The 62969-nt window shown below is 39.0% G+C and overlaps 5 protein-coding genes across 9 annotated transcripts; 3 read left to right on the top strand and 2 right to left on the bottom strand.

Moving 5' to 3' along the window:
* Positions 1-5204: 5204 nt before the first annotated feature.
* Positions 5205-15979, top strand: pan2 (PAN2 poly(A) specific ribonuclease subunit). 3 transcript variants are annotated; one of them, XM_022763402.1, is made up of 26 exons: positions 5205-5282; positions 5784-6089; positions 6208-6377; positions 6498-6618; positions 6746-6823; positions 6911-7181; positions 7462-7807; positions 9142-9238; positions 9563-9682; positions 9818-9937; positions 10070-10198; positions 10400-10599; positions 10773-10921; positions 11044-11150; positions 11265-11363; positions 11478-11566; positions 11969-12113; positions 12242-12379; positions 12492-12551; positions 12641-12731; positions 12825-12982; positions 13447-13590; positions 14256-14435; positions 14549-14642; positions 15289-15480; positions 15603-15979. In XM_022763402.1, the coding sequence occupies exons 2-26, from the start codon at positions 5802-5804 to the stop codon at positions 15635-15637; spliced, it is 3621 nt and encodes a 1206-aa protein (XP_022619123.1). In that variant the 5' UTR covers positions 5205-5282; positions 5784-5801; the 3' UTR covers positions 15638-15979. The 3 variants fall into 3 exon arrangements, with proteins under 3 accessions (XP_022619123.1, XP_022619122.1, XP_022619121.1); XM_022763401.1 differs by having other exon boundaries at positions 15289-15492; positions 15603-15637; XM_022763400.1 differs by lacking the exon at positions 5205-5282 and having other exon boundaries at positions 5802-6089; positions 15289-15492.
* Positions 15980-20186: 4207 nt separating this feature from the next.
* On the bottom strand, positions 20187-41168 carry LOC111235049 (spermatogenesis-associated serine-rich protein 2-like). The gene is made up of 13 exons (XM_022763351.1): positions 41094-41168; positions 38337-38621; positions 37254-37333; positions 36165-36273; positions 35555-35604; positions 35188-35410; positions 34013-34192; positions 33701-33836; positions 30147-30205; positions 27425-27534; positions 27052-27154; positions 24891-25036; positions 20187-24791 (listed from the first exon to the last, which is right to left on the bottom strand). Exons 2-13 carry the CDS (start codon positions 38359-38361, stop codon positions 24456-24458), a joined length of 1557 nt encoding a protein of 518 aa, XP_022619072.1. The 5' UTR covers positions 38362-38621; positions 41094-41168; the 3' UTR covers positions 20187-24455.
* A 2510-nt stretch (positions 41169-43678) lies between these two features.
* On the top strand, positions 43679-47585 carry pym1 (PYM homolog 1, exon junction complex associated factor). The gene is made up of 3 exons (XM_022763114.1): positions 43679-43988; positions 46029-46122; positions 46660-47585. The coding sequence occupies exons 1-3, from the start codon at positions 43958-43960 to the stop codon at positions 47177-47179; spliced, it is 645 nt and encodes a 214-aa protein (XP_022618835.1). The 5' UTR covers positions 43679-43957; the 3' UTR covers positions 47180-47585.
* Positions 47586-47689: 104 nt separating this feature from the next.
* Positions 47690-54159, top strand: LOC111234908 (matrix metalloproteinase-19-like). Its single transcript, XM_022763110.1, has 9 exons — positions 47690-50212; positions 50796-50884; positions 51018-51148; positions 51249-51461; positions 51622-51867; positions 51954-52055; positions 52167-52331; positions 52441-52568; positions 52661-54159. The coding sequence occupies exons 1-9, from the start codon at positions 50120-50122 to the stop codon at positions 52898-52900; spliced, it is 1407 nt and encodes a 468-aa protein (XP_022618831.1). The 5' UTR covers positions 47690-50119; the 3' UTR covers positions 52901-54159.
* Positions 54160-54281: 122 nt separating this feature from the next.
* Positions 54282-60567, bottom strand: LOC111234909 (transmembrane protein 198-like). Of its 3 annotated transcripts, none has more exons than XM_022763111.1 (5): positions 60399-60567; positions 58517-58828; positions 56273-56848; positions 56032-56159; positions 54282-55280 (listed from the first exon to the last, which is right to left on the bottom strand). In XM_022763111.1, the coding sequence occupies exons 2-5, from the start codon at positions 58668-58670 to the stop codon at positions 55131-55133; spliced, it is 1008 nt and encodes a 335-aa protein (XP_022618832.1). In that variant the 5' UTR covers positions 58671-58828; positions 60399-60567; the 3' UTR covers positions 54282-55130. The 3 variants fall into 3 exon arrangements, with proteins under 3 accessions (XP_022618832.1, XP_022618833.1, XP_022618834.1); XM_022763112.1 differs by lacking the exon at positions 60399-60567 and adding an exon at positions 59906-59977; XM_022763113.1 differs by lacking the exon at positions 60399-60567 and having other exon boundaries at positions 54285-55280; positions 58585-58671.
* Positions 60568-62969: the final 2402 nt, after the last annotated feature.

Genomic DNA, 62969 nt, shown 5'->3' with positions numbered 1-62969 from the left:
AACAGTGAAAATCTATAGACTTGATGACTGCCCGGCAGTAGCAGCACTGAACTGTGTTTAAACTAAGATCAAATCTTACTTAAGAGCACTAACTGTTTAATGAAGCAATAAACTCAAGCATGGAAATTCATTCATGAAATAAATTCAAGTCATGAGTTCTGACAGGGTGAATCACTAATACACGGGGAATGAAAACAAAAACATGCACACTGTTACTGGCATGCTGGGATGTTTGCTTCCCGGTAGCATGAGCAGCGTGTAAATAAATTAAATGAGGAAGTGATGTCAAATTCACATTAGCAATGACCCATGGATTACATGTGTGGGGCAGCATGCGGAACTTAGGTTTGCTGAGTTCGTAATTTCTTGAAACATCAATTTTATACTGACATTTTATATTGACATGTATAGTGCTGTGGAAATGTTTTATGCCGTTTTATGCAGTGCTTCAAACAAAGTGCAGTAAAACAAAAATCAAATGTTGAGATCAGGGCTCTGAAGGGGTCACCGATCAGACTCCTCCCTAACTGTATTGCAGGATGAATAAAAATCTGACGTGAAATGACATCATAAAATTTCACAAGTGAGTTACTGTAACGTCATCCTCACACAAACTGTAGAGCAGTACTGACGGGCACATTGCTTCTCGTGTTGATAACATAATAAACCTTTCTCATTGAGAAAGACCTTCCCTACTCTACCCTTGGGGTGATTACTACATTTACTTCACTGTGACCTTCAAAGATCTAAAGCAAGTTTCAGACTTCACTTCTAACAGTTTTTTCTGTTCAATCAGCATTTCAGCTTCACAAAGCAGCTAGTTTGTCTTGTTACATGCTTACTTTGATATTGCTCTTGTTCCTTCATTGCAGACTTGTTCCTACTATGTATGCATTTATTTCCTTTTGTATGTGCATTTTATTTGATCGTACATCATTATCCTCTTACCTTTCTTGGGAAGCACTTGGTAAAGTCGGTTTTTAGATAAGAGCCAAATAAATAATTTCCTCCTTTACTGTCATGGTCATGACACATATTCTGACACTTCACCAGCAGGACAAAGACAGGATTCATGTGGGCTTAATATGATGAGAGGTTGAATTCATTCTGGATATTAAGTCACTCTGAGAACAAACATCCTTGTTGAACAATCCAGTGCCTTTACACTGAGCTCAATGCTACTTCCTCTTCCCCTTTAAACGTGACACCTTCCTTTTTTCCCCTTGTAATTACTAAGACTATACTGTTGCACCATCAGGGTGCAAAGAAGCTCAAGAGAACACATCTGTGATAATAGACACACTGACAGGGAGGAAGTTTGCCGGAAGTTGTGGATCTCCGCAGGGCAGCAGGAGTGTTTTAGGAAAGCACAGCTTCCTCCTTATCTCAGCACATTTGTCTGGGTGCTGTTTTGGAAATTCATTGAAACAAAAGAAGAGTATGACAGTGCAGGTACCTTTGTAACTTTCCTTAATGTGGAATAATTTATCATGACTGCTTTATGTGGATGGAACAATCACTATATATATATTTAAATGCTCATTTATAAACAACACATAATAATGATATGTTTGATGATTGTTTATTAGGGACATTGGATATTTTCTGCATAAAACATGAGAGATAAATACATAAGACATACATAACAAGCATAAATTGATTTAGTTAAATATCAATAAATAAATGCAATAAATATAGTTTAAATAAATACATTAGATCATAATTCCATTGGAAATACATGGCAGAAACCAGAGTGGAAACACTTCTAGCTTCATGATCAGCCACTGAGTGCTGTACCAGATGCTTTTGATCAATGTGATCAAATACAGGATTCTTGTACAATTCACAGCTGCATGTCAGCGAACACGAAAACATTTAATGCTTCTGTTTGCATATCTGAGCGGAGCCCTCCGCGTGATGAGCCGGATCCCCGACGGCAAAGACACGAGCGGTGAGGATGGAGAAGGAGAAGAGTCTGTCCATGGTGTATTGGCAGAGCAGAGCCTCCTTCCAGCGAGCAGAGGACCCAGAGGACTCAGAGGACTTTTCTTTGTTGTGGGACTTCAGTAGAATTAGAGAAGAAGAAAAAAAACATTAAACATGAATATCTGAGCCATGAGCCAACAAAGTCTGATGATAAAACACACCTTTTAATGCAAAGTCATATGAGGCTAAAGCATGAAAATGACACCTGTCTCTGCCAAATCCTTGTTGGACTTATAATAGAACTGGTCTTACCTGTTCGTGATGCATCCCTCCCTTCGTCCCCACACATCTTCTCATGTCTTTCTGCAGCTTCTTCATCACTGGTTTCACTTCGCTGGCAAACACTGAGCAGCTGCTAAATTCAGCAACATCATTCACAGCTGACAGGTAGCTCTCGAGGACTAGGAGTATCTTTCCAGTACAAGGCTGAAAAACGAGAGAGGAACTTAAAAACCACTTTCTTTTCAAGTTGCACTTATCCTATTAAGCATATTCTCATGCCACAGTCATTTCCACTGATACAATAGGCATACACTGACATTAATGTCGTGTTTCTTGTTCGTATTGTAAGTATTTGTTGCTTACCACAGATTCATGTCTGAGTGTCCCAGGAGCACACTTGTCTCTGGACTCCATCCACTCAAGTGAGATGTCGAAATTTATCACATCTTTGGATCCATTTCGTGCCTACAGACCATTTGAGACAAGACATGCTCAGTACACCTCTTTGTATAAAATAATCAAGACATAGAGCAATAAATTCCGGTTAATACATCAAATTTAAAGCGAAATATTCTTAATGATGCCAGAGTAGCCTACATCTAATATAATTTGCTATATTCCAGCTGCTGTATGACAGTTATGTCCGATATTTTGGGTGTATTTTTGCATTAATAATTCCAAACATATCTATTCTCAAATAAAAAAAAATAAAAAAAAGTAAAAGAAAAAAAGAAACACTTACCTTGACTGATACAGCTTTGGCGATGCGATTAAGCTCCAGAGAGCTGTGCTGTACAGCCGCACATGCATCTTGCTGCACGGCTGGGGCGCAGGATGCAGCCGTGAAAAGCATCAAAAGAGCAGCGCAAGTCACGAAAGAAAAATTCATTGTGGACTGTGGTGAGTTGGGTCCAGAGGCTCCTGTTGTGCGCTTGTCCCTGTGAATGATGAGTCCTCAAGGTCCGGCGCGGCTTTTAAGTGTTTTTGAAAAGCGCCAAACCGGACTGTGACTCAGTGCAGGGTTTTCCTGGGCATCCCTCACGTGAGTTCATGCCGAGTGCAAATCAGTAAACACGTAACACGCGGGCAGGAAGACTCAGGAAATGGTGTTTGGTTAATATTAGGTCACACAACAACCTCATTATATTTAGGTGGTTGTTAATAAATATAAAAAGAAACAAGGAAAAAAAAAAACTTGACTCGCCTGTTGTAGCCTAATCACAACATGTGAAACAATAAACAAAGTTATCTATATTTCAATAAGATCAACATTTGAGCTGATTTAATCACTTGATATCTGAAATGATTTAGATGTGAGTGTGTTGTGTGTGATAGACAAAACCAGTGAGAGTAATAATTCACCAAATTACCAAGATGTGGTTTAATCAAGTTTCACATTTATGGCTGTCCAGGGGAAGTGAGATTAACCTTTACATTTCGGGGCGATAATCAACTGATTGGACAAACTTTCCATCTGCCCCTGTTCTCTACCAGAGAAAAACCTTTGCATTTCAGCTGAATTTTTTTCTTCGGAGAACTGATAAGGGAAGGCATAAGATGTGGTCACACTTCCTATACTTTTCCCATTTATGTTCTGTTATTTTTTATATAGAAATAAAAATATACCTGTAACTAAGGGTTTGTAATGACTGCATTATTGACCAGCCGGTACGTCATTTAGCCTATTTATTTATCCATCTAAAACGTTAGAAGCTAGTTCAAATTAACACCAAACAATGCAGGTAGCTACTGAATTTAAACAAAAAAATACTGGCTTTATGTTATGAATTCAATATTGTGAATTACTATTAACCTCTAGCACTCTCCCTCCTTTTAATTAAATGTTTACATTATTACCATTTTAATGCATTTGTCTGTCATCCTGTTCATTGTCCTTGAAATACCTCATTTATGAATCTAACTATATTGTACACTCTCAAAATATTAAATAAAAAAGAAATGTAGATACTACTTTTGATGCTCAAGTGTATGTAGTTTTTTGGGTAGGGGGTCCCCGGGCAAAAATAATTATGTGGACCTCTCACTCTCTTTGTTGCCTTAATTACACATCAGAGCACATGGCAGACTCTCAGCTCAATTGTCAGACAAGGTCCGGGTATCATCAGATAATTTGTCATTCATTTCTAATTTAAAAAGAAAAAAAACATAAATCTGTTATTTGTTTCAAAACCAAAACAGATAAACTGTTTTTTTGTGTCGAAAACGAAAAACCAATAAAAATCAGTCAGTCAGTTTTTGGTTTTTGGTAATTCCTTTTATCATTATTTTGTTTGAAACCAAAAACCATATTCACGTGGTTTAATTTGATTTTTAACAAAAAAAAAAAAAAAAACATACCACGTGGTTTATTCCTTTTTTTGTTTCCAAACAAAAAGCCAGAAAACCAAATTCAACAAATGTTCCAATTTCGGTTTTTTGCAAATTCTTTTTTTTTTTTCATTTCTCATTTGTCAAACAGTAGAGCTGCGGACAGACAGGAAGTGAAGTTTAAAAAAAGTCAAAATAAAAGCTAAGAGGACATAAAAGTGTGACATTTAGCAAGCACATGATCACCAGGGTAATGTTAGTAGATATATATAAGAATAAATTAATGAATCAATAAATAAATAAATAAATGCATTCGTAGGCTACACAATGAAATATCTTATAAGAAAAGTTTTCACCACAGCTCACCCGAGGCTTTAGACAACACTATTTGTGAAGGACCATACAAGCAAATTCCATATATAGGCTATTGAATCACGCTACGCAACTAAATAATATATCACACACTTTTTTGGGTAAAATATATTAAATGTCAAAATAATTAAAAGAAAAAACAATAGAAAACATTTAATTGTGTAGCCTATGTAGGCACTTATTCATTCATATTCAAATTGTACTTGAGTGGTGCAAATTTAATCAAATCGTGTAGACAGAAATCATACGGAGTAAACCAAAAACAGTGTAGCTGCTCTTGAACGCACCACTATATGGTTTTTTCCCTGTGTGTGTTATTGTTGTGAGTGAAGTGAGCATGGACTCCTGTGCGGTAAATCGTATTTCAAGAATAGGTTGGTGTAAACTTTGCATCGACGTTAAGACTCTCCGTCTTTGAAACTAAGTGACACATAATCTTCAGGAATATGGCTATTTTTGAGTAGAATTTGAGTTTGTGTGGCCCAGTTTAGCCACAACAGTCTGCTGTGAAACGATGCTATCGTTAGCTAAGTTAGCTAAAGTAAACGGCATCTAACTAGCTGCCCGCATACCATAGTAAGACACTGCTGCTGCAAGTGACGAAACATTGGCGTATCTTTAGTACAGATTTCACTAATTAACACTGTAGGTTTAGCTGTGGAGCATTTGCTAGCACTTAGCTTTAACGTTGGCTTCCGGGGCTAGCTACTGCTAGCCAAGCCAAACCTAGCATTAAAACATGCCTGAAGATACGAGCTGATAGATAGTTTGACTAATAATGAGAAATATTAAATGACATTTGTTTATTCGCCAGGGTGGTACTAGCCCCAGTTCGGGTGGTAATAGTATTCACAGAAGTTGCTATTCCTCTGCAGGTTGATTTAGCTGTACTCATGATGAACTTTGACGGTCTCGACGCGGGGATGGGTGAGTACCCCCCCAGCCTTCACGGTACTCTGGAGGCGGGTATGGAGCCATCCATGGACCCCCACCTTAACCCCAACCTACTGCAGGGTGTGGAGCTTGATCCAGAGGGGTTGGCTGTGACAGTCCCCGAGCCAGTGCACCTTATGGAGGGGATGTTTTCTGAGCTCCACAGTGTAGTTTCAGAAGTTGGCATCCCAGTCACTGCAACCCATTTTGATCTTCAGGAGGAAATGCTCTGGATGGGAAACCACAGAGTAAGATCCCTAATTATTATGGAGTATAGATTGCTTCTGAGGCATGCATGTTGTCACCAGTTCAATGAAAATTCAGCAATACTTTTCTTCTGTTTATTCCCTTTATTTTTCTCTCCAGGGTCATGTAACCTCATTCTTTGGACCTACAATGGGCCGGTATTCTTCTTTCCAAGTGCACGCAGCAGATGACATTCGACACATTCAGAGTTTGGAAACAGGCGTGCTGTTTCTCTCTAAGTGCAACCTGAAATGCTACACCCGTGGGGGCCTTGTCATGTTTGATTATCCGTAAGTGTCACTAAACAAATGTCTGAGACTGAGTGCAGACAACCACAGCTGTAAAATTATTTTCATTTTTCATTTAAGTAATTGATTAAAGTTCATGATTATTTTAATGTATGTGTGCAGGATGGAGGAAGCAGCTGATATGCATAGTCTCCTCATGACTGACAACAATATGTTACTCATGGGCGGATTACAAAACTATGTGGTTGAAGTTGACTTGAATACTGTTCAAGAAACTCAAAAGGTGAGACATTTGGTTTGAATTTATAATCATCCACACATACTTATACCTTGATTTGCCACAAAATATAAGAATAACGCACTTAAAAACAAGTGATTGACTGATTACTTTTTTGTTGCATACTTGAAAGTTCACTGTTGAGGTACCAGGAGTGGCAATAATGCGTCAAACCAGTCGTTTCTTCTTCTGTGGGCACACTTCTGGGAAGGTAAGGATAACCTGATAATCTGTTTGTGAAAGATTTGAAAGTTTTCTGGTTTTCACAACTTTCACGGTCTCCCTCTGTTCAAACCAGGTAACCCTTCGGGACTTGCGTACTTTCAAGTTGGAGCACGAGTTTGACGCGTTCTCAGGAAGCCTCTCCGACTTTGACGTTCATGGAAATCTTTTGGCCGCGTGCGGGTTCTCCAGCCGAGGACTGAATGGGATGGCATGCGACCGTTTTCTCATGGTGTACGACCTCCGCATGATGCGAGCCGTCACTCCACTTCAAGTGCATGTGGACCCCCTCTTCTTGCGCTTCATTCCTACCTACACGTCACGCCTGGCAATCATCTCACAGACAGGTACCAGTCAGTGAATGTGTGTTCTCATTCATACCAATGTTTTTGTCTGTCTGTCTGTCTGTCTGTCTGTTGACTTGGAGAGCGTGGTCAGTAAATGTCTTATGTTAACACCAAGATTTATATTTTAGCATCACACTGAAATAGTGATTACAGTGGAAAGGTTTTCTATTTACATCTACCTGTACATGTTCCTTGGAAATAATTGTCCAGGTTACACATACTCGTTTTGAGGAACCATTTCCACCACAGATTAAATGTTACCTCCTGTTTCTTTCTCCAGGTCAATGCCAGTTTTGTGAGCCCACTGGTCTCGCCAATGTGGCGGACATTTTTCATGTCAACACTGTGGGCCAGTTGCTCATGAGTTTTGACGTCTCATCCAGCAAACAAGCCTTGGCCTTCGGGGACTCTGGGGGGTGTGTGCATCTGTGGTCTGATGCTCCGGAGGTTTCATTTAATGACTACTCTCGGGAGACAGAGTTTGCGCTGCCTTGCCTTGTGGACACGCTGCCTCAGCTGGACTGGAACCATGACCTGTTGCCCCTCTCGCTCATCCCAATGCCGCTGACCAGCACTGAGCCGCTGCTGTCAGACTGGCCCACAGCCCTGGCTACACCCAGCCCCAGGTAATACAGTCTTGTATATTACCCGTAGCTGATTTGCTTATGATTGTTAGTGACGATACTAAATAAAAGTCGGAACACTGATTTATGAATTAACAGTGTGTTACACATGATAAGAGTAATCATCCCACTAACAAGCAGGCCAGGAACCTATGACTGGTGTTTCCCAAATCGAATCTGTACATTTTATATTTAATTGATTCCTTTAGCTGGGGCTTTAATCCAAAGTGACATACAAGTGAATGACAACACTAAAGCTTCATTGCAGTAGGAGAGTAAGGAGTAAGTACATTTGCAATTTCAGACATGCTGAACCTATCGGTGGTTACGGTAACCACATAAATATGTACATTAAATGTACATTAAATGACCTGTCTGGTGATATTGTCTTTGTAGCCAATCTCTGATAATAGCTTATTCCTCTGGGCCATTGACCTTAATTAACGTAAGTGTTATGAGGGTTTCACTGGGTGACATGTTCCCCTTCATTACCCTGAACATGAACGCTGTAGTTTAACTCAAATCTATCACCACTGCACTTAATATGCACCTGCACAGTTCCCATCATATACTCTATTTACTTCTGCTTGAGTAATGGTTTCTCTAAACCATATTGTTAAGCTGATTTAGGCAATAATTCAGCCTTTGTTAAAAATGAAACTATACATTTGTGCCCAGAGATTTACGTCTTCAGTGGGAACCAGTGAGCTTGGGGCAGAGTGCCACAGCCGTGATAAGGAAGTTGGAAAGTATTCAAAGACAGACTAACACATTGTTGGTTTTAGTCTTGTAGTGGGGTTTGTTGACAGTAGCAGAAATATAGAACTGGTGGTGCAACTTGACAATGTGAAACCAAAATATCAAACTGCAGCTGCATAAAAAATGCAGATGTATGATCTCACTCCTCAGACCATAAAAATATTTTGTCACAGTGTGGAACTTGTTAATTTCTCCTTTCTGGTGATATGGTTGAATAATTCTCTTGAAGTGATGTCAGTGCTTTACTCATAGGTCACATTAGGAAAGATTTATGGAACAAATTGAGCGGTCAGAGCGGAGACACATCTCCAATAATTTAATCACATTTTACTACCAACAAGGAATGATTATAAAATCTGACTTGAATTGTTTTTATTTGATTTGTATTTTGCTGCTCAGATTTAATAAAAGTACATTAATACCAGTTTAAGTATGCCCAAATTTGAATGTGGTCTGCCATAGATAGTCTGATTACTCAGTTGGAAACATTGACCAACAGACATTTTTCCTAACCCATTGTCTTCGCTGCTACCATTTAATAAAGGTTTTCATCTAAAACACATGGTTCTCTCCAACAGACGAGCTCCTCCTGTAGACCCAGAAATCCTGCGCACAATGAAAACTGTGGGGTTCATTGGTTACGCAGCCAATCCTCGTACCCGCCCTCGCAACCAGGCATGTAAAAACATACAGTTTACAGTACTGTGCACTAATAGTAAAGAGAGGATGTTTTCAAATACAATACAGTAAATAGTTTTCATTGACTAGTTAACTTCATACAAGTGCAGTTAAAAAAATAGCTTTTGACATAATTCAGCATTTGGGACATGATGAAGGAAACACTAAATAATTGAGTACATGGGCAGATTTCTACAAGGTGTATTTTGGTAACAGCCTTGGCATTGTGTCTTTTCCACTATATTTAGATGCAGACAACATCCAAATTTTGTTGTGTTCAGTGTCATGTTATTAAAAATCAATTTTCTGTTTTGGTTTCAGGTTCCTTATAAGATTAAAGACGTGGAGCTTGATTATGATAATTATAACCAAGTCCCTGAATCACCAATTGGGCGTGATGAAGAGCCACACCTCTACATGGTGCCCAAAAAGTACAGAAAGGTACGATTTACCATATTTTATTGCACCGTTGGTTGATTTTTGTGTTATGATCATTTTTTTTGCTTTTGCTGTGCAACAAAAATAAGTTTTGATTGCTGAACTCTGTATGATGAAGACATCTTTGTGCTGTATCAGGTCACAATTAAATACTCTAAACTTGGACTGGAGGACTTTGACTTCAAACATTACAACAGAACCTTGTTCGCTGGCCTGGAGCCTCACATCCCCAATGCTTACTGTAACTGCATGATCCAGGTGAGCAACTAGGAAGGTTAAGTGTGCTTTTCCTCTTCCTTTGTTCAGTCAAATTTATTCTTGAAATGTTATTTAAAAGTTTTCTCTTACTCATGCAGATTTGTTTGTCTCTGTTTTGTGTTCTCACGTTAGGTATTATATTTCCTGGAGCCAATCCGTTGCCTAGTGCAGAATCATTTGTGCCAGAAGGAGTTTTGTTTGGCCTGTGAGCTGGGCTTCCTCTTCCACATGTTGGATTTGTCACGGGGAGATCCATGTCAGGTAGCTTCTTTTTTTTCTTTTTTTTTTTTCTAAATAACTGTAGGTGGGTGGATGCCTGTGGCAAAGCAGAGGTGTTAAAAACGTCTGCCAAATGAATCACTGGAAATGCAAATGTAAATTTTTATCCACATCTTGTTGTAGCTGCACATTGTCTAATATGCAGATTTCACAATGCCACCTCTCCTCTTTCTTCCTCTCAAGGCCAGTAACTTCCTCCGAGCGTTTCGCACAATCCCTGAGGCATCAGCGCTGGGCCTGATCCTGGCAGACTCAGACGAGCAGACAGGGAAGGCCAGACTGGGCCGTTTAATCCAAAGCTGGAACCGCTTCATCCTCACCCAGCTCCACCAGGAGACACAGGAGCAGGAGGGCCCTCAGGCCTACAGAGGAGCCAGCAGCAGGTCAGAGCAGAAAACACAAACAGATGTCAATATCCCAGTTAGCGTAGAATCAAATAATTCCCTGAACAAAGCCCATTACAGTCTGGAGGTGTTGAGGCACAACGCTTTAAGTTAAGTTTAACTTAAGGGAAATGTGATTTGTTAGTGTTGTTTTGATGATGCATTTCTTGCAGTTCTCTGGGCTCCTCTGGTGAGTCTGCCATTGGAAAATTGTTTGGATGTGAAGTTGAGAACAGCAGCCTGTGTCGCTGTGGCAAGGAGACAGTCCGCTCCTCCCTCACGCTGCTCTTCACCATGCATTACCCTGAACAGAACTCTCAAGGTGAGTTCCAGGTGTGCTTGGACAGTCTTGTGTAGGCTGAGCTGTGCATCTGCACAAAGACAGATGAAATAGCTCTCTGTTTGTTGACACTAAACAACATTAATGTCATTTTGACTCGTCAGAAAAGACAATAAAGGAGTTTGACTTTGCCGAGATCCTGAAGAAGAGCATCTGTCTGGAGCAGAGCACCCAGGCGTGGTGTGAAAACTGTGAGAAGTATCAGCCCACAGTGAGTTACAGCCATCATTCAGACATATCAGCAGTTCATATTAACAGATAATACATTTGTAGTCTGATTTGAATCCATTTTGCATTGTGATAATGTCTTTGTGTACCACTGTAGGTGCAAACACGCAACATTCGATGTCTACCAGATGTTCTGGTTATAAACTGTGAGGTGAACAGTGCTAAAGAGGCTGAATTCTGGAAGGTTCAGGCCGAGGTAAACGGCACTCATTTGGGTTTTATGACAAGTTTCAAATTCACTTGCATTCAATTGCATGTTTCTAGTCACATGAATTGTATAATTATTTTGTTGTTGTTGTTGCCTTCACAGTATGCCTTCAACAAGGCCATGCAAAAAGAGGCGATGGAACCTGCAAAACCTAAGGAACCCCCACCAATGCCCACCGAGTGGTGCTTGGAGTAAGACCTTTTTTAATATCAAAGAAATAAGGTTACATGTGAATCACATTACCGCTCAATGTTTTCAATTAATCAATGAATTGTTTAGTTTATAATATGTCAATTAAGAGGAAATACCCATCATAATTTCCCAGATGTCTTCACATTGCTTCTCTTATCCAAACAACAGTCCCAAACTCAAAGATTTACAATGACAACAATGAGAGAAGAAGAGCAAATCTTTATATTTGAGATGCTGGAGCTGTCATACTTTGAGCATTTTTGTTTTTGATTTAAGCAATTAGCAATTTAGTTGCCAGTTAATTTTCTGTCTATTGATTGATTATGTCAGCTCTACAAATAACATCATTTGAATCAGTTGAATGTGTCTAAACACCATTTGCTCTACACACTCTCGTGCAGTGGGGAGGAGTTGTGCAGTATGGAGGGCTTCACCTTCGACACTCGGGCAGAGGATCTGCGACACGTCTGGATCCCTCTCACTCTCAAGATGTCCATCAGCAAAAGTCAGGGGCTGGAGATCAGCAGCTGGCCTGAAGGAGAGGAGGTGAGGGGAAAAAGCATTTCCAACTGATTCATCTTATTTTGGCTTGCTGACCATGTAATAATTGCTTTTTCATTGTGGTGTTGAGCTTGACATGTAGTTAGTGACTCATCATATTGTCTCCACACCAGTTAAGTGCTGCTGAAGAGGCGGAGGGCGCTTCTCTCTATGACTTGGTGGTCACGGTTCCCCACATCCTGGATGCTCGCACAGGTGGAAACCTGGTTGCACACATCAAAGTGGGAGAGACCTACCATCAAAGGAAAGAGGTGAGTGAAGCTTAGATTAGAAAATTCTGAGTCTGAGAGAGACATGCCACTGGGCCACATCGATTCTGTGTTTGAAAACTAACCTTTAACGTGATACATGTGTTTGTTTCAGGGAGTCACACACCAGCAGTGGTACCTTTTCAATGATTTCTTAATTGAGCCAATTGACAAGGTAATTATTTCACCACTTATTCACATTATAGTAATGACATGTTATGTTTGCAGCCATGTGAAAATATTGTCTTTTTTCTTTTGTCAAAGACTGAAGCTGCACAGTTTGATGTGAGCTGGAAAGTTCCAGCCATCCTATATTATTCAAAGAGGAACTACCATACCAAATACGACCTGCGCAGTAAGTTTTAGGACATTAACTCTTGAGTTTTTTACTTGCAGGTTTGCATTTGGTGCATTCATTTAGCTACTCTCGCTTTTCCGTTTGTCTCAGTTAAAAATCCCATAGACGCCAGCGTGCTGCTGACAGAAGCTTCGTTGGCTCGGAAACAGAGGAAGAGTCACGCCACTTTCATCCCCCTCATGGTCAGTGAGATGCCGCAGGCCGGTGACTTGGTGGGGCTGGACGCAGAGTTCGTCACACTCAATCAGGTGAGTCTGGGTTATGACACCGCTGTCTGTCTGATCCTCTACGCCTATTCTAGAAACCGGTTTTCTTGTTTGCATGAAGCTGTAACCTGGTTACAAGTGGAAACAACGTGTCCAGAGTCATAAAGTTAAAGGTCAGGGAATACTTGGAACACTCTGCCATAATGAGTAATGATATGTCATCCGACCATATTTAGAAGCTAGATTATTTACAATAATTCTGTGTGTTCACCTTGGAAGTTTAATCATAGAGAGAGGTGAGATATTATGAGTCACATACAGAAACATACTGAGGCCTCTGGAGCTTCATGAGCTTCATTGTAAATAAGATTTTATTGTTGGACTGTGCTCAGTGGAAAAAAATAAAAAAGAATATATTTATATATATGTGTGTGTGTGTGTTATAAAATCTTCCTCATGTGATAATACACTGTAAATAAACCTAACTCATGAATGTGTGCCTGCAGGAAGAGGCAGAGCTGCGCAGTGACGGCACCAAGTCGACCATCAAGCCCAGTCAGATGTCTGTAGCCAGGATCACCTGTGTGAGGGGTCAGGGGCCCAACGAGGGCGTGCCCTTCATCGATGACTACATCTCTACTCAGGAGCAGGTGAAAGGCGGCAGAATGAAAACACCAAGATGCAGAAAGAACAACAGCAGAAAATACGATATATGACGTCTAGAGGAATATTTTTGCTCTTGTAGAAACTGAATACACTTGACCAGATTATTACGCTGGGAGGACACCTTTTCCCATCACTGCCTCTATCATGTTACCTTCATTGTCATTAGACAGTGCGTCCTTTTGTTAGTGTTGATAATGCACTCACAGGCGTGATAATACACTCGAGTCAAAACTGAAGAAAGCAGGATAAGCTATCGGAAGTTCATTCAGTATCAAAATATTTGAAGGACCTGGAGTCAGTTCAAGCCACTCAGGAAAGTGAAATGAGTAGCAGACACAAACGAGCAGAGAGGCTGAAGTGTGTTGTTTTACGTTTGCAGTTTAATTATTACATGATGCACAAACAGTAAGAATCACAGGAACATTTCTTCATCTTCTTTTATTGTGCTCAGATCAAGATGATTGGTTACTTGTCCCTTCTTTCTTGTTTGTACGCAGCCTGGTCAGAGTACCCTCTGCTGACTTTGATAGAGAAGTCTATTTATTAGTTATGTTGCAAACTACAAGGTCTAATATTAACCCTGAAGAAGTGCAGCGCTTTTTCACACCTGTTCTGGTACCTAACCTTCACTGACTGTTTGCTTGTCCAGGTGGTCGACTATCTGACACAGTATTCTGGCATCAAACCAGGAGACCTGGACGCAAAGATTTCTTCAAAGCATCTGACCACTCTGAAGTCCACCTACCTAAAGCTGCGCTTCCTCATCGACACAGGAGTTCGTTTTGTTGGTCATGGCTTACAGAAGGACTTTCGGGTCATTAATTTATTGGTATGTTATTTAACAACTGCTATAAGTCAGATTTGTTTTGTTGCCTGGTTTGCAGTCAGATTTTCTCTTTGAGCAGCCATGATTCAAGTTTCTTTCTCTCTGCTGTTTTTAAGGTTCTCAAAGACCAAGTCATCGACACTGTCTACCTCTTCCATTTGCCCCGCAAGAGGATGATTTCTCTGAGGTTTCTCGCCTGGTATTTTTTAGGTCAGTTAAAATGAAAAAAGTTGAACATGTGCAGGGATGTGAGAAATCCAGTGCAGCTGCAGGTACAATTATATGCAAAGGTTTGGGCAAATTCCACATTTTGTTTATTTTGTTTATTTTCTGTTGTAAACATTAACATGAGCCTTTATTCAAATGTTAATGCACTGTTACTTTATATTTCATGAACACAAGAAATAGGAAAATATTAAACTAATACAAAAGTTTGGGTACACTACGAAGTCGGTACTGAGTAACCACCCACCCCCCAGCTTGCAGAGGCTTGTTGTTGCAAGCGGAGAGTCTTTCTATACACACTTTATTGCTAATTGATCATCTGACATTTTCAAGTCAGAAATCTGAGGACAGATGGTCCATTTAAACATCCGTTGGTCAACAGATCATTGAGTTGACTCAGTTTTTTCACCTCTGGCTTGAATAATTAGTATTGTGGCCTGTCCACACCCTCGACTATCTCTAGGAATAATTCAAAGGGGTGTTTGTTTTTGCATGGGAGTGTCAAGGTGTTAATCCCTGTTAATTTCCAATATCCTGATTGGGAACTGGTGCTGCAGGAAATGTTGCTGTAGGAATCACGGTGACTAATCATTCCTGATTGTCCTTTTCATTTGGCGACTCCTGTTCACAGACCTCAACATCCAAGGGGAAACCCACGACAGCATAGAGGATGCACGCACCGCTCTGCAGCTGTATAGGAAGTACCTGGAGCTGAGTCGTGGAGGTGGGAACGACGAAGTGAGGAAGATCCTGAAGGGGCTCTATGAAAAAGGTCGCCAGCTGGACTGGAAAGTCCCCGATGCGGACACAGGAGATGGTCAAGGTAGCCCAAAAAGTACGACCTAATGTTGATTTAGATGTAAATGAAGTGATAACGAGTTTAGCTGGAAGGGCGTCGAGAGAAACCGTCTCAGTGGATTGAAAGCACTGTTCTTCCTTCAACAGGTGCTGCTGTGTTTCCCTCTGTGATGGGGCTGTGAGCCGTACCATGCCTTGTTCCACCTGGACAGGTTTCGACTGATCTCCACGAGTTCAGTCAGTGTGATATTTTGTACTTATTTGCATTTATTTTTGCATTGTGTACAGTGTTAACAGAGGACTTTGTTGCCTGCACAGTCCACTGCAGCTCAGTGACGTCACAGTTTTAATCATGTCACAATTTGTACTTTTCATTTAGGTTTTCAGAAAAATTAAAATGACTTTGTATTTTATGATTTTGGAGCCTTTTGTAAAAAAAAATAAAATAAAAAAGGAGTGTGTTTTGGTGCATGTAAATAAATAAATGTGTCATGAGCTCTGTAAGATGCATCATGTTAATTTCAGGAAGTGGGAAATATATTTTACATGAATACATGATAAAATTTATCAAAACAGACCTCACTCTATGGTTTTTCACAGAAGTCAATTGAAATTTAACAATAAGCTTCCTGGCCCTTTATGAAGTTGTGCGTGTTATGCGTACTTGGTTTCAGATTTACCTGTTGATTTTCCTGACAAGTCTGATAACATCTGCTGGCAGATTTTGGGTCGTTCCCAAGTGGTGTAGTACCTCTGCTTGCTGTAAAACACAGGCACATTCATCACATTTCTCAGAAGTTAGTTTTCTTTCAAGTTAAGGACAAATGGCTTAAGTTCCAACTATCTTCAGTAATTTAAACAAAGAGATACTTACGTATTAAAATACATTCAAACTAAAACTTGCACTTAAGAAAAATGGCAGAATTAAAAGATTAGAATTAAAAAAAAAAACAAAACAAAAAAAACATACAAAACAAAAATTAATGAATAAATGAAGTTACGAGAAGACATTTAGTATGATCTACCCATTTTTATGTTTTTATGTTGTACACAACAAGAAAAGTCTGTTCCTACAGAATTAAATTAAATATTAGGAGTCTCTGAGGAGTACCATGAATATTGACAAATGAAATTCCATATTTATTGATAAAGTGCTCTGCCAGATCACATACATTTTGTTGAAGGATCACTTCTACAGCGACCAATTCTCTCAAGTGTCTAATAAACTCTGTCGACAATTTACATTTTGCTGTTTGCTAACAAATTGGCCAGAGTAATGTTCATCTTTCATTTGAATTCAAAGATCTGCCTCCCATTGTTCTTTAACCAGAGCACTATAAATCTTAGAATTTACTGCAATATTGCAATTCTTGTAAGAATATTTTTAATGTTGTTTCCCGTCCAGGATAAGGATCATATGTCCAGCCTTGAATTCCCCCTCCTGATTCTGTCTGACTTAATGAGTGTAGCTGTTCTCATGAAAAAAAACTTCCTCTTCAGCACTTTTGCATCTTCGATGAATTTTTGCATCAGAAATGTCACTGAGAAACTTTATCTTTTCTCTCACTTTGTGTTCCACTTATATTTTTTAAGAAAAGGGACCTGATCCATGATCATGACATGATGGGTGGTGTTAATTTATCTTAACATACAAAAGGTTCAAATGTTTTGAATCAGCTTCACAGCAGCGAGTCCTCAGTAAACAATCATCCAAACTCCCTTTTTACATCCTTTAGGCTACAAGTAGTCAGGTGATCCTGCTGTGAAAACAGCACTAGACTGATGTCCAAGCAGCGCTCCTGTAGTGAAATCACACAATCGAAACATCTGCTAAAAACAGCCCAGGCGATAAATACTCACAACCACTAGGCTACTGAAGTTACATCTTTTGACTCTTTAATATCTTTGAATATAAGATGTTGGGAAAAACAGAAACATATGGATGAAGACATGTTTTAATTTTCCATTTGCTGCCTCACTTCAATCAGACTACCTGTTAGGACAATACACTATACTTAATGATGGAGATGTGTTATAATGTAACATGATGTAACACAGGTGCATTGTATGATCTAAAGGCAGTGGATGGAGTCAGGTCTTTTCCCAATGACAGTGAGGACAAAGCGCTTCAAGGCAGTGACATTTTTTAAGCCAAAAATGATCTGTATTTGCCATTTAGCATGCACTCAGTGGTCATGTTGTTGTGTACACAGGTTAATATCAGTACAACAGTTCTGCAATAAAGTTTAGGAGTTTTGTGTTGAATTAATAAAATGTTTTAGCACTGAGGTCATAGTTCAGTAGTTCAGTACAACACATGGGCCCTATTCCATCAAGGCAGATAAGGGCAGATAAAGCCAGAGTTCCGTTCCATAACTGTAACCATGGTAACTGATACTGCTGAGCTAGCCGTAGCAGGCTAACTGTCAAGCTTCAATTAGCTGTGTTTCAATTATTTTTCCAACGACCTGAAACAAAATCCCAAAAGACATTTCCATCAAGTGTCTTGCCCTCGCATCATTCTTTTCATGTCCGTGTTTGCTCCAGGAATACTTTTTTTCTTTAATTGTGTAGCTGTGTGTTTATCAATTATACACGGTAGATTGATGTGGTTATTAATGTAGAGGTTTGAAATTGTGCATTGTCATATTAATAATATAGGCTATCAATCATATTTATGAATTATAAAATAAATACGTATCTTAACCTTCAGCCACAAATCTAAGTAAATGGATGGAATATTAGAATGATCAATCTGCCGATTATTGCCTCGTTACCTACAGTGGTTATTGTGTAATTTGGCTAAGACTATAATATAGGCTTCAGTGGGCAATGTACAATTAAACATTTCTTTTTTATTGCCTTTATTTTTGATAGCTACAGTGAGAAAGAGGATGACACGCAGGAACTTTGATGTGCACTGTATTACTGACTTTACGCGAAGGAGGTGCACACGACTTTGTCATCAGCGCAGAGTTCGTCAGTTACTGCTCACTGATGAACTTCTCCACTCCACCTGTTGTTGTGGCTGGTTTAGTTTTACTTGGCATTTCTTTATTCACGTATTATACAGGATGGGTGGTAACCCTAATCAGCAGCAGTTGCTGCGCTGCTAAGAACAAGACAGTTCTTCTTTTCCCTCCTTTCTATGCAGCCCCTGAATTGGGACATTATTTCATAATGTCTTATTTATTTATTGTATAGTCCGTGTGCGCGTATGATGCATCTTGTTCAAGCCTGATTTGATTAAACCTTGACTAGCCGTTTGCTAATTTGTGTTAATTGAACGGCTTGAGCCTGAAGTGAAAGTCGACGTTAATTCTAACCGGGCTTTTTCAAATTAGCGCTGATTTCCTTAGCGACGTTTATGGAATACCCCCCAACTTTAACTATGACGTCAACAATTAACAAAAGCTGAATGTGATGAGCTCCATAAAGATAGATGTTATGAGAGGGGCGCTGTATTGAATTGAAACAGACTGTGCAGGTGTACCTAATGAACCTAATGAAGAGTGTAGGGTGGAGGTAAAGAAACTGGAGAACAACATTTAGCCATGGAAATGTATTTTTTTTTTTTTTTTAATCCTCATGCAAAGGCTGAAAATATCATCTGTTGACTGAAACTCGAAAACAAAGAACTTTTTGCATAGTAGAGGGTTAATGAACATTTGGTTGCTGATTGACGGTGGTGGTGGAAAATACATTTACTCGAGTACAGCACATCAGTGCATTTGTTTGGTGCTTGTACTTGAGAGTTTCCATGTTCTGCTACTTTAAACTTCACTACTTCAGAGGGAAACACCCCCACTCGTTTAACAGTTTTAGTCACTTTTCAGATGAATATTTTACATAAACGTGATTTGCTTGTAAAATACAAAACATTCTTTGAAATTTAAGCTAGCTGTTCCTAATCTATTTGACTTGCAACCCCTTACAAAAAAATCAGTGTGTAGTTGGGGCTCCTGGACAGGTTTCAGATCAGTTCCACAAAAGAAACTTTTCCCCTCTGGATTTCTGTTTTAACAAATAAGTCACAAAAAAAGCAAAGATTAGAGAAACAAAAATGACAACAAATGTGTGCAATCTTGTGACCTTTTGGAGGGGACTGACGCCTAGGTTGGGAACCACTGGACGGAAATATGTAGCTGTGTATAAAGTAGATAAAGCAGCTCCACCCTTAAACTGCTACAACAGTAAAATGCTACTGATGCAGGATAACAACAATGCAACAATCAGTCTCTGGAGCCATTTCTCCATTTTTTCCGTATTCTGATATTTTAAGTACATTTACTGTTTACTTGTGTAGCAGTGCAGGACTTTTCCTTGTAAAAGAATATTTTTACATTGTTGAATTGGTACTTTTTAGTAAAACATATGAATACTCCTCCTACCTCTGCTGTTTGATGAGGTCCTCCACCAAGCCTCGCGCTCAAAACTCACATTTGAACCTTTTTTCAAAGTGTAGTGCCGCCCTCTGCTGGCTGCACCTGCTGTTGTGCACAGGTACTTGACATCCAATTCTTTTCCACACAGGTGTTTCAAAGTTTACTGATGTAGCTCATCCTCGTTACTGTGTATGCAGGCCACCTGTGTTAACCTTCAGTCAGTAGATTTTACTTGGAACACTATTTTCAGTGTTTCACCTACCTCCTGGTTTGCTGACATACAGTCTAATGAATGCGTTTCCATCCATTACATATTAATATAACCACAAAAAAATAAACATACACATTCAGTATTGCAAACTGTTTATTTGTAGGAAATGAAAAGTGTGCCATTCAGTGAAGGGGAGAAAGAGGGGGCAGGGGTGTTGGGGACGGTCGATGTCTTTGGTCCATACTCTGGTGGAGGGGATGTCAATGAATCGGTGGGAGACAAGAAAAGGCACTTGAGTTTACAGTTGTCTCAGAAAAGTTGTCTTGAGAAGGACACAAGGTCTACTGGAAGAAATGAATGAACTAGATGTTTTAACCTCCATTATGCCTAGTATGAATATCACATACAAAATGCCCTATGTGAGCACAAAATTATATAGCTACATATATGTATATACAGTAAGGAATCTGAAAGTAAAGTAGGGTGGAAAGAATGAAGGTGAAGTGTTGGATTTATCCCCTTTGGAATTCTTTACAGGCTGAGGACAGAAAACAAAAAGGCAGCAATTTTTTTTTTTTTTTTTTTTTGAAACAGGACGAAATTATTTCTTTGGCGATAACCTAATATTCCTACAGTTTGGAATGTAAAACAACAAAAAGTGGTTAAAGTGAGACAGACAAAATCCCAGATGAGAAAACAACTACTCTTTTGAATTTTGATTATACAGGTCCTGCGTCTCTAATAGTAGAGACGCTGGAATAAAAGCTAAATTGTTTGTTAATCATCTGTCCTGCAGCTTTGATCAGCCTAAACCGCAGCCTGCCATCAATTCAATGGTTGAGGAAAGTTGTAAAAAATTTCCCCCAACAACTTCAGTCAATAAAAATCTTTGTGACATTATAACCACGTCACAGCCTCTGAAAGCACTTACAGGAATAGTTTCACCAATTTAGGAAATACACTTTTTTGCTTTCTTACCTTATTGAGAGTTAGATGAGAAGACTGATACCACATACAACACCCCCGCATGGCCAGATTGACTTCCTATTGACCTCCACTGTACATGGTAGAAGTTGTACTCTAAAGCTCAAATGATTAGTTGATTAAACCATTAGTTGACTGTCAGAAAATTCATTGGCAACAATTTTGATATTTGATTGATATTTTTGAGTAAACATGCTTGTGAAATGTGAATAATTGTTTGTTTCCCTTTTTTCTATGATATGAAATCAGCATCTTTGGGGTTATAATTGCTGGTCAGACAAAACGTGAAATCTGAATATTCACTGTTTTCTGACATTTTATACATTAAACAGTCAATTATTAAAGAAAAAACTGAAATATTGATAATAACAATTGTTAGTTGCAGCCTTACACTAGTGGAATAATCCTGTCTTACCTGAGGTTTTCTGTTAATTATATGATACAGAAAAAAAATTAAAGCAATTTGATGATAAACGACAAATGAGGTCAATATAAACAGCCATTACCCCCGTTATACTGTGAATTGTCGTGTTACACTTACACCTCAGTTTCTCTCCTCTTTCCTGACCCTGTTTGGAAAAAACGATCCTGGATGGCTCCATAGAGAAGCTAAGGGAAGCAGCTGTCCATGGCTCTTCCATGGAGGTGGGGGGCGCTTAACCAGATGTACCCAAGTTATTCTTCATCCCTGAAGACTTTTCTCCCATAAAACTGAAAAAATACAGTTTGAAAACTCTTTCCATAAAGTGTAAATTAAACCTTTGTAATATTTGTCTAAGTGACTTTTCTAGCATGGTGCCGTGTTCGCCTCGTTGTGCTGCAGTAAGCCATAATGGCATCATCACTGCCAGAGAAGTTGTTGAGGTTGTTTCCCCAACAGCCACAAGGAGCAACAATGAGCCGATTTCACACTTGGTCGTCAAGCGACACAAACGTGAAATTTATTCTTTATCAAAAATGTTTTCAGAGTGTTTTTCAGTTTTACAGGAGAAAACACTTCAAGGATGAAGACTAACTGGTTGCTTTGGTAAATGAACATCTGGGCTAAACAGGGCAACCTGTTTCCAGTCATTATGTTAAGCTAAGCTAACTGGCTTCTCATATATATCATCATGTTACAAGAGTGGTGTCAATCTTCTCATGGAACTCTACACAAGAAAGCAGAAAAAGAAGATTTTTTGTTAATATCCTTAAAGTCAAACACATATTTACCAAAAACTGCGAACAAGTTCTCCACAATATTCACTAATATAATTATTGAAATAAAGATTTTTTTTTTTATCCTATCTCATCTTTAAAAAAAAACAAAAAAAAAAACACAAAAAAAAACCTCTTATGATCAGAAATTCCATGAAGAGGGGTGAGAGCAAAATTTTAAATTCATTTCTTTTCCTTAATTTCTTTCTCGAGGGAAGACAACACATGAAGAAAATGCAGCAATAATGTAACAACCGCTTTTACTCAACAGCCTTGCAGCTCTGCCTCGGTACAAAACTACAAGTGAGAGATGAGAAAACACCAGCGGTTCCTGTCCCTAAATAAGCACCCACTGCGAGAAAACGCCTTGAAAACAGGCCTAGTCAAAATATCAGCAATGAGGTATTCACCAGCTTTGTGTTCACGGACTGTGGACACTACGAAGAGACTTAACCCCAACAACAGCCTTGCAGCCTTGTCTCCTTTGCAGCCATAAAAACGACCTGTGAAGTCCAATACCAACCTTCCATCAATCAATTTTACTTTCACAGATGGGATAAAGTGAGTATATAAAAAGGGGAAGAGTAAATCTTGCACCTTATTCTCACAAATATATTTATAATTCACGTCTGCTCTACAAGTACCATCTGTTTTTAGAAAGCCGACATGATGCAGACATCCATGTTTCTAGAAAGGCAAATGTGAAGTCTCTCTGTGACTAAAGGCAAGCACGTCATTAATATGCCATTCATGTGCATATAACAACAAAAACAAACTGAACAAACTGTACTGTGTGGAAGAAAATCCACCTGAAAAAATGTCGAGAACTAACTACAAAACATCATGTGGACAGTTTCCTTTGCTGTGAGTTTGAACATATCATTTAACAGTTTTCTACAAAAGGTAATGAGCCCTCTCATTGTTATAAAATAACTGACAGCAAGCCAAGAACAACAGCACACGTGATGACCACGTTGGCCGGTGGGAGGTGGGCAATAGATCACTGCCTTAGGCAATATTTAAAAGGAATAGTTTCGCATTTTGGGAAACTATTTTCGCTTCTTGCCGAGAGTCAGATGAGGAGATAGCTAGCACAGCCAGCACATCTGGATTGGAGAGGGAGACAATGAGCTTAGTTTAGCATTACGACTGGAAACAAAGGGGAGACAGATAGCCTTGCTCGCTCTGGTGCATAACTCCCCATCAAACCACCACTTGTAGTTTTTTTTATGAAAAGATAGAAAGTGTTAATAAGTGAGCTATAAGAGGAGCTAGCAGGAGGAGGATGTTAAATTAAGACAGGTAACGGAGCTGTTTCCACCCCGCTTCTGGCCTATATACTACTCCTGGCTTTAGCTTCATACTTAGTTTACATACATGAGTGGTATCCAACTTCTCTAACTCTCGGCCAGACAGCAAATGAGCGCGTTTCCAAAATGCTGGGAACTATTCCTTTTGAGAGCAACTTATGAGGTCCTCTCAAACACATCTAAGTCCTAGCGTTAACAAGTTCCCTACTGTTTATAGCAGCCATTTGAAAAGCTCTGGATTACAGTTTGATATGTTTCTTTTTTTTTTTTCTTTTTTTTTTTCTTTTTTTTAACCTTGCAAAGATTAACGATAGTCTGTAGTGTTGATTGCATGTCTACTCTCCTGATGACAAAAATCCCTGTTCATGCTAGAACAACTTTTGCACTTTCACTACGCTTTCCACGGTGAAGGCATTGAAATGGTTCTGGGAGACAAGAAGAAAACAAAACAAGATTTGAGGTGCAAATCAGAGAGCTGACATAAGCCACAGCAAAAATAGAAAGTACTAAGAGTTCAACTTCAATAGTGCACAAATTGTTGCAGATAGTTCTGTCAGTCTCTGGCAGACTGCTCAACTGCAGAAGTTAACAACAGACTGACAATAGCATAGCAATGAGATCTCTCAAAGGGGGGCTAAGGATAGAAGCTGTTACCTATACCGGGATGGGAGGGATGCAAAAAGGAAGAGCGATTAGAGAACAGTGAGAGCTTTTCAAGTTTGAAGGATGAATGGATGTATGATGCAGAGAGGTGGCACTATAGCTCAACTGATGGAAATATGTAAACTTGTATTCTATTCTTCATTGAAAGGAGTTAATAGGGGGGGTGGGGGTGTGCAGGGTATGGGATGGGTACCGGGAGGAGAGTGCAAGGGTTAGTAGATGGGTTTGATTAAGATGAGGGTTTCCAGCGTCAAGGGCAGTGCGTCCGCGGAGGCCTCTGGGGCAGCCCGTTGTGAGAGGGTCGGTCTTGGTTGTGGGAGGGTCGGTCTTGGTTGTGAGAGGGTCGGTCTTGGTTGTGAGAGGGTCGGTCTTGGTTGTGGGAGGGTCGGTCTTGGTTGTGGGAGGACGAGGAGGAATGGGAGGGACCCCTCGAGTTGTTGGAGTGCTGTGAAGTATGACCACCGTCACTCTGGTAGCGATGGTTAGTGCGACCGGCGTTCCTATCATGGTAGGAACCGCCGTTATACCGCTGACCACCCGAGTGAAAACCTTGTCCCTGGAAAGTACGCCTGTTGCCCTGGAAAATCTGCGGGGAGAATTAAAAGTCAGTCAGTATCTAGAAGTTAATTAAATCTCTGGAGGGCATCAGCATCTGTGAAGTGTGAAGCTGATTCATGATCTGAACCTGTTTGGTTGGTGGGGGGCGGGTTTCACTGGGGGTGCTTTGGGTCTGGGTGGGAGGAGGAGTTTCCAGCAGGCTCGGGCTGGCGACAGAAGAGGATGTGGAGCTACAGCGGGACCGATTTGAGTAGCCTGTACGTGGATGGTAAACTGTAAGAGAAACAACAAGGTAAAGCACTTACTATACAACCTGAGACTGGTCTTTTGAAGCAAGATTATTACATTAGCTTCGTAACTGCACTGTGAAAATCAGTGTTTTCTCACCGCACAGTGACGTCACTCTTAAACAAACCAGCATGACTAAAAACATTGGTGGATGAATTTCTTGACATTTATAATCACCTTACTTCCCAGCTGTATATAACAACATCGCTTAGTAACATAAGTAATCAATTAACGTGACCTGGACCCACGTATGGATTACTGAACAGACGGGCAAGACCATCACTAAGAGACACAAAACAGCTAAAAAAGAAACTAAAAATGACCAGAGAGAGAGAGAGAGAGAGAGAGAGAGAAAAAAACACTACAAAGAAACAAACAACCACAAAGTGTGGGAGTCCTATCTAGGAGTGCTGGGGGACCTTTTACTCGTCTTTACTCAGGAGCCCAGAGTCTCGTAATCCTTCCAAGCCTGGACCCAGACAGGAGGCAGAAAATTGGTGGATGGATTAACCATTTAAAAAATAACTTATTATTATCAATTTCCAAGCAACTGTCTCCTGACAGCCAAAAGTTATGAATAATGTTACTGTCTACGGCTTAAACATTCAAGACATTTTTAAATTAAAGACTTTCTAAAATTTTCTCTGGCTTTTTTTTTTTTTTGAAGGAACTAAATTCAGTACTTTTTGAGACCGACATAAGACGTCTAGCATAGGGTACATACTGTATAGCAGGATTTTCATACACATGAACTTCAGGTTTTTAATAATGCTAACATTAGTTGTGTGAGGGGTGGTGGGTTCTGTGCTGCCTGTTGAGACCCATTCACAGTTCATTTCTCAAAACCTGGAAGAGCTAAATTTAGTGTAGTTCTGGTTAGAGTTGCTACTGCTGCACGTGGCACTTCCTCACTCTAATTCATGTGTCATTATCTATGGCTGACAGCATCTATCACAGTGTGGATTGGAGCTCTGGAAATGTAAGGATGAATGCCACATACAAATTCACCTTTCAGTATTAATTTCACTGGTTTCATTTCTCAGTCCTGAGGCTGTCCATATGTAAGCTATCATGACATTGTGGCAATGAGTTTTCTATCCCCCTGCTGCACATGTGTCATTGATTGCAAACAGGAAACCCGTCCATATTAGGGATTTGAAGGGGTTCTAGGTTTTCCTTGGCAATGTGGAGCAGGGTACATATAATCCTGTTTCATGGGACAGATCACTGCTTTAGTTCAGCAAATTTATGAGTTCTGAATGTGTTTGCACTAATTAGTAGCAATACTGATTACCTGGCTTTCTTTAAAACCACATAATGACAGTGTATTATTTTAACATACACAGATGAGCCAAACCATTATCACCACTTACAGATGAAGTGAGTACAATTGATATAAATTTATTATTGACATACATAACGACATATACATAAATGCTTGATAATATCTATTTTACACATACAGCCTGAGGACGATCAGTGGAGCTCCAACATTGCTCCATTTTGGTGGCTATTAGACGTCACTACTTTTCAGTACCAACTTTACTGTGTCCATAGTAATAGTATGGAAAACTATTGACCTCTGAGAGCTTCCAGACAAACAAGCACTGACGCATTTGAGAAGATGATATTATTTTATGATGTCAGATGAAAATGTGGGTCTTACTGAACAATATTACTTTCGGCTTTTTTCCAAAAGTTTTGTCTTTTTCCAAAGACACAGCACACATCTTGATCTTGTTTTGACATAGTGCAATAATTTGCTTATTAGTCACTGTCAGTGTGTACTTCCAGCCTGCTGTCTGCACTGTACCAGCTGCTGTAACTGTGGATGCCTGAGACATGACATTATAAACTGTGGAAAGTGATCAGCTTGGTCTTGTATTTTGTGATGGGTGGCGGGGAGGGTGTTACGTATCGTTTAGGATTACTAAATGGGAAAGGGCAGATTTTCACTTGAACACAGATAAGGAAGGTAATAAAAGGAAGAGATTCAGTACCTGATCCAAACGTCGAGATGCTTGTCTTCAGCGGTTCAAGATCAAATGTAAATCTTACAGCTTTCCCAAGGTCCTCATCGTATTTACGTTCACTCACAAAGTGCTGCAAAAAAGAGATAATCAATTATAATAACAAAATCATTATCCAAGATGCAGCAGGTAAATGTATTTTGATTTGCCATTTTCTTTCAGTTATTATTTCTGCTTGTGGTTCACCTGGAAAAGACAACAACTTACTGCAAATGAGCTTTTTAAGTTGCTTGAACAATTAACAGCCATTTCACATTTAGACTCTGTCACAAAGTACCAAGTCAAACACTGTGAGACAGAGACACATGAGGCCAAACTGGAGCAGCAGTGTTTTTCAAAGTACCTTGATGTCTGCACGCAGTTCAGTCAACTGCTCCTCAGACATGGATGCTGACTGGTCTGTCAGCCGTCTGAGCTCCTCCGCTCTCTTCTGTCGGGCGTCCAAAATCACCACTGGAACACACAAACAACATGTCACCTTTAGCAGATATTCAGCTGGTTTTAATGTACAATTTATGAAACCAACAAAAGTGACCTTCCATCTTTCAGACGAATTTCAGTCCAATCAAAAACTAGTTTACAATGTATTTGAATATCTTTAATATCTGTGTCCTCTAGGTGTCTGCCAGCAGTAAAACTCACTCTCTTAATTACTACTAGTTAGAGCTGCAACTAACAATTATTTTCATTTATTTCATTAATCTGCTAATTATTTACTTGATTAATTAATTGTGACGTTCAGTTAATTGTGATATTAGAGAAAGAAAGCAGCAAATCCTGCTTGATAAATGAAACAATTATCAAAATAGTTTGAAGATCTTGATCTACTAATCAATGAATCGACTAATTGTTTCAGCTCTGACTGTTTTATCCAATGGTTGAAAACCCAAAGATACGTAGTTGAAAACAAATAAATCCTCAGACCTGAGAAGCTGGAAGTAGAGAATATGTGGTATTTACGCTTTATTTAATTTATCATCAAAATAGGTATTGATTATTATAATTCTAAATCTTATTTTTTAATTTTATAATGATATTCCTTGCAGTCCCAATAAGTTTCATTTTTCCTCAGAGAATCCAGCTGTGGCGTTTTGAAATGAGAGGTACAAAGTGCAGCTGACTCGGCATCTGTAGGTAAACAAGGGTCAAAGATAAAGGCATTTTCAAATCAAGATAAAATGTAATTGCTGATGTGAAGGCACTGATGTAAGCGTCATCACACACTCAACATGTCTCTTTGCATATTTAAACCTCATTCAAATGTGTTACTTCAATTAAATCTACATCCAGTATCTATACAGTTAGGCCAAGAACAGTGTTGCATGTGTCCTCAACATGTCTTGTGAATGTGTTGCCTTTTGATCTACCACAGAAAAAAAACTGGAGCATTGAGACATCTACAATGCATGTCTCCCTGTTTGACTCGGAAAGTGTGTGCAAAACAGTGAATCTACACAGAAGTTTTTGCTTTTTGATCCAGAGGGACCGTCACAAAACCATGTACCCTTCATGTAATAGCTGCATGTTTTTCTGATCTTGTGGCTGAGCTGCAAATGTAAGAAATACCATTAGTAGCCACTGTATAAAGAGCTTTTCATTTGTTTTATATTTCTAGCAAAGGTGTTCAGCTGTTTTTACAAAAGATCATTAAATATCAAAATCTAGACTACATCAGACCTGAAATGATTAGTTGATCAACTGAAAATGATTATCTTATTTTGATAATCCTTTAAAAGAAAACTGTGATGGACATTTTTTTTTTTACTATGTTCTGGTATCTTATAGACCAAACAATTCATTGAAAAAATGATCGTCTTGCTAGTTGATTTGACCTGAAACAAATAATCGATTAGTCAATTGTCAGAATATTTACTGGTAACTATTTTCATTATCAGTTAGTAGCTGCCCTTGACTCAATTTCCATCGTTCTGTGTTCAGTTGATATTACATGCATTATTATACACAAGCACAGATGTGTGTGGAAACGCACAAGAAAATGGCTTCAACAGTCTATTCTCCCTAAGTGTTAAGAGGTAGCAGGAGCAAGTAAACAAGCAAATTACACTGTGCTTTGTGAATCACTTTTAATTTGCTTGTTTCGTTTGGCCTGTAAATATTTGTCCTGTTAATGTAATTGGCTTGTTTACAGAGAACCCCGGTCTCTGTGCAGGATCTGCAGGAAGTTTGAGAAGTTTGAGATACTGACCAAGGAAAAGCATTTTGTGTGTCACCGTCAGTTAATAGAAAATATTTTGAAGATCACCATTGAAGTGATTATTTTAAGATATTGATGATGGGCAGATTAATCAATAATGACAATAATCAATAGTTTCAGCCCTACACAGTACTGGTATTTGGCACCCACAGTACCACAGTAAGATTGAACAGGGATCATTATATCCTGGACTGTACTAAGCAATTCAGAGAGCATCTTTTTTTGTTTAGTTATACAAATGTCATAAATTGAAAACATGCGAGTTGAGGGCTGTTTATCAGTAACATCTTTCCCTCCAGGAGAGCGAGAGGGTTGAAGGAAACCTGTCAGCACAAATGTAATGCAGGAAGGAGATTAGTGAAAGGTAAATTTTGAGGAAATCTGGCTTTTGTGATGTCCAAGAAGTACTAGAGTTTCTCCACTTCCCTCTCAATTCCCCACACACCTTGCACAAAGACAACATTGAGTCTCCCTTGACACCTGACACTATTCACTTTTTCCAGGCCTGGAACACACAACACTCTACACTGAGAGCACAGAATAATGGAGAATGGCCTACTTGTACAAATATGCAGTCTTGCTCCGTCATGTTACATACACACTCACACAGTGGTATGCCCCAGGTATATCAGGACCCTAAGGGCACCACTGCAAGTCTGAAGAAACTGGGACTTGCTGTGCTACAACAATCCCTTTTTTCTTCTTCTCTGGAAGTGATTTAGGCCAGATTCTTCAGGCCCTTGAGTCAGCTGATCATATTATATGAAGAATACTAGTAGCTCCTGGGTGGTACAGTATGCGACAGGAAGGGTTTGGGTTCAGTCTACATACTGGAAATTACAGTACTTACTGGCCTCCGCTTTCACTTTATCCATCTCTGCCAGTAGAGTCACTTCTCTGTCCATTAAACTAGAAAAAAGAAAAGAAAATAAGGTTCATTTTTCTGTAGTCACTCCAAGATAAGAAGAAATATTGTGTACGCTGACTTTGCACTGAGATTGCAGAGCTATTCCAATAACATTAAACAAAGAGGTGGTTGCATCATCACTTTGGGATCAGAAATGCAGCAGCATCAGTGAATGACGATGCAGAACAAGTGCAATACAGTTAGGACAATATTTAAGCAATAACACATGAGAAGAAGTGGCAGGTGTAATGCTGCTCCCCCTTTTACCATCATCACACGATGCTGTATTATTATTGCATTATTGAAGTGCATTCACCTACAGTTTAAATTCTGGTATACATGATGAACTGCTGAGATGACTAAGACACAAAATGCTGAGGGGAAAAAGTACATTTAAATTATGCAAAGAAAAACGGTTCCATTACTTCGTGCTAGTTTCAGATCCAAGTCCAGTTAAAGATATCCTGTGGAGTTTTTGACAACTGGTAGCGCTATGGAGCGATGGGGGTCCACGACTTTTGTTTGTATTGTGCACACCCCCAAGGACTCATGCAGGCGAAGACACACACACACACACACACACACACACACACACGCGCGCACACACACAGGTGGTGGCAGTGGAGACAAAAATGGCTTGTAAACAAATATGGATGTAAATGAAGCAGGATTTCTTTCATGAGGAACAAGTTTCACTCACCACTGTTGTCAGGTCTCAAGGATACACACAATGCACCTTGGTGAGGAACAGTGAATTAAAACATACGTATCTTTGTTTACAAGAAAACTCCACTTGGTATGTTTTAGGCCTCAGTATGCTTCAAACAAAGTACCTATTATATCGTCTGATAGGGTCTTGAACCACAGAATTTTTCTTTTTTCTTCTTTTTAACTGTTTAAGAATTTTAAAAATAGGCAATCTGGCAATCATGGCCACTTTACACAGCAATCAACAAGGAGTGCACCGGTGAGAAAGTATGCAGGTTTTGGATGTCTCCCTCAGGCTCCTTTTTTTTCTTCTCTTTAAACAAATGTAACCATGAATGCCTTTGAGGAGAGACTTGCCAAAAATGGGCGCTGTTCCCCATTCCTCCCGTATTTCTTTGTGATTTGTGAAGACAACACAACATGCAAAGACACAGAACTCTACAAGGTATCAGGAAGGTGGTGTGATGCAGTCGGGGGGAGGGGGGGGGGGGACATGACAGCAGGCTTTTGCGCCCAGCCTTCGAGTGTGATATTTGGAACAGATATAAAACATGGAAATCTAAACAACTGGATAACGATACAGCCCTGCTCTGATCCTGCGTGCTTCGGATAAACCCTTCTGCCTTTAGGTCCAATTATGCTGGATAGCTTGTTTATCTTGTCTGGTGGCTGTTTGTAGGTTACAGGTATGTTGTGTTGCATGAGGTTCTCTTTCATCTATCTTTCTAAAAAGCTCAAGTATGAATTACTGAGGATTTTCGTCCATTTTCTGTGCTGGCTGCTAACATGTCAACAGCAATGTTAGTCTTAGCCACAAAAGTGCCTTAAGAGCCTCATGGGAACTGAAGGTGTTGAGCACTAACAGAACAATCTCTGTTTTATATTTGTTAAACTGACAAAGTGCTCAACTTTTACAAGTGCAGCAGCTGAGAGAGAGAGAGAGAGGAGCTAAATGGATATCCCATTCAGCTCAAAATATCGACAGGAAGCCAGGGCATCATGTTTCAGCTTTTCAGAGAGGACGACGAGGGAGCTCTCTATGAGAAATACAGCAGATACTAATAACACTTAACAACTTACTTAGTTGATTGAAGAATATATAGTTAAGGAATACATAAAAGAGTGACAAGAGTCTTGTTTATAAAATTGCTGATTCAAAGATAAACCAGGACACATTGGCACACCTCCTCAGTGATGAGGCCGGCAACAGAGGTCGTCACAGAGCCAGATTTACTGTGTAAAAGGGGGACCCAGCATGACGGGCCAGGACATTGACGCTGTTGTAAACACCGGCATGCTATCTAAAAATCACACAGTGTGGCAACTTTATGCTTTATACGGCAATATAGCAGGATCTGTCATAAGACGCTTCTATAAAAGCGACCTGAGGTTTAAAATATAGAACGGTCTGTTTCCTGTTATGCGAAGCTCTGCCCCAGAGTCACCAACAAGGACAAAGGTAAGAAACAGCCCTTTGACTCACTGATGGTAAAGCAAAACTTACATAAACACACAAAACACCTACATCACTTCAGTAAAATGCAACATGAACTAAAAGAAAAAATATCATGGAGCACAAATTTCCCCTTTCAACCAAATAGTTCCAGGAACTATGGACCTAGATGAACAAATCTAGGAACTAAAAATCTTTTGCGTACTCCTGTTTGTTTTAATCCGCGTAACTGAAGAACCACGAAATCGGGAAAATTAAAAAGACTACAGATTGAAAACTGACATCATCATTTAAAACTAGTTTTCACACACAAGGATAGAAGATAATCCACATGGTGCTCTTTGTATTTACTGTTCTGTGACTCTCATGAATATCTGATACAGAGCTGCAACAATTCATCAAAAACTTAAATAATCGGCAGGTAATTGATGGTGAAAATACTCGTTTGTTGCAGCCCTAGTCTGGTTATTTATTTCTGCTTTAAGGTGGAATCATGGTCCTGTCTGTTCTTCTTTTCAGAGTTTAATCGTTCATTTCAACATAATGCTGCCACAAGCGATCTTCTAGCAGGAGCCAAGGAAAAGCACTTTCAGTTATCGCCCATCTTATCATTGTCTCATTCATTTATGTTGACGAATCAAAATTCTTTCATGTTTGTTTCCTGTATGAAGTGGTTTGAATACAATGTCACAGGGGTGAATTGATTTCCCATTCTTGATTCCAGCTTTACTTTGCAGTTTGGTAAACATGACACTACTTCCAAGTGAACACACATTTTATGTCTTTTTTTCTTGCTGCTTCCTCTCTCCATTCACTCGCTGGCTCTCGACATTCTCCTCTTCTCTCTCTCTCTCTCTCACTTGTTTTAAACTAAGTGAGACACCAACGACAAAGCTGCCTGTGTTTTTAACTTTATTTAACAACAAGAAATGTCCGACCCTCATCCAAATATCAGTACTTCCTTGTTTCGTAACTGAAGTTATACACAAGTTGAAGCAGCTGTGGTGTCTGTGAATGACTAATTGGTGATGACCAGCCTCAACCCCCCCCCCCCTCTTTTAAGTTCCTGAACCATCAGAAAGTAGCACCCGCAGAGCAGGGACTTCTTCTACATCTTGAACTTTCATAAAGGAAATAAATTTGTTTTAGTTGAAAGGCAGTTTACTTCATGAGCTCCTCAGGGAGATTCTTGGTCCCATGGGAGAGTTTCTGTGGTAGAAATAACTAAAAAAGTGTTTTGTTGCACCTCATGTTTCAACATGCTCCAAATATTTTATCACCTCAAGATTCAGCTGCGGCCATGACCAGAGGCAGATATGAAAAGAAATTTACATACCAGCTCTGGAGCTCAGCAAACGTCTGCTTCATCCTCTTGATTGAGGAGTCCATCTCCTCCTTGACCACCATCCTGTAGCGAGTCAGTGAGGCAGTGCATCTCTGCAGGTCCTTCACAGAGCGGTCAATGTTGGAAGCTGAGGGGCAGACATTTAAGACATGTTGAAGAAAAAAAATGCTGCAACACATTTTGTCCCTGGTTAGGTTTTACCTGTGCCTTTGCAACATCTTGCATTATCGATTATTGCATTCTTACTGCGAACTATATTTCAGGGGAAGGTCATCTGTGAGACAAGAGTTATAAGTGTCTAACCTATCTTCTTGACTGCTGGTGATCCTTGCTCATCAGTGGTGGATGCTAATGAGGAAGTGGGGGGATGTGAATTTGAGCCTGGCCTGCGTCGGGTCTTGTTGCCTCTGGGACCCTGGCCATTCCTGCCTGCTTGCTGAGATGCGGGACTTGGAGCGCTGCCTTGACTTTCTGCTTCAGCACCTGTGGGGAGACAGATTACTATACAATAAATAAAATAAGTAGTTTCAAAACTAACTTTCTCCAAAACTGTTTACAACAGGGTTGAGCCACAACAGTTGACAAGATTCACATCACATTTGTGACAGTGTGAAAAGTTGTCTTAAAAAAGGTAGATGACAAAGTGTGAGAAAATGGTGGGGCTTTATATGGAATAAATACAACTGACATTTGGATTGCAGAACAATATACCCAGTGACACAAAGTACACAGAGAGGGTACTGAGGCATTTTGATACATTTTGATATTTTTATCCAAATTTTTATTTATTTTTTTATTTTTTTTAAAGACATTCAAAGTCAGATTCACCAACTCTATTAAGTGCTCTAACTTTTCTAAGTCTGTAACTTATTTTTATTGTTTGCACTCATGAGAACATAAATGTGGCTGTGTCAGTAGCTGAATGAAGGGACCTAATCCATCAATGTCATATCTTTAGAGCAACTCCATACTGTGACAACGAAAAAGAAAACGGCTTGACATGACATTAGATGTTCAAAAAACATTTTCAAAAAGCAAAGCGGTCCATGATCGGAGGCAACTCAAGGAAATGTGACAGATATTAGATGAGAGAATACTATTACAGTAGGTGCTAGACAGTTGGTGAATGCAACAAGCTCTCCTAATCACTCAAACCTGAAACTTAAGTACTTTCAAGCACTATAATCTGGTCGTACCAGTGGTTCTTGCATGAGGCCCGTTGCTACTGAATTTAAGTTGAATTTCACTAGATCTTTGAGAAGACAGGGATCAGCATTGTGCCCTGTAATTACAGCCCAATATCTGTACAAGTCCAGGAGCCTTTTTTTTTTTTTTTAAATATATCGATAATCTTCATTTTAGCATGGTAGCATAGAAAAAACAAACAAACAAACAAACTAGTCCTTCCTAAAATCCCTCTGCTCTTGCCTCTTTTGCTTTTATTACTCATCACATTTTGGCTGAAGAGCTGTTATTACCGGTGGTTTCGGATGTAGCGGGTTCAGAGTCCAGCTCGGCTGCATCCAGGGAGGCAGAGTCCAACTGTTCACTCAGAGAATCAAGTGACTCTCCATCCATTACTGATCCGTTGGCATGAAAGCCGTTCATCTCATCCTTGCCCTCCTCCGGTGATGTGGCCTCAGGTGGAGCAGGCTCTGCTGAGGGCTCTGGCTGAGGCTTGGGCTTCTTTTTCTTCTTGGGCTGCACATGGAAATATCAGTGTCAGACTGAATGAGGGATACTTTAGACATCAAGAAGTACAGCAATTAGCTTCAAGTATTTTATAATTAAGAGTGACAAAAATGCCAAGTCAACAAAGACACATTCAAGCTTTCTGGTTCCCACCTTCTTTTTTCCGGTGACGTTCCACTCCTTCAGGATCTCAACTGCACTGCCTACGGCATAAAGCAAACATTGACGACAAAGGTACACGTTGACATTTGACAGACTTGTAATACCCATCTCAATATCGGAATGCCCTAAGGTGCTGTTTAGACTGCTAAATGAGGAACAAAGCGGTCTGACGTACGTTTTTGTTCTATAATTAAACCTGCCAAACTGAAGGCATGCGTGACACTCAACTTCTGAATGCAAGGCATGGAATGCATTAGAAAATATTTGTTCCCAAGGTGAAGCAGCAGCCTTGTGGGCAGCAAACAGAGACAACAGGCCCGACTAAACTAACTAACTACAAGTGGGAAGTGTATTGGAAATATATGTGGAATTCTAGTGGCACCATCAGCATATTTGTGGAAGTAGGCATTTGATAATACTAGCATACATAATATAAAGTGGGTTATCTTAAATCTTTTTCTTTATGTGGTGTAATTATGACTGTTCTTAAGGCATAATTGTTGTAAAATATGCAATGCCACCAGTTTTATGGTGAGGTATAAGGGAGCTCTGAGGGCCAATTATTTACCAGTGTTGAGGTCAAACACTGACGTCATCATACCTTCTAAGAAAGCTTGAACAGCCTTGTCAACACTGTTTTCAAAGTGCTGCAACACCAGCACAATCTCATTGTTGCTTTTGTTGGGGACAACTGCCCTGACAGCACTGATCTGTAAAAAGAAAAAAAAAAACAAATAAAGCACCAATTGTTAGAGGAACAGGTTTTTATGTAATCCTAAAATCTGAAATAACTCTCAAGGTGATTCAATATTTACTCTAAATTCACACTGAAGATGTTGTGACATTTAAATTATAATTGGCTTAAAAACACAGCACTGGACTCTTGGTCTTACTTATATACTACAAAAGCAAAAATACAAATATTTTAAGAGCCTCTTATTGTTTTGCAAACAAGTAAAAACACATGCAAGCAGCTGAACAGCAGAGTTGTCATGTGTTATTATTTCTTGAACAGCTATCTATAAAATCATATCATTATTTTTGATTATTAAAAAATGTGTTAGCAGTTTTGGCACTACTTACTTTCAATGTAGGGCATGACAAACTCACAAAAACATTAGAAACCAACATCCAAACAACCTGCCATGAAAACATTATGACACCACAGTAAAACTCTGCAGTGTCCCATTTTCTTTACATCGTTCCATTGTAGATTAACAGCTTTAAAGAGGATGAGGCTCCCTATTATCAGACTACAAAAGGACATATGTCAACCAATGGAAATTCAAGTTATCTAAGGTGTGTAGCTATTGAACAAGTCAATAACATTTACAGACACTGATGAATTAACTCCCATTAAGACAGGAATAATCCACAGTTCAACACCAACTCTAAACCTTGCATTCTTCCTTCAGCAATACTATAACTGTTACTCATGCTCTGACAGCTTGCCCTCTCGTGTTTACTGTTGCCAAAAACCAGCTCACTGGGAAACTGTTGAGCGGAGCCCACAACTAATGCTGCTGAATGTCAAAGAGTCCACCAACACAGAGTGGAAATGTCTAACTTTTGGAGAATCCCATAATATTTCCTCAAATGTAGAGTTCTTTGTTTGAAATGTAAGCCTTCCCAAAAAAACAACCTGCCGGCTCTTTGTGCCAGTCATGTGCAGTGAGTGTATGCTTCTTACCTTCTCCTTCATCCTCTCAGCTGTTCCTCCTTGGGACATGACCATTTTCGAGCGAGTGTCAAACACCACCCCAGACGTATCTGGAAAGATACAATGAACACTAACCTCCATTTTCTGTTCAGGCCTTGACTCGTATTTGCAAACCACTGTAGAAAATCATTTGCAAAACAAAACAACTTTCAAACATCTTCAGAGATTTCCTGAAAAGAGTTGTCGGCTACGTTTGTGCCTCCCAATCATGTTATACTGGCAGGTGTGTTCTTGTAAGCCATTTGTCGTCATCATTCAAAGTACAGAGACACATGAACAACCATGTTTATCTATCTGAACAAAACCGATTAACTCCTTAATAGTTTGCAAACAGATTTCATTTGTTCCCTGGAGGCATAAAGTGTCTAAAACAACACACAATGAGAAAATGAAGGAGCCGGCTTCACTGCACACTGCAGTGTGGAGGTGGAAGGACGTGTTATTTAGGCATTTAAGCACAGCGACTTCAGTTAAAAGCACAAGCAGCGCACACTTGTGAAAATACAAAGAAACAAAAACTCATCACATCTGTGCCTGTACAGTCTTGAATCTGCGTCTGATTTAAATGACTAATAACCACCAAAGGCCTCCAAAAAGGCATTCTTCCAAACAGGAACAACCTCAGGGTTCCTTCTATCAGAGGTGGAATAAAAACCGGGCCATTCAAGAAACAGCTGAGTATGAAGAGTCAGGGCAAAGTCCAAAGTTAATCTATGGCCATTTATGGACGAGTCAGAAAAAAAAAAAAAACTGTTGGACCCATGTAAAAGTTGATTTCCTCTTTGTAAAAAGTGTTTCTGTACTTTACACCACAGTCATAGTTTTAGGGACGACTCCTTTAGATTGCATTTCAGAACAATTATGCACAACTTTACTTGCTATATTAATTAAGTAAGTTAAACCTTCTGTAGCCATTAAAACACCAATGATGACTTCTGAGTATGCCTTTGTACAATTAAAGCATACAAAACATTTAATAAAAATTTTATTTATCTCAATTTTTTTTTTTTTTTTTTTTTTTTTAAATAAAAGGTTTATAAAACAAATACATACCCTTTTGGCTGTTTTTCTTTGCCATATTGTCACACAGATGTATCCGGGAAAAGCGTGGGTTTATACTCCCACAAGACTGTAAAATAACCCTTCAAATATGTTTAAGCTGGTGTTCAAATAAGGACTTCAAGTGCGATAACTTTCAGTTTGAATTTCTCTTCCTAGAGATGCCAACAAAGCTCACTACTGGCGAGGGGGCTGGAAGAACAACGTTCAGATCAGTCCTCCACCTTTTAGGCAAAAATTCAGGTTTTCCTCTTGTTTCTTCACCAAGTTGATTTAAATCTGTGGAGAAAAAAAATTGAGAAAAACATCTCAGCCATGTTGTAGGAACTAGTGATCAAATATGGCTTCATGGCAGCTTATCAAATGTAGAAACATAATTTACATTTGAAAGTAACTGTAGCCATGTTGTATGAAGCAAAAATGCACAGATACCAAACTTCCACTTTTGTAAGATCTGAGAATGTGAATGCAAATCAAATGAAATCCATTTCCCCTGGCTATAAAATATGAATGAAAAACAGATTTCAATAAATTATTGTCTGTCTGGCAGAGCATTCTCGAAAAAATCTGCAGTTAATATTGTCCTTGGCAGAAGCACTGAATTTAGTTGGGGAAAAAGTTACTAGGGCTGCACAGAAACACATCTTTGAAGGGTTTTCCTTTTTCTCAGCTCTCTGCAGGAGTAGTAGGTGATAATGTTATGAAGGCAACACAGAATATTTGTCATGCATTAACAGCCTGTGCCCTTTGAATAGTCTGATGATCAGGCATGATCAAAAACTTCCTCAAATATTGTGAATTTTTCTGCAGCCAAACTGATGGCACAGATTCTCGCATAATTAGGTCAGTATTATATCTGAAATGAAGATTTCTAAAAACTGCTTTACCTTGCCATGTGGTTTTAATTTTTATACAATCCACTACTGTTCCTGTAAGTGAAACATTAAAGTGGCTCCTGGGGAAGCTGACTGGCCTGACAGTCACATTTATAATACAGAAAGGAGCCATTTGTTTTTGGCAAATGTTTCACTACAAAATGGATCAAAAAATTTGGTTAAACCTTATCAACATTCCTTACTCGGCTTCTGCTCTCAAATAAAACCGACACTTTATATTTATTTAACAATCAGAGAAATATTTTTTTTTCCTACATTACACAATGAAAAAGGAATTTTGATTTGTAGTGGGAAAAGTAACATCTGCAAGTCTCTAAAACAAAAGGATGCCATCACTAAGCTGAACAATCAATACTGCACCGCTACGTCAGACTTGCTTGCTGACTGCTGCCATATCCGAGTCTGCTTTAATTATGTCCCCTCTAACCTTAAAAATGCTTGAACCAGACGTCCAGTGATCTGGACCCATTTTTATGGGCCAGCTGTTTCCCTCTTTTAGGTTTCCCTTTCTGATCCTCGTTCTCTAGAAAGGGAAACCTAAAAGCTGTACAAACCCACACCCCTCTGATTAGCACTTGGCATGCCACAGTCCTGGTTCCACCACACCTTTACAGACGTCAAACTCACATAGGAACAATCAACAAGTGACACTGCAACAGCCAGTCATGCAAACACTAGGATGCATTATGTTTATCAAGAGGGATGGTGCTTGAATCTTCAAGAGAGCCAGGTGCACTTGTATTGAATGATGCAACTGAGGAGAAGTGCTAATTCAGCACTCAAATAAACTTGCTCCAAGTGAAGAGGTTGACCAGCTCTAACCAGGAGAATATGAGTGACACATCGAAGTGGAAAACTAGAGGAGCTTCTGTCACACTAAGTAGCCACATACAGTCAGACTCAAACAAGGTTTTCATTGACGTCCACTTCAACTGGAAATATTTTTCATCACCACTGCCAAATAACTTAATCTCCTGACAGAGAAACCAGTTGTTTCTGTGTTTATAGGCAGTTAAACACGGTGCATTTCTTATTTCACGTTAAAATGCTAAATATCCTTCATTAAAACAGGTAATGTTAAGTGGTAGAAAGATAATCAGATGGAGATCACTGTCATCACTTGCCGCAGCGTAGCTAGCATCTTAGATAATATATTTATTCAACGCCCGTGTAACTTGGCTTGCTGCAGAAGTCAGATCAGCCTTCGGGTTTTACTGCAAGACAGCTGTAAATCATATCCAAACAGACAGGGTTTCCTCAAATCTCTGAAAAATTATAACCTTAGCTTTTTGCGTCCTGCCCATTAAATAGCCAACTTCGTGATAATGTTAGCTAACAAACCCTGTCTGCTGAGCTGTGTGATTTAGATTTCTTAACACACGAAAATGTTTTTAAATGATAGCTTTTCTAACCCTAACATATTCTTACTGAATTTCACTTGCACAATAAAGACTCTACTTCAGTTCAGAGCAGCTCATTTCACATATTTGGCTCAAGTCCGGAGGTTACGTTAACGTTAGCTAGCTAACATTACCTAACGTTGTATGATTAGCTTTGCACAGCTCTGCGCTACTGACCGCAATAATTTGCTGATAACGTTACAACACCAAAACCACCATGACACAGACTTAATGCAGCATAAGGTAGAGACGCCTTATTTATTGACAGACCTTTGAATTGAGCCTTAGCTAGCACGCAGTTAGCACACTGCTTGGCTTTTATTATTCTATGCTCTGCTTTAAGGCTAACCATCACTTAGCTCCTCAATTAAACAAATAAAATACTATTAAAGCATTAGTGTTCATATCAGTGATTAGTTCACTGTGTTAGTAGTTAAACGGAATTAAATACGTACTTGATGCTGGCAAGAAAACTGATCAGTAGATTCTGGAAACGGGTTACCGCAGCTCCTACCGCCAGCCGTCTTTAATGCCAAGTAGTCTGCTGTGGGCAATATTTTCCTCGACCAGACTCCCTCCGGGTTGCCAGGTTGTACTCAAACATCCCCCCTTTTAATACGTTTCAACTGTGGATCAGTTTTCATTGTTTTGGCAAAAAGTGCATTTAATAGTTGCTGAATCACTGTTAAACTGGCCTTTGAAATAACCCTTAAGGGTACTTGTAACCTTTGACTCCAGTCCAGAAGATTGTAGTATCTCAGTGTCTGAGGTATGATTATTGTAAAATGTTCTTACTTAATTTGTAATTCTGAGAAGAGGATGAGTGTGAGTATGTTTCTCCCCATTGCAGTTCAGTATAAAACGCCGTTGTGCGATGGGTTAGTAATGCAGATTGTATGATGTTTCTCACGTGTGGTATCTGTGTCCTGGACCCAGAATAAATGCATTTATTATTTATTTATCACATACAAATGAAAAAAATTAATTCACGTAACATGTAATTAATGTAAATTAGACTGCAATTTGCTGCACTCTCATACATAAGGAATTAAAAAATAAAAATGGAGGAACTCCTGGGCGCACCTATTTTCATTCCTTGATGAAAGAGTGGTGCCTACTGAAGAAATTGGGCTGGCATTGGAATAGCATTTTTTTCCTTCATCCACATGTTTCCTTAGTTACACTTCACACATACAAATATTTATGGAACATAATATAATTTCACACAGACACAAACAAACACAAATATGGTCCTGCCATGAACATGCACACTTCCACTTACGTCTTCCATTGTTTCTGGTCTGTACCCTCTGTTGTATTTATGTGTAGTGTCATCTCCTTTTAGTGTGATTTACTTTTCAAATTAGTATCTTACTAAATAAAAGCTAAATAAAGAAGAATTGTGTACAGTTCTGCCTCAATGACATAAGAAAATGTTACTCTCCATGCATAGGTATACTTGATGATTATCTTTACCAGAGTTTTTTTTTAAACAAATTTTTTGCATGATTTTCCCTCCTTTTAAATATTATCTTCACTTATGCTGTCACAATGTATGCTACACAAAATAAATAAGCGGCTGCAGAAAAGCCTACAGTGAAAAAAAAAGCAAAAAGACAATCATTAATACAATGTAGACTAATCGTTTGATGATCTTGCAAGAGAAAACATTAGATCAGATCTAAATCCATTAGTCTCTCGGAGTCCAAGGTGACATCTTCAAATGTCTGGTTTTGTTTGAGCAACAGTCCAAAATCCAAACATAAGATCTTCCTATTTGTGACACTGAAAACAGCAAATTTGGGGATTTACTTACTGAAAAATGACTTAAATAGGTAAGTGATTATAAAAATAGTTGTTAGTAGATCATTTTTTGTCAATTAACTAATCAATTAATCATAAAAGCTCTATTTTTGACATGGCCAGTGCAATAGTCCAATATAATTGCCCAAAAGGTACGTGTGTGTTTAGAGAATTTTCTTTTTCTCTGAGACATTCTTTGGACGACGCACAGCTTTTTTAGTTGTGTTTATTAATGTGGCCTTGTTTGTCAGCTCAGCAACTGTGTTCCCAAAGTCTCTGACTTGAGAAGTGGGACAGAGAATCTAGGTTTAGACTTCTGTTTCTGTGTCTCAGGTCCCAGGACAATTATCAAAGGCTTGTCTATGTTAAGTTGCAAAAAATTATAAGGCATGCACAAGTGTATATCCACAGTGCAGTAGTCTATAAAGTTTATTTGTTTTTATGGAAACTCATCTTTAAAGGGCAATCCTAATGATTTTGCACTTCCATAAAAAATAAAACTGAAAGGATCTAAATCACTACATTATAAAATATTCTAAAGTCAGCCATGTGGGTCACTAGACAATCATCATACATACAATGGTTTTCAGAGACTGTAATTTGTACTTTTTTATTTAACAACTATAGTTACTAGTTACATTTTGGATATTGAATACACAAAACATGATCAGTTTGCAGAACGTGATGTGTTTTTATAAATTAAATAGCCCAACAATGTATGAAGCAATTACATTTGCTCCAGTTTGACCAGCTACAACTACACATAGTAGATTTGGCATAGTTTTTTTCCATGCTGGATGCTCTTCATGACACAACCCTGAGTTCAAAGAGTTGGGTATGAAACCTCCAACCCAAGAGTCTGTGCCACAGCCCCCACCTACAACATTAAAGTACCACTTACATATTAATACATAAATAGAAACAATCCAATAATCTAATTACTGACATGGGCCATCATTGATGGACTATAACTGTAACTTTTTACTTATGCATAATAAGTACTTTTACTTTGATATTTTTGTTTGAAACATTTTGTTGCTAGTACTTCTCTGAGTAAAATTAGCAATTAATCACTTTTACTGGTAAATTGAGTAATCTTATAGTGTGCTATTGCTACTTTTACTTGAGTAAATTATTCGATACCTGTTACCGATACCACCACCGCATGACGTTTTTTTTTTTTTTTTTATTAAAACGGCTAAACATCCAAACCTGGCAACCCACGATCCACGTCGTCATTTCCGAAGTCGAAGAATAGAGTTCGCTCGGTTTGTGATCCTGTACCGCTCAATTATACGCACAGTTTCGTGGTCGTTGTTTGACATCCAGGGCCACGGTATTCACTTTAATAGCTGTATGTAGATGCTGTCATGACATATCTCACGTGGAGGGAAGAAACAAGTTTAAAGCAAATGTTTAAAAAGCTGTAGTTTTTACTGTGTCGGGTCTAAGTGAGCGGGGGGACGTTTGGGGACATAGTCCGACTAAGGGGAGCGGAGCCGCACGTTACTCCAAAATGGCAACCCCGTATGTGACAGATGAATCTGGTAAGGCTGCTGCATGTGCCAGACCATTGTCTAAATGAAACAAAACCCTCTTCATTAAACACAGATTGTGCAATCGAGGCCAAGTCTATCTTTTCCATTTGGTCGTCAGCGATAACATGTTTAACGACGCTGTTTTGCAGCTAGCTGATGCTAATCTTAGCTGAACTGGCTAACGTTATACTCTCCTCTATAGCTTAGCTTGTAGCTATCGCACGTCCTTACTTAGCAGTGTGAAAATAGTATTATATATATATGTACACCGCTGGCAGGAACACATTTACTTTATTACTTTTGAATATTTAAGGTTAACAGAGTTTTAATTAGCCACATTACTTTTTTGTATAATGACCTAACATGGACACATTAGCCAGCAGCTAACGTTAATTAGCTTCTTCTCTTGTAATTGAGTACATGTTGTGATCAAAGTATACACACAAAAACAACCATCGCGATATGTCTTTTCACAGAAACAGTTATTTTGTTTTGTATTGACTAAAGTTTTGTGTGAAAATTGGGTCTTCGCGTAACTTTTAGGGTTATTTGGTCGCTAAAAAGAGAAAAAGAAACCAAGACACTTACATTAACTAGTAATGTTGGTTATTATATGAGGATCAAGTAGGTATTGGTCAGGAATTTACTCTTCATCCACAAGCCACAACAGTAAGAAAAGTTAAGAAAAGCTACAGTTAAGTGAATATGACCAGGTAAAGTAGCAGTGGGAGATATGGATAAATTCCTGTATCACATCATAGTATCAACATGAATCATAACGCAGTATATATATGGACACATCATCCACCCTTACTATGTAAATGTATTACAATTTTCATCAAAAAATAATGCCTACTTTAAAATACTGTCAATAGTATATTGGAATATTTCCCAGCTCGAATACACAATGTTTCGTTCTTCTGCCTTTACATGCCCTGGGTTTTTGGGCTTTGGATGACATTTATTCAGTGTTAGATTTAATGTGTGTTTACAAGGGAATGGAAGTTATCACACACACACTAAGCTTGTCAAACTAGAAATAAAGCCTTGCAGGTTGAAGCTTCAGGGCTTTAAGCTCAGCATGCACAGTGACATCTGGTGGTTGCAGCCCTTCAAAACTGCACAATCTTGTTCAGAGGTGCTGCAGTAAATACACATATTATTGTGCAGTATTCTGCAGTAAAATCTGTAATAAATGCCAAAAATGTCTAAAAATCCTCCATATAAAAATTTCCATTGACATGAAAAATGAATGCACTTTAGCAATGCGGTTTTGGCCTTGCGTCCGCTTTTGGTCAATGTTAATGTGACATTGTGAGTTGCAAAGTTATGTGATTGGACAATGTCCATTAAAATTGTACTTTTTTAAAATTTTGAAATCTTATTACTTGTATCAGGTGGAAATGTTCAGATACTTATGATTATGTCTCTTACTGTACATCACCATATCTTAGTTATTCTCTCTTATTATCTCAGTGTGCGTTTTACTTGAGCCTAAAGTTTAGCTGTAAAACTTTCAAAACCGTCAAACTAAAGAGTGTTGGTTTCAGGCTGACCAGAAATATCCTCTCTTCCTATAGTAATGTTCAGTGAGGTCATCCCCCAGAGAGCAATTGCATTTGAGCCATTGAGTGCAATTTCAGCTGATGATTAGCAACACACTTTTGTGGTAATTAGCAGTTATTTGATTTGTTTATTGGCCAGAGTCAGTTAAAGCGGCCGTTTTTAATCTGTAGTCCGAGGACAGATTTTACATTGTCAACCTGAAAAAGAATATACAAATGTAAATGATTAGAATTATTGTCAGGATATTTTAATATTCAAATAGGTTTATATGTTTGCAGAAAAACAATAATGGAGGAGGAGAATATTGCAGTTATGTCTCAGTTTGACAAACCTCCAAATGGATCCAGTGAGCTATTTTCATCATTTATCATGAAGTCAAATCTGGCCCGCAGTTGACAAAATACCTTAAAATAACTTCAAATCTTAAGTTTTTATTCATGTGAACATGTTAGTGCTCTTTAAAACGTTGTACCTGTCCTTCAGGGAAATATATTGCTGCCACTCAGCGACCTGATGGAACATGGAGAAAGCCGAGGCGGGTGAAGGACGGTTATGTCCCCCAGGAGGAAGTCCCAGTGTAAGTGCACTTCTTCTTTCCCTACAGTCGTGCACAGCACACTCTACACAACAATTAGTCAATCGACAGAAAATAGATCTGCAACTATTTTGATTATGAAATAATTCTTTTGGTCATTTTTAAGCAAAAATACCAATTTTTTTTTTTTTGCTGATTCCAGCTTCTCTAATGTAAGAATTTGATGCTTTTCTTTGTCATCTATTATAATAAACTGAATATCTTGGGATTTCGATTGAAGGTCAAACAGAAAATGACATTTGAGATTTTCTCCTCGGTCTGTGGGACGTTCTAAGAAGAACTTGCACTATTTTTCTTGACATTTTATGGACTAAATGATTAATTGATTAATGGAAGACATAACTGATTAATCGATGATGACACTAAGTTACAACCGTAGAAATCAGTAGAGGATTGCAACAAGTATCTCTGATCGATTACAATTGTCCAATATTCATTTACATACTTTTACATTTGAGTAAAGTGGAACATTTGTCATTTTTATCCTCTTACCCAGTTTGTCTTTCTTGCTGGTTTTAGCTATGAAAACAAGTATGTGAAGTTTTTCAAGAGCAAACCAGACCTGCCACCTGGCCTGAGCCCGTCTGAGGCAGCTCCACCAAAGCAGCAGCAGCAGCAGCAGCAGCAGAAGATCCCCGGTTGTGTAGACAGTGAGGGAGCCAGTCTCTCAAAATCGGCCAAACGCAACATGAAGCGTAAAGAAAAACGAAAACAGCAGCAGCAACAGGGCCAGGATGGAGATGCAGATGTAGAATCGGTGAGCGATGCCGTGGAGAATGTGTCCATCTCAGAGGGTGGTGAGTCCGCGAACAAGACGGCAGCGCCAGCTTCTGCCTCACCTCCCGATGACGACTCAGCAGCAGCAGCTGAAAAGGCCAAGAAGATCAAAAACCTGAAAAAGAAGCTTCGACAAGTTGAGGACCTGCAGCAGAAAGTGGACTCAGGGGAAATAAAACAGCTGACAAAGGATCAGTCGGAAAAGCTGGGTCGGGCGAAGGCCTTACAAGATGAGTTACAGCAGCTCGAACGTGATTCTTGAAGCAATAAAGGACAGAGGAGTCAGACAGACTGAACATACAAACTACACACTGAAACACAGGGAAGGGACCTTTGCAGCTTTGTGGTCATAGCTTCCATTAAACATATTCTACCTATTTGATATTCATTATGAACTTTGGAAGTGAACACAGTCCCAGCGCCTTCCAAACAGAGAACGACAGGATGTCATAGCAGGCACCACATCTTCAGAACTGACCAGCCTGTTTTCTAGATTCAGACCTCTACATAACATCATGACTCCTGCTCATATACTTGTATTGGGCAGGCCATTCATTTCTAAATCTTTTAAAGAACTCATTGTGAATTGTTTCGTGCATGTCTGTCTTTTCCATTTTGTACCTTTCATAGCATCAGGTATCACTTATACATAAAATATATAAAAAACATTTTCTGTTGAAGCGAGTACAGTTTGTTGACCTTTCTGCTTTAACATTTGTCAATGATTGGATGGCTTCTTGTGGTCACACTAATGTCGACTCTATACAGTCATTACATTAATTAAAGTTACATTCTGCGTAAAATGTTTATCTCATATTGCTTTTTAGGAGTAGAGTTACATGAATAACTGGGGATTTATTTTGGAAGGCAGGACGTATATTTGTAGAAAAACTATATTTTGGTGTCATTGGGTATTTTGGAAACAAGCTGTACACTAATAGGATGAGACTGGTGATATTGTATATTTTACTTGTTGTCAACAGATTCCATAAAAAGACCAAAACCACCAATGAATTGATCCTGCCAACAAGTATTGTCTGTGCAGCCAAAGCCTGATAGAGCTTCTTCCTTTGTGCCATAGAGTTGCACTGTGATCCAAAAATTATTAAAAACACATCAATGACCCACACTGTTGCACCGAATGACATTTATCCTGATAAACACGGGCACCGCAGTTACTGACTTGATCTTACATACACCATGTTGCTTCTGTAAGTACTCACTAGAACACCAAATGTGTATTAATCCGTGGCTGAAAGTAGTCCCCAAGAAACGTGCTGTATCCTCTTATTTGAGTAGAGTGTAGTGAAAACTACAGTGACCAGCTGTTTTGGGAGATGACTAATTGTTTTCCAGAAATTGAAACTATGCATTTGTGACCTGTCTTAATGATTTATCTTCAGTAGAAACAAATAGACAATAGAAAGATTTTATTGCCCTGAGTTAAGCCTGTCAGGCACCACTTAAAGAGGCACTTTACCATATTGCTGTTGCATATTCATAAAGTTGGGGAGCTGACAAAAATCAGAATAGATCATAAATAGAATAGTTAACATGTGGAGCCTGAGATACCTTGATTTAGAGTTGGGGTTACACCCCAAAACACTAGGTCCTACATTTTCCATAAAACAAGTCAGTAGTTAGTTTTGTTTGACGCTCCCTGCTTGGTAAACACCCACGTCTTTTAAACGCGACACTGGTTGTAAGTGTGTGTCCTTTTAACTCTAATGTATATACTGATCATTATAGTGTATGCTGTTTTTTGCAGTCTGTGTAAGTGAAATCATACTTTACTGTTTTATACTAAGAGGAAATTTTTATAATATAGGCTACATGTACACATGGATGTCAAACTGTGACTTTAGACTAAACCACTGCCATTTACACTTCAATACACGCAAAATAGATTTCCAAAAATATATATTTTTGTCTTTCTACAGCCGCTTCAACATGCAATAATTTTAATTTCAACCACTCAAAAAATCAGCAAACTCAAAGATCCCCCAAAAAAGCTAATTTTAGCATTGTGTATTTATACAGTGAATTTGTTTTTTGCAGTATTGCGTCTGTCATTTTGCCACTTTTCCAGTGTGAACACACTACATACTGAAAACCTGCTTGTAATTAGTGTGTAGTAGGGAACTGGGGCACAGCTTAAGGTTTTGTTCTGCTCAGTCAATCTATTACAATCAATTCAGTTTATGTTTGCAAAGGAAGAAATGTTTGTGCTACACCTGAGAGGCAGAACCCAGGGCAGGAAATCCACTCATTGGTTAAGAGATAACAGATAAAACACGCCCTCTACTGGTGAGAAATCTGGGACTGTTGTTAAATTTAGTAACCGTAATTGTCTTAAACGTGTGTGAGCCGAGGGTCTTTCCCGTCTGTCCGCTCAGTGTTTACGAGCTGTATTCCACAATGTTAAAGCAGAACAGGAGGCGTACTCTGTCTCCATTCAGAAGATGATTCGAAGCAATGGTTACACGGGGGCGTCATTGTCTCTCCATGAATGGGCTCCTGCCTTCAGAACAATATAATTAACTGTTGTCTCATGGAGGAAGTGTGGTTAGTTGTTTTCTTCACAAAGCTGCAACCATGAAGTCAAAAATGTTCAGATTTATGTGGAACATGTTTCACAAAAATAAATCATAAATGAGTAACAGCAGTTCTGATACATCTGTTTCCTGTCTGGAAAATAATTCACTTCCAAAGTATTGCAGATTAATTGAAGTTTTTTCCACCACAATGACATAAGACATCACCTTTAATTGATGGTGGGCAGTTAATCTGTTTAACAGAGCTGATCCTTCATTTATTTGCTTCCTTTGACGTAAACAACATTACTCGGAAGTTATTCTTACAACACTTGGAGACAAATGGCTTTAAATGATGGTGTAAGGAGGCGTGATCGTGATGTTAGTGTCTGAAATATGTATTGGTTTTTGTTGTCCACACATTCCTTGTAAAGGTTTATTATGTGGTTTTGAGGGCAGGTCCTGAACAGACACTTGATGGTATAAAAACTGAAACCCTAAACCAGGACACCAGCTTCAGCTCTGATACAGGGACCCCAAGAAGAACTAATACACAGAGGATGGACGTATATGGAGGAACTGCAGTAATTTTGATTATCAGTTGAAAAAATCAAATTTCTGTGTTGGAATCCAGTCGGGAAAAGTTTGTATTTCTCAGATACTGGAAAATGGGATATAGACTGGAGTTGATGGTGCTTCTTGTTTTGATGACAACAGCTTCATCTGTTGCCCTGAGCAGAGAGGAACTGACAGAAGCTCAGGTAAGAAAATGCAGAAAAGTGGAGATCCTGAAACATCACTTAAAGTATTAATGTAAAAATATAAGTCTCTGAGTTTAAGACTTTTAAGAAGTTTATCATTCAGCAGAGAAAGATTTACATGGAAACTTCATCTAATTTTGCTTGTACGACAATTTCCACAGCAACTGGATTTTAATTGTTTATAGCTAATTGTTAACTGATTGTGATTATAGGCTATATAATCAAATCAAATATTGATGGTGCATTCGGGCAACAGAAAACTAAATAATATTGTCAATACTGTTTGTTTTACGGAGAGGAAAAAGGTTATTCAATTGTTAGCCATTATAAATGACTGTGATCTTGTTTGTTTCATTTCACTCCTCTGAGCTTTGATATCTTGAGTAGAGATCAATAAAATGGCTTTCTGCACTCAACCTTTTTGACAGATATAGTCACTAAATGCTTTATACATTAAGATTTGATATATAAAACATATTCTTAATCTATTGAGGTTGCATTTGTGTAGATAAAAACAAGTTGTTAAAAGTAGCTCATTAATTACAACATTTAAGTCCCGTTTATATCTGTATCTTGTATCTAGGCGTATTTAAGGACGTATGGTTATCTACACATCCCACTGGACGGTAAAGGCCAAAACCATCCACCTGAGGAAATAGCTGAAGCAACAAGGTGACCGTCTTTCATCCATTTTTCTACTTTGCAGAGGTAGATTAACATGTTTTGATCTGTTTTGACCTGTATCCCAGGTTTATTTGCATATTTGAATCAGTACAAATGTCTCAACATTTCCTTTCTATGTCAGAATCTTTCAGAAAGTGACAAACCTGCAAATATCAGGGAAACTAGATTCAGCCACACTGGCAATGATGAACAAACCTCGGTGTGGCCTACAGGACTCTTTCAACAACAAGTCTCTCAAATATCGAGTCATGGGTGAGTAACTGCCTTCAAATGACATGTTTAGATTCTTGATAAAGTGCATAACGTATATAACGTGTATAAAAAGTGACTCCAGTGTTTCCTAATTACACAGGTTACTGGCGTAAGAAGATGCTGACCTACCGCATCTATAATTACACTCCTGATTTGGGTCAGGGAAAGACCCGCTTGGCCATCCAGAATGCATTTAAGTACTGGAGTGCTGTGTCGCCTTTAAAGTTTAGGGAGCTGCAACACGGAAGAGCAGACATCAAAATCTCCTTTCACAGAAAAGATAAGACATGTCCAGTTCCCTTTGATGGGCGAGGTAGGAGCGATTTCCTTAATATAAAAACTGACATTAAAATTGAACGAACTTGATGGGATCACCGGATGTTTGTGAAAAGTTTTGTGATCTCAGTGACACATAAAACAATGGCAGGTGTAAATGAGATGTTCTAGTGTTTGAGTTCTTGCTTTATCCTCAGGCCGTGTTCTAGCCCACGCCGACGCCCCCGAATCAGGCATTGTGCACTTTGACGAAGACGAGCTGTGGACAGAAGGGAAGAGCCAGGGCTCCAACCTGAGGATTGTTGCAGCTCATGAGATTGGCCATGCTCTTGGCCTGGGCCACTCTCAATACTACAGTGCACTCATGGGACCTGTATACAACGGATACCGCTCAGACTTTAAGCTGCATCCAGATGACATACGAGGGATCCAGGCATTATATGGTGATGTCATTATAGCATTACATGGCTAATATATGCATGCTCTTTGAAGTATAAGTAATGCAATGTGCAGTATTGTCTCTTTTCAGGAAAGCCAAAGAATAGTCTTCCATCCAGAAATCCAGGTCAGTCAGTGCCAGGAGGAGTTATTGCAGATCCTTGTAAAGCCGCACTGGATGCAGTTATGTTGGGTAAATATGTCTCTGCATGTTCTGTAACAAAAGATATTAGTTCACTAACTTCCCCCTACAGGGAAATGTATCTACAGATATTTTTTTCTCCTGCACTGTGTTCTCATATAGGTCCTTTGCATAAGACATATGTTTTCAGTGGTCAGTATGTGTGGACAGTGTCCAGCTCTGGCTACAACTCTCCCATTAAGATCTCTGTGCTGTGGAAGGAGCTGCCAGGGAGCCTCAATGCAGCTGTTCACTCTCAGCGGACTGGCAAGTCTTACTTTCTGAAAGGTGGATTCAATTTCATAGTTTCAAAATTTCTCACAGGGGCATGATGTACAATGCTGGCAGGATCAGTAATAATCTATTAATAATTTTTCTTCTAAATATCCTTTCACAGATGACAAAGTATGGAGATACACAGACTTCAAACTTGACCACGGCTTCCCCAAACGCTTGACCAATATCCCTGCAAATATTGACTCAGCCTTGTACTTCAATAAGAACAAAAAATTGCTATTTTTCAAAGTAAGTGCTAAAGATATGCTTCAATTTATTTTGTGACATGTGTTTCTTGTTGAATATCCCGCTTCAGGAGAATAATGCACCTCTCATGTTAGGGATCTGGATACTGGCAGTGGGATGAGATTGGTCCAACAGACTTCACTTCATATCCCAAACCTACTGGGCAACTCTTCTACGGGGCACCCAGCAATTCTGACGCTGCATTAACGTGGACAAACGGTCATATATACATGTTCAAAGGCTCTGAGTACTGGCATGTAAACCAGAACCACCAAGTGATGGAGAAGGCCTATCCTCTGGACATCGCCTCACACTGGATGCAGTGTGACGACTGAACCACCAGAGGCCACCAGGGATTCAACACAAACCTTATCCTGCTGAGTCAGCGTGAAACCAGGGAGACATGCTCATTTACTTGGAGCCTGGCAAATGCTTTCAAAGTGTTCAGCATGCTGTGTGAGGAATGAGAGCTTTAGGCTATTATTAGTTTTGGTAAATGGGCATGAATTCAACAAAATAATAAATATTTGCGATGTGATGTTTCTTTTTTGTGGCAATAGGGTATTATTATTCAAAAAGCTGATATTAGCAGACATGAAATGGGAAAAGACACTTAGACCTTGTGGTGTGTGATTCAATAAGATTGGATTTTGTTATCTACTGATCCACTACACTGCCCTGCGGACACAGAGCAACAACCACTGAAGCAATGATGTTGAGAAAAAAGGGTTTTAAGTTTTCAGGCTGGATGACAAAAACTGCAAAACAGATAGAGAGATTGTAATCTGTGTGTCTAGGCTGATTATTTTACCCAACAGAAATCACTACCATTGAACCCACACAGTTACTAAAAAAATGCAAATACAGAACTGTGCCTTTGGATAATCTTGACAGACTGCTCAGATAAACAGAATTAACAGATTATTATTTCTGATTTCTATTTCTGATTATTATTTACAGTCCACAGCTAGGAATCAAGTGTTTGTGTTTGGCTCTTTTTGAGTAATCTTATTACTTCTATTGAAATCAATATAATACATTTACAATTTAATAGATTTAAGTATGTGATTTAAAAGGTAACTTAACCACACCAACAGGAGTAGCATGGAAACAGAGGTAAGAACCTCACTGCAGTAACTGCAATCTGCCTAGTTACGGCTAACTGGTGAGATAGCCTCCCATTCTGGTGGAATTCATGTTATTTTATATTTGCTAGCTTTAAATCACATGTTCGAAATGTATTTAATTAAACATGAATTTAGTGAACTAGCCCATAAGCTTGAATATACAAGAGACACAGTGTTTTCTCCTCTGATTGTCCGAACAGAGCGTAGCATTAGAATCTTAACAGGCTTTTGTGGGTTTGATGTAAGGTCAGTGATAGTTATTAATAATTAATAATAATCAAGCAATAAAATTGAGGATCAACAACTTATAGGCTTCTGTCTATTACACTGTTCTGTCAAGAGCCTGTTTACTGTTTACTGCTCTCCAACTGGAGTCACAGTGCAGTAACTGCAACCTGGGTACAATGCAGTATAAACTGTGTTGTACCTTCACTTTTATGGCCGTTTTTTAGTTAAAATTGAAAAGACATTTTCATGGAAATGACTCATTTCTATGGCAAAATATTTTTTATATAGTAAAACGGATGTAACTTAAAAAAATGTCTGTACCTTTAAAACGAGACTGTAAATGTTGGAAAGATGAAATAATACATTCTCCCTCTTACAAGTAAAATGTTGAATTCATAAACAATAAAACAGACAACTGATCAGTTCAGCTTTTCTTCCCACAGTCTTACTTGGTCTGGTTTGAGCAGTAGTCTGTGAAACTGACATTACTGAGTGAGTTTACTGATGTAATGACTCCTCTTTGCTTTTGCTATTTTGCTACTTATAATATTTACAATTATCTCATAATCGCCACCTTTGCCCACAGTGGCTGTTTTATACATAGCTTTGCTTTAACACAAGACAATACTCCAAAAAACACATATTATCAACCTGAGCTGCTGCTGTCAAATCAGTGGTTTATTGGTTTATTGTCCAGCATTCCCCATTTTTCTGATGCATGTCCTTCCCTTTATTGCATGTGCTGGTATGAATTCACTGCTTGTAACCTTAATACATGAACTTCAAACCCAAACTAATCTAGACACACACTTTAGGTCTATGTTTGTATCCAAAGGCATGAACAGCTTCCAAGAGAATGTCATAGTATTTGGAGAATATAACGTTGTTATGCAATTGTGTGGAAAAAACAGTTGAACACAAAGTGTCTGTGAGATAAAACATTTAAAGGATGTTGTGATCATGAGTCTGACGACTGTACACGTTGCCTTATTTCTTCTTGTCATCATACAGAGGATGATCTCCAAGCATCTCCGATCACACTGTGTGTGCATGTTGATGATTATCTGGCGAAGCCGGTTGCAGTGGATTCACGGCAGCAGTTGAATTGTTGAATTGTTTCCGTGGAAGTGAGCAGTTCACAGACTCAGATAAAATGTAATGGATTCCTTTAGATGTATGTAGTTCACAAATAATTGATGCTGTGTTTCTTTCAGACTGTAAAAACAGGGGAGGCGGCAGTCAGAGGCACCATGGAGCCTGTCTCAAAGTCAAAGTCAATTAGAGCATGTGTGATAGTGCTGACGCTGCTGGTGGAGGAGCCTGTTCCCATCTGGCGCTCCTTAAGGCTCTGGAGGTAACTCTGAAAGGCAAACAGGAAGAAGACGCATGGTTATTGCACTGACCATCCGCTGTCATTTTACATAATGACAATTTACATAATTTACTCAAGTGCTGTATTTATTTTGAGGTATTATTTTTAATTTATGCTGCCTTGCACTTCAACATGTAGGAGGGAAATACTGGACTTTTTACACCACTACATTTGTTTGACAGTTTCAGTTGCATGTTACTTTGCAGATTAAGATTTTACATACATAACATGATAAAAGTCCTTAAAGTCCCAACCAGCATATAAAATAGTTCCTACTACACATTAATGTAGAGGTGCAGCGTGTAGTCTGTTAATGGATCAATTGACAAAAAAATTAACCTGCATCTATCATGATAATCAAATAATTGTAATTATAAAAAGATGAACATTTGTTGGTTCTTAAACCTGTGGATTTGTAGCAGCTTCTTTCTCATACATGAGAGTAAACAGATTTAGGTTTTGACTGTGAGACAAATTCATTGGCAGATTCACTGTCAGATTATTGGCAGCCCTTCATTAATGCATCAGTAATATTAATACACTAATATAATATAGATGTGGTAATTTTTTTCCATTTTGAGTACTTTTACTTAATAGTTTAACTACATTTTGCTGATTCTATTCACACATTTTTACATGAGTAAAAACGTTTATTGTCATGGTAGAATTTGCCTCTTTGAAGAAATGAAAGCTGAAGCTGGATGACGTATTTTAATCTCAGTTAATCTCAGCCACTGACCGGCGCCAGGACGTCTCCGGCGTATCGTTTCAGGGGTGGAGGCCTGCGCCGACGGTGTGATTGAGGTCTTCTCCTGGACTCTCTGTATTTCTGCTTCTTGCCATGTTTCTTCAGTTTTTTGTGTGCAGCTGGGAGGCACGCAAAGGGCAGGAAATCATGAGTATATAACATCACAGAAGGAGGATGGCATATTTAAAATGAAAACAGCCTGAAGTGGCTGTGCAGGTGGAGTTGAACTCACCTTCTGTGTGTGATACTCCTTTGGCAGTAAACCTCCACTGCACTAACACGCCTATAAGAGTCAAAGTCGGACAAATTCCAGTGATTGCCCAGTTGAACCAGCACAGTGGACGAGGGGCAACTTGACAAAACATATCGTACACCTGATCTGGCAGCACGAACGTCGCCATCAGGTAATCCACACACAGCATCACAGTGGTTGCTCCAAACACAGATGTGTAGAAGATGCTGAACAGTTTCTGCCACTGAAGAGTGAGGACAGTAGTGATGATGCCGGCAGCCAGCACGGTACTGAGAGGCACCCACACGGGAGTAAGGCTGTGAAACTGTCCGATTACCACCAGGACGGCGAGGGAGAGCAGGGTCCCCAGCTGCAGGCCACTGAGGAGGAGTCCCATCGTCGACACCAGCATTGTCATCAGCCCGCAGAGCACACCCACGCCGAGGCCGATCCCCGCCTTGGTCTCCGTCCCCAGCTGGACGTCCAACACAGGCTCATTGTGGTACAACAGGAGCACGGCTGCCGTGCCAGACATGAAGCCCGAGAAGAACATGACCATCTTGAAGCAGCGGTATCCTGGAAAATTCGATTAAAGAAAAGGTCAGCTACTCATCCGTGTATACAAATCCAAAGTGAGCTGCAGTATTTCACAGCTGCTTTGCCTCAGACCTTAATACAAAGAGCAAAAATTCTCACTTTTAAACACAAAATCACACGCTCATTCTGAAAATCAAGCCACTTCATATCCACTGAATCAATGCAACATGAGTTCGCAAGCATTTCTCCTTATTCCAACTTCAACTACACTTACAAGTGAAATAAATATCTGAGGTTTTGTGTTCAAAATAAAAACAAACTTCGTGGTTGATAATGAGCAAAATAAACTTCTGTCTTGTATGAATGTCAGTCAGAGTGTAGACTACATGATCTGTATTTACAGTAGTGCAGCATATTCAGTAAATAAAATACAGAATTTTTTCCTCATTACTATTTATATTATCTTTGAGGAAATTACCAGAGTTTTGCTTTTAGCCAAAGCAATTTTAAAATTTTAAAACTGTAAATGCAACATAGCCCACAGCATACTGTGTACTTTAACAATTTATGATATAACCTAGAGAGGCAGTCTGCTGAAAATAAACAAGTTCATTTCGACATTTTTGTTCTAATCAGACGCTAAAGGGCAAAAGTTCAGCCTGTTCTTTTGTTTGGATAATGCATTTGCTAGAAACGTGGCACAGATTCTGAACATCAGACTCCCTATAGACCCAAAGGCTCAAACACTGAGGTCTTTTGAGCGACAACAATGGGAGCTGCTTGGACGACACTGCTGATCACTGTGGGTCAGAGATTACTGAAATACATTTTGGAAGCAAATTTGTTTCAGTGTCCATGTCCAGCTCCAACATCTGTCATTAACATTTTTTGATGCCAGCAATAAAAGTACTCTCTCAAAAGTAAAAATCACAACTCAGAGCTCCTCTCTTTGCTTTTTCTTCATCTTCTTGGTCACAAATTACGTGAAGGAAACACTAATCTGGCAATACTTCCTCCACCTGCACCACTGCAACTGCTGTTCTCCTGCCAATTATTAATTATTTACATCCAGAAAACTTCCTGACAGGCAAACCTAACCCTGATTTACTCTGTAAGACATTCTGGGAACACACTGACTTTTGCAGCGAGTGTTTGCATAATGTCACATGTTTCAGGGGAGCAGGTCCACAGGACACGCAACTCCCAGTCACGCTCCTAGTTTATGTTTATTGGATTTGTGTTCACATATTTTCACAGTGAAAACACATGTTGAACTTGTAGCTGTAGCTCAACATACAGCTCTATAGACTGCTGCTACCTGCAACATAGAAGCAGTTGAGAAAAATCCAAAATCCCTGCCAAGGCCCACATGAACTTTTGTCAGGATTAATGCTATGGCACCAATGAGTCAATGATGTCAATCAGTGCAACAGGTGACACTTCATATACTCTGCCTCTGTCACACTCAGATGAAGGACCCATCTGCCTCTTCCAGCTTTGGGCTTATCCACCCTAAACCCCTGGCAGCCTGCAGACACCTGCCACACAGGGTTTAAGCTATCAGGTGAGCTTATTAAACATGTAGAGTATGAAAACAGTGGGGCCGGTCAGTGAGATGTGACTTTAAAGGACGAGTACACTGCTTTGAAAAACTACCGTCTCTACCTTGATATCCCAAATTTTAGCTCTGGTGTCACGGCTACATACCGAAAAAGCAGTAGATGAGGCCGAACGAAAGGCAAACAGAGCAGACAATGGATGGGATGACCTCATACTTCATATTAATCTCAAGCGTGCATATGTCCACTTCAGCTAAGTCGACACCTGGCCCCTCAGTAACGTAGACTGAAGTGACTTCCATCTTGGTGGATTATTTCTTCTGTTGCTGTGCGGCTGGTCTGGACGCAAATCCGCTTTGTTCATTGAAGAGGGGAAACTGCAGCGTCCTGCTTGTGGCATCCAGGGAAAGAGGAAACTCCTGAACGAAGAACTTGCACGAAACAGTTTCCTGCTGCGCACCTGCAAAAAGAAGAGCGTGTTTTCAGCTCTGTGGCAACGACATACATGAATTCAGCTCTGGTTTTTCCTGGCCGCTAACTCGAGAGTTATTAATCATCAAGTCTTATGACCATCCAGGGAGGAAACCCTGTCAAAGTATTGCTTAAATTCAATATGACACATCATTATGCTTCCAAATGAAACATTATTTATGTGACTATATGAGAGGTTATAGCTCTTTCCCACGTGCAAACATCTGTTCAGGAACCAGTGAAGGAAACTGGGGTTCCCCTCTGAGTTTCTCTTTCCTGGTTCTTTTGTTCAAGAGCAGGATGCAGATAAGGAAATGACCTGGTGGCTTAGTACCACCGTCATACAGACGTATTGTTCTGGGAATGTGGTTAGGTACACTGTTTACTGAACAACATAACCAAAGCAAGAAGCTCAACAGTATTGCAAAATATTCTAACGCCTAGTAGAGACAATAATGACCAATGATGGAAAAAGTCCTCATCTTTTACTCAAGTAAACGTAGCAATAATACAGTGTAGAAATACTCTCTTACACTCTGTATAAAAGCCATACATTAAAAAATGTATGTAAGAAAAAGTACAAAAGTATTAGCATCATAATATACTTAAAGTACCAAAAATAAATAATCCATATTATATTATTGGAATATAGTTACTGATGCATTTAGAGTACATCACTTGAATGTTAGAGGTGGTAAAGGTGGAGGTGATTTTAATTACTTTATATACTTCTGGATCTTGTCAATTTCCCCCGGGATCACTAAAGTCTCATCTCATTTTAAACTGTAATAAAACATCATATATTATTTATATTTATTGACTAATTTTGTATTATTAATTTGAATCTGCAAAGAAACTAACGTTATCAAATTAATGTAGTGCAGTAAAATGTACAATATTTGCCTTTAAACCATAATAGATTCGAAGAATAAATTAGCAGAAAATGGAAATACTTTAAATTGTTAAGTACAAGTAAATGTACGTAGTTTCTTGCATCACTTACAAACTGAAATAAATCAATTTAAACTATATATTTTTTAACTCAAGTAGACCAAAAAACTCTTACTGTGTAAAGGCATGAATCATGTTTACAAACTCCTCTTGTCTTAGCTCACGACTGTCTAGCTACAGCTACAGTTTGCATTACTGTAAGGACCTTATAAGCTGTTCAGGCAGATACCACGGTCAGCAAATAGACTTAGAGGAGCTTTAGCAGGTGAGTGATCCTCCTGTCTGCTTATGCCATATCTGTGTCCTTTTGTAAAGGTGAGTGTGAAACAACAAAAACACTTACACTTTCTAAAGTTTCTAACTAAAAATGAACGCTCAGTGGAGGATGAAAAGCTACTTTATTTTATTATTATTTTTATTATTTTTATGTTTTTGTGAAATTCTGTCATGAAAAATGTTATTTCAGTTACTTTATTCTGCAATAAGTGGCAGTATCATCATCTACAAGAACAACAACTACAAAGAACTTCTTAACAAAAGATAGAATATAACAAATATGTCTGACATTTGAAAACAGGAAATTAAGAAATAATATTTTGGTTGCCTACCTGGTGTGAGGCATAGCTCCAACACAGTAAATAGGAGCTTTACCAGTGGAAGAAAAGTGTCTTCATTGATAGTTTCCAGTGAACCCAACAGGGAACGAGCTGTCAGGAGTTTGTCAGGAGTCTGTGTGGTGAGACTCAGAGTCCGACGCACTCGTCTGTGCTCATGTGAACAGCTGACGCCTGACTCTGAGAGAGAGACCATCTGCCCCCAGCGACAGTGGGAGGCTGCTGCCAAGTCCAAGGCCAAGCCAGCTGAGGGTTCAGCTCTCACTACCCATGATCCCGCTGGAGCCTTTATCACTTCAGAGGTTCATTTCACTCAGTGGCACTCATCATTAATGTTTAAGGGATAGGGTAAAGGGATATTGCTGTGGGTCCTGATTTGACCCCTAAAATGTGTTTACTTCAGGGACTTTCCTAAAGAATCTCATTCAGTTCATATTGGATTTGGCACTATGATGAATTATATTATGTTTATGGTCTGTGACACATAACTCCAGTTTTACTTCACTCATGTTTTTTCAGACATTCATGGTCCCAAAAAGATGAATACTACTGACTTTGTTTACCTAACGTTTCCTCTCGAGCCACCATGAAGTGGACTTTTGTAATTAAAATTGAAATGTGTCAAGTATTGAATGTCTCATCATTAAATTTTCACATTGTGATCATCTGAATTTTCATCTGTTTTATGACAAAATATCTGCAATTGACATTCCCATCCACCTCAGCTGCACTTTGTACTTAATGCTATAAATATTAGCATGCTAACACAATAAACTAAGAAAGTGAAGATGATAAACATTATACCTGCTAAACATTAGGATGTTAAAATTATCCAAATAATCATGTTAGCATGCTAAATTTAGCCATCAGTTCAAAACTGTGCTGAAGAGCAGCCTCACAATTTCATAATAATCATAATGTCATAAACAGGTTTTCATAGGGCTACAGTTCCTGCAGATCTTATTTTTCACAACAAGCTTAACAGGTCAATGATCAAGTAAGGGATTAAAACATGTCGGTTCCTAATAAAGTTAGATGGCATTGTCATGAATTCTGTAAAGCAATTAAACTGAGAATAATTTAGTTTAATAAAAAGAAAAATTGTGTACGGAGAGGTTAAGATAAAGTAGTCAAGCAAATATGATGTAAATACAACCAAAAACAAACAAACAAAACAAGTTAAAAATAACAATTCTAAACAATATGGGCAGCAAACTTTGGTAAACTAAAAAAAAACAAACAACAGTTGTGTCTTTAGTTTCAGTTACTCTGATTGGTTTTCGCAGGTATCAGTCTGTGTCACCTGTGGTAATTGGTCAGAGGTGTGGAAGAGGGCGGGGTGAAAACAAAACCCGGAACTACAGAGAGAAGACGGGAGGGTAGAAATACTGACAAATCGCTAGCTAAAAACAGCTGGATAAAGTGTTTGTAAACAGAAGAAAAACAGTAGACAGCTGTGATTTTGCTTAATCACGGTTCGAGTAACACGTTGTACGAGTGTGTCTGTGCTAAGCTGAAGGCGGCGTGCCGCTGGACCAGAGGACGCCATTGCTAACCGGGCAGGACTCTCGTAGTGTGTCGGTGTATAGCACCTAAAGTTTACTAGTTGTAAGGTCCGAGGACACCATTGCTGATCGGACAATAAACTTTGAGTGTGGCTGAGCAACTACAGTCTACAAGCACAGAGGACGTCACTGTTGATCGGAAAAAGCGGGTGGTGTTCATCCCGAGGAGGGATCACCACTGCCATCGAGCTTCTCTCATCGGAGCTGGACCTGTTCCTCAAGGACTGCCGCCAAAACTGTGAGTTGAACTTTCTGTGTGTTGCCCTGATGAGGATCACACGGGCCTGCAACGTTTTGTGTTTGGTGTGTGTAAGTGTGTGTGGGCCCACTGTACAGTTTTATTAAGTATCTGATGTTAATGTGTCATGGAGGAATAAGTAAATTGCCACAGACAAGACATTTTGTGTTTAGATATCTTGGTATATATGTCAGTTTTGGTTTAATATTATTTTGTAAGTTATTGGTTGTTATTTTAAAGTGGTCTAATTAGTCTTACTATGGGTTTTGATTTATCTCAGTTGTATTGGTTGATATTTTTTATATACTCAAAAATACTGACAGTAAACATCTGTTCCTTTTCATTCTAATCATTTAAAATATAGACAAACCAAAGTGAACAAATATATATATATATATACATATATATATATATATACTGCTAAGATTGACAGGTTCTGTAATCATTAGTAGAGCATTAATCAGTTCACTCAAAACAGGTAAGCCTTCGTGGTAGCTGAAGAAATCAAACCCAAACACTTCATCACCCCAGCCTAATGTGAGTAAAGCCACTTGAGCACCATATAGAGTGGAGCGGTGCTACACTATATTGAGATCGTTTTTGGTACTTAAAACCACAAATGCATCTTCCTAAGGATATCAAAACTTCAAATAAAACACTGGAAAAGTGTGAAATATGCAACTTTTTGTAATTTTCCTGTGGTAGAGTTGTAACCTCAAATTAATTCAGACACAATTAACACACTTCAGATGGATCATCCTC

This window comes from Seriola dumerili, unplaced genomic scaffold, assembly GCF_002260705.1.
Source record: "Seriola dumerili isolate Sdu_G_001 unplaced genomic scaffold, Sdu_1.0 BDQW01000468.1, whole genome shotgun sequence".
Taxonomy (NCBI): Eukaryota; Metazoa; Chordata; class Actinopteri; order Carangiformes; family Carangidae; genus Seriola; species Seriola dumerili.
This window is presented reverse-complemented; position numbering and strand designations above follow the sequence as displayed.

What these genes read in the sequence shown, in the direction of transcription:
- pan2 (XM_022763400.1), top strand. Translation starts at nt 5,802, where the DNA reads ATGATGAACTTTGACGGTCTCGACGCGGGGATGGGTGAGTACCCCCCC. An exon ending in TCTGGATGGGAAACCACAGA is followed by an intron (nt 6,090 to 6,207) that starts GTAAGATCCCTA and finishes TTTTCTCTCCAG; the next exon opens with GGTCATGTAACCTCATTCTT. An exon ending in TAATTGAGCCAATTGACAAG is followed by an intron (nt 12,552 to 12,640) that starts GTAATTATTTCA and finishes CTTTTGTCAAAG; the next exon opens with ACTGAAGCTGCACAGTTTGA.
- LOC111235049 (XM_022763351.1), bottom strand. Translation starts at nt 38,361, where the DNA reads ATGGCAAAGAAAAACAGCCAAAAGG. An exon ending in ACGTCACCGGAAAAAAGAAG is followed by an intron (nt 35,411 to 35,554) that starts GTGGGAACCAGA and finishes TTCCATGTGCAG; the next exon opens with CCCAAGAAGAAAAAGAAGCC. An exon ending in CATCTCGACGTTTGGATCAG is followed by an intron (nt 25,037 to 27,051) that starts GTACTGAATCTC and finishes TTTCTCTTACAG; the next exon opens with TTTACCATCCACGTACAGGC.
- pym1 (XM_022763114.1), top strand. Translation starts at nt 43,958, where the DNA reads ATGGCAACCCCGTATGTGACAGATGAATCTG. An exon ending in GTATGTGACAGATGAATCTG is followed by an intron (nt 43,989 to 46,028) that starts GTAAGGCTGCTG and finishes CCTGTCCTTCAG; the next exon opens with GGAAATATATTGCTGCCACT. An exon ending in CCCCAGGAGGAAGTCCCAGT is followed by an intron (nt 46,123 to 46,659) that starts GTAAGTGCACTT and finishes TGCTGGTTTTAG; the next exon opens with CTATGAAAACAAGTATGTGA.
- LOC111234908 (XM_022763110.1), top strand. Translation starts at nt 50,120, where the DNA reads ATGGGATATAGACTGGAGTTGATGGTGCTTCTTGTTTTGATGACAACA. An exon ending in GAAATAGCTGAAGCAACAAG is followed by an intron (nt 50,885 to 51,017) that starts GTGACCGTCTTT and finishes TTTCTATGTCAG; the next exon opens with AATCTTTCAGAAAGTGACAA. An exon ending in CAAGTCTTACTTTCTGAAAG is followed by an intron (nt 52,332 to 52,440) that starts GTGGATTCAATT and finishes ATCCTTTCACAG; the next exon opens with ATGACAAAGTATGGAGATAC.
- LOC111234909 (XM_022763111.1), bottom strand. Translation starts at nt 58,670, where the DNA reads ATGGAAGTCACTTCAGTCTACGTTACTGAGGGGCCAGGTGTCGACTTA. An exon ending in AGGAGTATCACACACAGAAG is followed by an intron (nt 56,160 to 56,272) that starts GTGAGTTCAACT and finishes CGTGCCTCCCAG; the next exon opens with CTGCACACAAAAAACTGAAG. An exon ending in CCGGAGACGTCCTGGCGCCG is followed by an intron (nt 55,281 to 56,031) that starts GTCAGTGGCTGA and finishes TTTGCCTTTCAG; the next exon opens with AGTTACCTCCAGAGCCTTAA.